This window comes from Pituophis catenifer, unplaced genomic scaffold (genome assembly GCF_029215685.1).
Source record: "Pituophis catenifer annectens isolate HBS135680 unplaced genomic scaffold, rPitCat1.0.hap2 SCAF_2, whole genome shotgun sequence".
Taxonomy (NCBI): Eukaryota; Metazoa; Chordata; class Lepidosauria; order Squamata; family Colubridae; genus Pituophis; species Pituophis catenifer.
The window spans coordinates 163,506,101-163,578,189 of record NW_027256882.1 but is presented as its reverse complement, the minus strand read 5'-3'; the positions used below and the strand labels follow the sequence as shown (position 1 = coordinate 163,578,189).

At 41.5% G+C, this 72,089-nt stretch overlaps 1 protein-coding gene and 1 long non-coding RNA gene across 2 annotated transcripts; both read left to right on the top strand.

The window, feature by feature from the left end:
• The first annotated feature begins 43,725 nt into the window (after positions 1-43,725).
• Positions 43,726-50,392, top strand: LOC139310739 (uncharacterized). The gene is made up of 3 exons (XR_011599900.1): positions 43,726-43,749; positions 44,786-44,913; positions 50,358-50,392. It is a non-coding gene; the product is annotated as an uncharacterized lncRNA (long non-coding RNA).
• SMUG1 (single-strand-selective monofunctional uracil-DNA glycosylase 1) lies at positions 50,389-63,689 on the top strand. Its single transcript, XM_070934952.1, has 4 exons — positions 50,389-50,439; positions 52,349-52,467; positions 53,372-53,637; positions 63,048-63,689. The coding sequence occupies exons 3-4, from the start codon at positions 53,386-53,388 to the stop codon at positions 63,573-63,575; spliced, it is 780 nt and encodes a 259-aa protein (XP_070791053.1). The 5' UTR covers positions 50,389-50,439; positions 52,349-52,467; positions 53,372-53,385; the 3' UTR covers positions 63,576-63,689.
• Positions 63,690-72,089: the final 8,400 nt, after the last annotated feature.

Genomic DNA, 72,089 nt, shown 5'->3' with positions numbered 1-72,089 from the left:
CATCAGGATTCAAAAGAAGGACAAACTAGCAAAGGTCTTTCCTTCATAGACCTTTGAGAAGTGGTTTTGGAGCATAAAAACCATTGCTAACCCAATTGAGCAGGACATGGCTGATCTTACACATATCAAGAGTTTCAGGCAATCTCAGAACTTCATAAATACAGTACACTGCTAATACAATTTAATTGTTAATTGATGTTTATAATCTGCCTCCTAAAGAACTTCAACGATATAATTACTCTGACTTCTCTTCTCTGCTAACCCATCTGAACCCAATGTATCTAAATCACAGCAGTCAAGCCACTGCATGCATCACGATGCTCATGAAAACATATGACTCACACAAAATTATGAAACTGAAAAGGTGCTACCAGAATTGTTCAGAACCTTGGCTGCTGCAGACTAACATAGCTCTCCTCGTACAATGTTTATATGTGAGCGCACATTTCCCAATATTTGCACTCATCAGGTGATAAGGGCATTTTAGGTGCTTCCATCTGAGGTTTTCATTGTACCAACAACCTACCACATTTAGGGATTTTTATGGGGGATGAAGAGTATTTCTTTTTTTACTGCAAATAGTCTGCTCCCCCCAAAAAGGGGGGTGTAATTCAGTACTGAGTTGCTACCAGTGGCGGTAGGAGGCTCTGCCCACCCGTCTGGACGTCTCTGCACATGTGCAGTAGCATTGCATGTGCACACACGCGCGTGCCCATGAGTGAACCGGTAGTGGCTGAAATTGAAACCCACTACTGGTATAGTTACAACTTCTCTTTTGAGGATAACATTCAGATCAATTCTGGAAGCACTGCAGCACTCATAGCAGTGAGATGAAAGCCCCACACATGACATTTGCTGTTAATAGCATGTGGGAAATGTGAAATGAAATCCTTTTATGTAATGTTAAGGCCTCAACTGATTGCCTCCTTGTGATTTCTGCAGTAATATGCTAGTGATCCTGGGTGATTTTGGGGCCGCTCGCTCTCAACCCAACCCATCTCACAGGGTTATTGTGGGGAAAATAGGAGGAAGAAAATGTGAAGGTATGTTTATTGCTTTGAGTTATTTGTAAAAATAATAAAGGTAAGATACAATCAGTAAAAAAAAAAATCCTTCTCTTGGGTGCTCAGCAGCCCAAATGTGGAAAGGAAAATGTGGAAAGGATCTTTTTTCCCCCTGATGGCTGCTTCTTTCCTGCCTTCAAAGGAACTTCAGAAATGGAGATGTTGGTGATGGAAAGGATGACTTTGTTGCTAGGAGATAAAAGTAAGGTCTCCTGGAAGCCTTGAAAGCTTCCCAACACAAGTGCTTATATGATGCTACTTAAGTTGCTGTGAAATCACCGTCTCAACTCTTCCAGTTTCAGCTGGCAAAGAATTAGTTACCGGTAGATGCGTCTTCACTTTCTCTCCAGCAATATGTAGAACTGCTGTCGGGCAGGTGTCAAATTCTACAGCAGCAGCTTGGATCCTGCAGGAGCAATGCATTTTATCAGTAGGCAGTGATTTAAGAACTCTTCGTACAATCCACAATTCAGTTCAGCTGACGTGTTTGTGTTAAACCACTTAAGACCATGGCCATTTTTCTACTTCTGGCTTAAAACGCCTCCCACTCTTCCTTCTATCGAGGAAAAAAAAAACACATTACTGTTATAACTTTGGTTGTGTGGATCATTGGCTCCATTGTAGTTCTATAGTTGTTCAGTATGGAATTGTGCTGCTCTTAATCTCTTCTTTGCTTCCCCTCCAATAGTGTCACCCTTCCCCTTTGTAAATATCACCTGATTTCAGGCAGACTGCACAAATTAGGGCCCAGTAACAAGGAAGATCAAGGTTGCCAGCTCTCCCTCATGATTTTTTTTTTTAAGTTACATTATAATATTCCACTTTTGCACATGTTCTGCTTTGTGAAAATCTGCCTGGGCTTTCCATAACCATTCCCTTGACCTCCTTTATTTTAGGGATTCGTGGTACCCTATGTGGGTTCAAAAAACTACACAAAAATGAAACTGACTTGATTGCATTAAGGAGCACCATGAAATTGACAAGAAGATTGGGGGATATTTCTCTTTCCCCCAGGCAGTATCAGGGGTGAAATCCTACCAATTTGGATGGGTTCGGGCGAACTGCTAGGGATTATGGGCATCAGTTCGCCAAACCGGTAGTAATTATCCCTCCTTGGCCCCACCCATGCCCGGCCGGTTGCCACTCACCTCTTCCGGCCACTTGATATTCCACAGAATTTGATGTTAAATGCAGCAGAGAGAATGCTAACTTTTCTCCCTCCATTCACAATGGAGCTGCTGCAGCCTGTCCCTTTTAAGGTAGTCCCCAGGAGGGAGGGGGACGGGGGGGGGGGAGCAGCTGGAATGGAGCCATTTTTGTGAAAGGCAGGAAAATGGGGAGGATTTTCATGAATGAGACAGGAATGGCCTGTCATCCATTCCTCAATCTCAGCACAGACTGAGGGAAGTATGGTAGGCAGGAATATTCCCCTCCCCATTTTCCTGCCATTCGCGACAAGGAGTGGCTGGGAGGGGAGGGGTCAGTGAGGAGCCCCTCGATGTGAGTGATGTTGAGTTGGTCACGCCCACCCACTCACATGACCTCCCCCCAACAAGCCAAGCCCACAGAACCGGTAGGGGAATTTTTTTTAATTTCACCCCTGGGCAGTATGGTTTGTAATTCAGACTTTAGAGGTAGTTATGTACCTACCTCTAAGGGTTCATATGTAACCCTTCTAATACATATTCTAGGACTCCTAGATCTGGGCTACAAAAATGTGCAAAACCACAAGATTGCAGCAAAGAGCTCCCAAAAGGTATAACTCTTTGCTTCCCTCTGGTGGTCATCCTGATCTTTGCTGCCTAGATCAGATAATCCTAATAGTGCATCTTTCAGAGCAACTAACCTGAAGCAAAACCAATGTACATGATTTTCTGCTATACCGTTATTTTTATTTATTACCTTCTTTTATAGCAACTTTCCAGAGCATCCAGATGAATTCCTTCTGGACAGCCGACGTCAGTCACAAGTAGCAGAATTTTGCACAGCTGCATGTTGAATGCAGCAATAGAATACAGCCAGCAATACTGATTATCCATCTCTTTCTGTTTGTAGGATATAATCCCCTATTGCTTTTATGGTTGTGGCTGTTTTATTAAGGACTGCTTCATCATCCAGATGTTTTTGTTCTTTTGTTTTATTTTAACAACTGAACCTTTAGTCGTAATAAAGAATTCATTTATTTATTCAGTCATTTTATTCAACCTTAACATTATTGAAAAGAGAAACAAAAACAGGACCCACTATGAAAAATCTGGGTTAGATTATTTAATAAGAGCAAAGAAAGATAGCAGATGACATTTTCACGTAAACTTTGACTTTGCCTGTGGAGGGAAATGCCTTTCTAAAGAGAACCCAGAGAATTATAGTTTATTCAATAAATCATAGTTAAACTTATATAAAGGAATGGCTCCAACACAGGATGTAGTGGAAGCCTTCTCTTTTCTCTGGACTGACTTCTCCCTGGTAAGTAAATACAGGCTAAAAGTAGCTAAGGGAACACCACAGATTCTGTCCTATAAAATGTGAGGAGAAACTGGGTGCCTGAGAAGATATCAACTATTTTCCAGCAACAACATAAGTCCAGCCCTATGGAACATCCTGCCCTCAGAGATGAGCCAGGCCCCCATTTTATCCTTACAGAAGAGCATCAAGACTTGGATCTGCCAACTGGCCTGGAGATGTTTGATGGCTTGAAGGTGCTCCCTCTACCTTTTAACTTTGCAGTTATTATTTTTAATTTTCTTTTTTAACTTTGTTTTTAACTATGACTTTTATGTGCTTTCATCATTTTTAACTGTGAATTGCCAGAGTCACACGAATATGATGGGCGGTATAGAAATTGACAGTTAATTAGATGATCATCAGATAGATCGTTAGATAGATAGATAGATGGATAGATAGATTGATCGTTAGATAGATCAATAGATAGATAGATAGATAGATAGATAGATAGATAGATAGATAGATAGATAGATAGATAGATAGATGGATAGATGATAGATAGATAGAATGTTGTGGCCCGCCAGTGGCCTGCGCGGCTTATGGCTGATCCGGATGAGGAGGCTGGTGTGGTGTTGCGCCGGCAGCCTGTGCAGCCGGCGCTCGCATCGGACAGCGAGGAGGCTGAAGAGGATGTGGTGCCAGAGGCAGAGACTCAGCCAGGGCCTTCAGAACCTCCGTGCAGAGAGTGAAGTGGAGGAGCCTCTCCTCACTGCTCAAGCACGCAGGGCTGCCAAAAGACAGGAGTGGCTACTCAGGAGGAGAAGGTCTCCTCGAGAGTAAGGCTTGGGGCTAATTGGCCACTCCCTTAGCCTATTTAAGTCCCACGCAGTTAGCAATTGTTGCTGGAAACAACGTTTAATTATTACGCAGCACATTTTGGAGAGTGAGTTTCTTATCACATCTTGGTTTCTGGGCTGGTTGCCAACCTTTGTCGGACTTTGTTTATTCTTTGTACTTTATAGCAGGCTGATAAGGACATTTGCACTGAAAGCCTGCATTTTGAAAGGGGTCTGTTTGTATTAAATGGCGTTTTTGGAGCTTGGTGTGTCACACTCCTTGGGATCCAGAGCTGGGGCAGAACATAGATAGATAGATAGATAGATAGATAGATAGATAGATAGATAGATAGATAGATAGGCAGGCAGGCAGGCAGGCAGGCAGGCAGGCAGACAGACAGACAGACAGACAGACAGTTTTGTCAGATAGATACCGCTCGTGCACAGAAGCAAGTCCTTAAGGAATCCCTCTTGATATATGATCATAAAATAATCCAGAAGATCTTAGAAATGTCTGCTAAAATATAAACCCTGGCTAATTCAATAGGCCTCACTCCCGAATAAAAACCAGCCTCTGAGGGAAAGGGAGCTGAGGAAGGGGAGACCTCAGAGTCATCCACTGATTTCCATGAATCAATGGGAACTTCAGCAGGGTCTCTGTAGCTTCCACCCAACCTGGATTGGTTTCTGTGTCTGCACAGCTGGCTGCCAGCCAACTAGAGAGCAAGCTGGATGCCGGCCACAGTCCAGGTAGAACTCAGGCGTAACTTTAGGAAGAAAAGAGTCTTTTTAGCTAGTATTTTGAAATGGCAACTCTAAGCGTGGCCAACAGGCTTGGCACAGGTTGAGAACAGGACTTCAACAAACAAGTAAGGAATCCAAGGGAAAAGTCAGGAGACATGGGTTGAGGAGGCATTTAGAGTTCAAAGCCTGGCACAGCAAAATAAACATGGTAGAACTGAGGCTTGAAAAATTGTGCTCAATGCCTGCCCCTCAGGAGTCAGGCCTATAAATCAGGCAGCAGAGCTCCCAATACACAGCTGTGGCAGCCGACCCCTCAGCATTGGCTCTTCTCTTGGCTGGTTTTGTGGCAGGTCTCACTTATCTATGGAGTTCTGTTCTCTGTTGTTGAATTTTTATTCTCCTTAGAATTGGCCCACCCCACTTGCTGCAGCAGAAGGGGTTTGTTATGAAGCCAGACTGTCAAAGAGTTTCAACTAGCAGGATCAAGAAATATTCTGCCACCAGAGATGGGATCTCTCCCACCCTTTTGGCCTTCCATAAAGGATTGATTGATGATTGATTGATTGATGCCACCCATCTTACAACCAAATAAAAGCAATGCTGTAAAACATCAAAACAGTAAATATTAACATTAAAATCGTCTTTATAAAATAACAAAGAAGGCAAGGAACTGGTTTTGCTGATTGGCTTGGGACCCCAAGGGGGGAACGCTCTTTGCTGGAAGTGGTTGACAGGGTAAAAGAGAAGGCCCCAACCTCATGCCGTCTGTCCCCTTGGTTTTTAGTCCTTACTTAAGTTTTGTTAATGTTAACTATTAACCATCTAAAATGGACACCCAACATCAAAAATGTCATCAAAAAAGCACAACAAAGAATGTTCTTTTTGCGCCAACTCAGAAAGCTCAAACTGCCCAAGGAACTGCTGATACAGTTCCAAAGAGGAATGATTGAGTCTGTCATCTGCACCTCCATAACTGTCTGGTTTGGCTCTGCAACCCAACAAGACAGACACAGACTTCAACGGATAATTAGAACTGCAGAAAAAACAATTACTACCAACCTGTCTTCCATTGAGGACCTGTATACTGCATGAGTCAAAAAGAGGGCTGTGAAAATATTTACAGACCCCTCACATCCTGGACATAAACTGTTTCAACTCCTACCCTCAAAATGACGCTATAGAGCAATGCACACTAGAACAACTAGGCAGAAGAACAATTTTTTTCCAAACACCATCACTCTGCTAAACAAATAAATCCCTCAACACTGTCAAACTATTCACTAAGTCTGCACTACTATTAATCGTCTCATTGTTCCTATCACTCATCTCCTCCCACTTATGACTGTATGATTGTAATCTTGTTGCTGGTATCGTTACGATTTATATTGACTGTTTCCTAATATGATTTGATTGCTTATTTGTTCCCTATGACTATCATTAAGTGTTGTACCTTATAATTCTTGACGAATGTATCTTTTCTTTTATGTAAACTGAGAGCATATGCACCAAGACAAATTCCTTGCGTGTCCAACCACTCTTGGCCAATAAAGAATTCTATTCTATTCTATTCTATTTTTATATTTATCTTTATTAATTCACAAGTTGCCCAGAGTCAAGTATCAGACAGATGGATAGCATATAATTTCAACAAATAAATAAAATAAGGTAAATTACACACCTCTGCCCAGGATTCGGTAGCTGAGCTTCAGAGTCTGTGTGGCTGTCAGGGGGGTGTAGACAAGGCATCCTGGGGGCTTCCTGAATCTGCCTTCATTTTCTCCAAACTTAGAATCATTGGTTCTGCCACTGCTGGAACCACCCACGGCAAGACTAATCGTGGACCTGACTTCATTTTTTCCCCCATCTTCCTCATCTGAGGACATGTCCAGGAGGGCCAGAACAATTCCCCAAATATATTTTTTCAGGGGGAAAAAAAGCTGAAATGTAAACCTCCCTGATTCCCAATGTCACAGAAACAGGCAAATGTGGTTAGACATATTGGGGACAGCATCTTGTTGCAGAAATTATCACAGGGTCTTAGCAAGCAGGCAATCAAAAAGCAAGATATTGGGCTAGGTCAAACATGGGCATTTTATGGCCTCTGTGGGCCACATTTGGCTCTTCGGCTACCCCTGTCCAGCCCAGATTCAGCAGCCCTCAACAGTCCCAGTTTCTCATGTGGCTCTTGGTAAAGTTAATAGCCCCTGTATGAGATTAAATAAGTCCGCCTTCCCTTTTTTTTTAAATTTTTTTTAATTTGATTTATATGCCGCCCTTCTCCGGAGACTCAGGGTGGCTTACAATGCGTTATGCAATAGCCTTCATACTTTTGTATATTTTATACAAAGTCAGCTTATTGCCCCAACAAACTGGGTCCTCAATTTACCTACCTTAGAAAGGATGGAAGGCTGAGTCAACCTTGAGCCTGGGGAGATTCGAACTTGCAATAATTGCAGACAGCTGAATGTTAATAACAGGCTTTTACTCTGTTGAGCTATCCAGGCTTTTTTAAACAACTGTCTCTCTCACACACACACACACAGCACATTAAAAGCGGGCTTTGATTGCAGAGTCAAACCTGACATCTTAACTTTTTTCATACCCCACCTCCACCCCTGTGAATGCCAACTGACCACTGCAAACTGCCATCATCATTACTATAATAATAGTGGTAGCATTCATGTCCTGTCTCTTTTCTTCAGGGAGTAGTTCTTTTCATCTCCCTTACACTATCACAATCATAAGAGGCAGGTTAGGCCAAGAGCTTGTGATTGGCTCATAATCTCTGAAGCCAGGTCAAATTATAAGTCTCATTTGAAATCATACCAGAGGTGGGTTTCAGGAGGTTCTGACCAGTTCTGGAGAACCGCTAGCAGAAGTTTTGAGTAGTTCTGAGAACGGGTAGTAAAAATTCTGACTGGTCCCACCCCCATCTATTCTCTGCCTCCCAAGTCCCAGCTGATCGGGAGGAAATGGGGATTTTGCAGTAACCTTCCCCTGGGGTGGGGAGGGAATTGAGATTTTACAGTATCCTTCCCCTGCCATGCCCACCAAGCCACACCCACCAAGCCATGCCCAACAAGCCATGCCATGCCATGCCACGCCCAACAAGCCACGCCCACAGAACCGGTGGTAAAAAAATTTGAAACCCACCACTGATTCATACTCCAAACCATGATGGGTCTGTCCCTCATTAATTGCCATATTATGATATTGATCCTTTTTCCTAGCAATCGTAAAATGGGCTGCAGGTATAATCAACATCACAAAAAAGGATTCTCCTCATAGGGCGAACAGGGAGGATTCCCTACATGGCTTCTCTCAGCACAGCAATTTCCCTAATTTTCCACCAAAATTACCCAATAATTTCCTATGTCAGGATTTACTATTTTTATTGCTTTGGAAGTCAGTCCAATTTTCTGCATGGCAACCCTGAGCAGACGCTGCATCCCAATAATTTTCATTGCAAACAATGGAACTCCGATACATACCAAATAAACAGACTCCAGCTAAAATACTTCATGAGGGAAAAGGTACACGAATGGGCTTCAGGCTGAAGAAATCTACTTCATGTATTATTAGAAGCCTGAGATTCAGGGACAGAAATAATAAGGACCCAGGCTGGCCGAGATGAATTTTATGTCAGCTCTGGACCTGTATGATTGTTGAATGTAAGAGGGCTTTGAGAGCTGAATTGCCTTTTTTTGGCCTCTGCTGTAGTTTATTTAAAACCAGAGCAAAGCTGGCTGTTCCTTGGCTCTTGAAGGAATTATGAACAATAACCACGGTAAACTGACTAGTATAGCGATGCTCAATCTGCCCTGCAGATTTTTTTTTTAATTTGATTTATATGCCGCCCTTCTCCGGAGACTCAGGGCGGCTTACAACGTGCTAAGCAATAGCCTTCATCCTTTTGTATATTTATGCAAAGTCAGCTTATTGCCCCCACAAACTGGCTCCTCAATTTACCTACCTTAGAAAGGATGGAAGGCTGAGTCAACCTTGAGCCTTGGCGAGATTCGAACCTGCAGTAATTGCAGGCAGCTGGTCTTAATAACAGGGTGCTTTAGACCACTGTACTACCAAAGCTCTTGGATTTTGGATTTCAGTTCATCTCTGTCCCAGCTAACAAGTATTAATAATAGGGGATTGTGGGAACTGAACTTCAGGACAATTTACTTTTGATCTAAACACTCAGGGCACTTGAACGCATTTGGAAAAAATGCCCATTATTACGATCGATTTTATTATAAACTGCTAGGAGACCTTGCGAACCAGTGATATTGCATACTGAAAAAAAACCTATGCAAGTTGGATCTTATGTAACTTTGCCCAATTTGGTGCTCTAGAGTCACATTGGCTGTGTGGGATGGCTATTGTATTCAAATATATCTGATGGGCATCTACGTAGAGTAAGGGTGTCAAACTCGATTTCATTGAGGGCCGCATCACGGTTGTGTTTGAGCGGCCGGTGCGGGCATAGTCAAGGTGGGTGTGGCCAGCTCGATGTCACTTGTGTCGGGGGTGCCTGTGGTGGCCTGAGCGGGCCAGCGAAAATGGGCTCCCAAGCTCCATTTTGGCTGCGATAGCCTCCTGCAACCCTCAGCCAGCGAAAACGGAGCTTGGGAGTGCCACCTGTGGCCCTCGCGAGCTCCATTTTTGACTGAAATGGCCTCCTGCAACCCTCTGCCAGCGAAAACGGAGCTCGGGAGGGCCGCACACAGCCCTCCCAAGCTCTGTTTTTGCTGGCAGAGGCACTGCGGGTCAGTCCTTCACTGTTTCCAAGGCGGCTCCGCGGGCCAGATCTAAGCACTCTGCGGGCCAGATCCGGCCTTCGGGCCTTGAGTTTGACAGCCCTGATGTAGAGGATGGCACTCTTGACAAGCGGGCATAGATTTCCGATTCTTCTTTAGATCAGTGCTAGAAACACCTTAAATTGCAAGAACCTCTCTGCTTTTTAAATATCGCAAATGTTTGCAGGCCATGGACTTTCTCTTTCAGCCTTTTGGAGTTTCATTTGCCCTTATTGTACTTGATAAAAATTAAAAGCAACAGAGAAAAGATCTCTTCTGCCAGCTCTTTTTGAACCCATGGGTGTGATTTATCCCAGCCTGCTGATTTTAAAATGTTTATATTCCTGGTAGATGCCGTTTAACACCCTCCCAAGTGCAAGTTGCAAGGGAAGATGGTTCATCATTATTACGAGATAAGAAAGTACAGTATCACTCTGCCCAAATACAAAGTAGAAATATATACTGAATACCATTTTCCATGCCATTAATCACCATTTTTTTTCCTGATCCCTGTTAGGGAATGCCCCTAAATCATTTTTTTAAAAATCAAACTTTTCAAAGACCTTTTCTCTAAGCCCTGACACTTCTGAGCCTTTGACCAATAACTATCACCTCTCTTATTAACTGTGTAGATTTCCTAATTAATAATTCATACAGGTAGTCCTCGACTTACAACCATTTGTTTAGTGACCGTTCAAAGTTACAACACTAAAAAAGTAACCTATAACCATTTTTCATATGACTGTTGCAGCATCCCTATCAGTGGTGAAATCCAAGTTTTTTTACTACCAGTTCTGTGGGCGTGGCCTGGTGGGCATGGCAAGGGAAGGATACTGCAAAATCTCCATTCCCTCCCCTCCTGGGAGAAGGATATTGCAAAATCTCCATTCCCACCCCACTCTGGGGCCAGCCAGAGGTGGCATTTGCCAGTTCTCCGAACTACTCAAAATTTCCGCTACCAGTTCTCCAGAACCTGTCAGAACCTGCTGGATTTCATCCCTGATCTCCATGCTCACATGACCAAAATTTTGACACGTGGCAACTGGCAAGTATTTATTAAGGTTGCAATGTCCCGGGGTCATGTGATCACCTTTTGCGACCTTCTGACAAACAAAGTCAAAAACAGATTCACTTAACAACCATGTTACTAACTTAACAGTGATCCACTTAACAACTCTGGCAAGAAAGGTCGTAAAATGGGGCAAAAGTCACTTAACAGCTGTCCTGTTTAGCAACAGAAATTTTGGGCTACTTATATTGATTCCCGGTCCTCCTTATTTCACCATTGCTTTCTTGTTTTACTTCCTTTTGAGCTTTGTAACTGAAGGAAACACTACTAGAGGAAAAAAAAAATGAAACATATGGATCACAAAGGGCTTATTGCCACAACAGCTTGTCCCTCATTCCCTCAACAACGTGGATTTGGTTGTAATGTTTTCCGGGTATATCGTCACAGAGGGAAAAACATGATGGCACCAAGAATCAGCTACAAATCAACATTGTATCCATCGCCATGTACCTGGCCTGCTTCCTCTACATGCCCATTATATTAATCCAATCCTTTCTTTATTACACCAATCCAATAGGAAGCAACACATGTTCACACTCGTTTCTTTCTATTCCGCATCAATTAATATGGAAAGCTTCTTTTTGCCTCCATCCTCCAATCCATACTCTAAATGGGAGACTCTCCAGATCACTGATAAACAAGGGTATGTGGGTGGAAAATCAACAAATTTACTAGCATAATTAGGTAATTAAACAGCTTCTACAATCTGTTGCCCTCCAGATGTGCTGAGATTAGAACTCCCAGCTAAGGCCATACTAATGGTGGAGAGGAACTAGGATTCTTTAGCAGGATATCTCAGAGGGAGATAAATGTGTATAAATGTTGTGCACAGGCAGACACCTCTTCTTGTGGGTCCTAATGGCCCCACCCAATCTGTCAATCAGTGCTGTGTAGGTTGACATGATTGTACCCACTTTGAGGGAGGGAGCAATTTCTGTCCAACCCGTGATTGGAGATGAGACAAAATGTTATCACCCTATTCTGATTTAATTGGAAAGATTTTTAATTTGGGCAAAAGGGTCTCTCAAAGAGAAATCTGAAGGTGACATCTCTACTAACAATCTTGACCAAACTGGACCATTTGTAAAGAGCATTAGGCCATGAAACATAAAGACCCACAGAATTAGCCTTGAGAATTTTGTGATGGTAACTGTTTAGAAAACCTATCAATATCTATTTATTTACATAGATTTAAAAACACCCAACTTGGGACAACTCTGGGCGCTCTACACAAAGCACAACAATGGGAGAGAAATATGCACATTCAAAAAGTTCATGCCAGACAAAATTAAAACATTGTCAAACAAAACCTTACAAGGGTTCATCCACCACCCATTTCAAGACCTAGGAAAAGGTTTTCAGTGCCTTACAGAACATCATTAGACATTCAGATGCCCAGGAGAAAGTGTTCCCAGACAGAGTGCTATGACAGACAGAGATGTCTACACTCTGACGCATATACAAACACTCTCTACATGTTCTTTACATTTCCTCCTGATATGATGTAGCTGCAATATATTTCCTGCAGGATGAAGCTAGTTAGGTGCTCGCTAACAGAGCTGAAGATGTTATTAGCTGTAAAATACATCCAGATTTTTCCTCTCAAACCATGATATCCAGCTAGGCCTAGAAATAGTCCTCATTTAATGACTCATCTGTTAATCTGAAGTTGATTCCTTCCTCTTTTTTCCTCAGGGTCATACTTATACCTAGAATTATACTTACACAGGTATATCAGTATACGTATACACGGTAGTGCTCTTTGAATCTCCTCCTGGTATGATGTATTATAACTACCGTGTTTCCCCAAAAACAAGACCCTGTCTTATATTTTTTTTGAACCCTGAAATAAGCACTTGGCCTTATTGCCATGAGCTCAAAAGCCCGATTGGGCTTATTATCAGGGGATGTCTTATTTTGGGGAAAACAGGGTAGTGAGGTGCTAGGCTTTGCCTATTTCTATAATGCATTTCCTGACAAGAAATCTCCTTTCTCTTATAATTATGAATCCTGCTTCAGTAACTTGCTCAGATCAGATTCCTGCTCTCTGGAACATTCCCACACTCACACCAAACACTTTTTTCTAACAACAGCTTGGGTCCTTCCCCACTTGCATCTCACCATGGGGGAAATATGCCCTGGCAACCTGCTTTTTTCCTATCAGATTTCCATAACGTTGCGTTTATCTTGTCTCCAGCCCATGAGTGAGACATGCTTACATTGTCCTTTACTTGCCCTGTTGTTAAAGCAGTCTTTCTTTTCTATTCCAGATGTGTCAAAGGAAACTCCAAGGTAAGTGACAATTGCTTCCTACCGATAAAAAAAAAATGATTGATGTATTGCTGTTCTAGAAGGGACTACAAGTTGAATTGACACAGGCCCAAAGAGCATTCTTTACTATTTGGAGGGAAACACATGTAGAAATTTCATCTCAAAGGGTTATCATTTGGATCAGAGCAATTTGGTCTAGTGGCGAAGGAGCAGCCTAGAAACCAGGAGACTTGAGTTCTAATTCTGCCTTAGTTATGCCAGTTGGCTGGGTGACTTTAGGCCAGTAACTCTCTCTCGGTCCAACCCACTTCACAAGGTTGTTGTGAAGAAAATAGGAGGAATATTGTTTTTGTTTTTCACCTTGTTTGTAAAAATAATAAAGACAGGATAAACAAACAAACAAACAAACAAACAAATCCTCCCCCTCCCCCCATGAGTCAGGGATGTAGTTTGGGCACATTTACACATCTTGGTCTCCACATCTAGCTTTACTCTTAGTCTCAGCAATCCATTTAAATTAAGATGGATTGAGATTTTTGAGCCTTTCTCTCCCTTATGTCTATGGAGATTCTCTGTCATCCAGGTCACAGTTGTCTCAAAGGTGCTTTTTTTCAACAGGCAACTAGATTGGTTTTTTTTTTTCCCTTCTTCATCAAGGGAAAAACCATCCCAGTTGCCTTTTGAAAAAAGCACTTTTTTGAGGTTCCCTCCCTTACGCTCTTCCACTCAGAAATCTTGACAGTAAGTACTTACTTAAAAATGGGAATAAGACAAACAAATGGTCTCCTTTATGTGATGGGTAGGCATGCAAGTGTATTTTCCTGTGTACACCCCTCCATCTGGGCAACCTTGAGCCAAACACGCCAAGGGTGGAAAGTGAAGGAAATGCATGAGTGAAAAGCCACATCACCTTTCCCACTTCTTTATCCAGCCATATATCCATCCCTACCAAGGACTGACCAGCACTAACTCCAGGCGTCCCACCGAAGGGTGCATTCAGGTTTGTTAGAGGGAAATTCAACCATTTCCCTCTAACAATCACCCCAGTCCTCCCGCTCACCTATCTCTCCACCTGCCCCGCCCCATCTCCTTTTGTCTCATCAGGACAGACCCTCACGCTGTCGGCGAGAGCGCCCCCTCCCGGGTGATGTACGAGCTGCAGACGAAAATGTCAGGGAAGATGCTAAATTGGACCCCAGCGACTGCGCGGTAGGGAGGGTGGGGTCCGGCCTCTCTTTTGGCTTTTCACGTGTCTCTCTTCTTCTCCTTTATTTGGGGAGGGGGGATGTCTGCATGGTAGAAGATCACAATAGGAGGTGCAAAGGGAGGGGGTGATTTGGGAGGGGGTGAGTGGGCATGGATCTCAAGCAAAGCGGTGGCGATGGGCTGTTCCTAGCCGCGGCGGCAGCAGCCCTGAGCCGCCGGCGAACGAGTCGGGCAAAGCGGAGAGGAGCCGAGCAAGCGGCTGCCGCTGATGGATCGCGCTTTCATAACTTCCTCTGTATTAAAGTGCGGGTTCACCACGAGGGCAGGCCTATCCATCATGCCACTGAATGGGGCTTTGATTTGCTGAGAGCGCCAGGCGCTGCGCTGGCTGTCTCCTCCGCCGGCGCGGTTAATATCCCTCGTTACGGCCCTGGGGGAGACGATGACGCGAGGAGGACGGGAAGGCGAGCGGCGCAGGGGTTTTAGGGGTGGGTGGGGGGTAGAAGATGCTCGGGAAAGGCGAATGGGCTCAGTCCGATTGGGGAAGGCGTGCCGCCCTGGTTTTGCAGAGGGCACACGGAAAAAAAAGCTTTTGGAAAGCGCCTGCATATTTCACGACAGCAGTTTTAAAAAAAAAAAACCAAAACCCGAGGTTGCGAAAGCTGTCAAGACAGGGTCCCCGGCTTGCGAAGAGGGACTAAGAACGTGTGAATGGTCGTAAAAGCAACGAACCCGAGAATCACGATGCGTGCATTTTGTAGAGAGGGAGGGATGCTTTAGTGTGATTAAAAACAGCAAGCCTGGACCCTTCCAGGTAGACGCGCCCTGGAAAAATTCATGGATGCATGGAAATTCTCTGCTAGGATGCTAAAAAGAGCATCTTTCTGCCTTAATTCCTCGACTATTTTTCAGTGGAGCCTCCCTGATTCTAGCGTGACGTCATGCGCTCGTGAAACCTCCCCCTCATCTGATGCATCAGTAGCATTTCACATAAAATTCCTGCATGGTACCTCCTGTTCCGAGAGCCAGTTCCTCTGTGGGGTACCTGCTGCTGTTTTTATGTAGGCAGAGGATTATGAGGATGCTGAGGATGAGGATGCTGCTTGATCCTCAGACATCAAGTGCAGGGCGGCTGAGGATAATGGGACTTGTGATCCAACTTATCTGGAGGTCGCCAAATTGAGGGAAGGCTGAAACCGCACATAACTTTCATTTCCTGCCTGCAGATGCAAGCGCGTCAGAGAGATCGCTAGCGCTAGGCCTGGCTTGAGAATAGATGAGCCCATTGAGCTGCTATTTAAAATTCATTAAACAGTTCGTTTACTATTTAAAATGTAATAATGTAGGGTGAAATATCTAGAAATGCCCACAGCGTGCATTTTAGAAAGGCTTCAGTGAACGATATGTAAATGTGGAAATTGGAATTGTGCAAATTGAGTGCAGTTTATTGAAAAACTAATCCATAAACTGGGTCAATTCCTCCTCTCCCCCCCCTTTTTTTTTTAAAAAAAAATCAAGCCTTGGTGTAAGGGATTATCTCTTAGTAAATGGCCTGATCATGAATTTTAGTGATACTTCTTTGTGCCTTCTGAATGCCACCTTTTTGATATAACATTTCACACCGCCAGTAAGTCCCATATTCACATAAAGCCTATTCCTCGTTGGAAATAGTAAAAACGTGCTTTTATTTAACAAACATCCAACCCTGATGGATATGCCTGTACGAGAAGGGAGAGTCCACATAGAAAAAATTATATATTGCTTATGCACTTTGTAATCCATTTTATTCTATTTATGTTGTATAAAATTATTTATTTCTTTTTATCCTATCTTTATTATTTTTAATAACTCAAGATGATGGAACATATATAATATTCCTTCCTCGCCTTTGTTTCCCCACCACAACAATCCTGTAAGGTGAGTTGGGCTGAAATAAATCTATAATAAATAAATAAAGTTGCTGAATTCACTTAACCGAAGTAGCATAGGAACTATCTGCATAAATAAACAAATAAAAAAAAATATGATAAAATATTCTGTCCTCAATAGGAAATAACATAATTTGAAGTACAGGTAATCCTCAATTTACGACCACAATTGAGCCCAAAATTTCTATTGCTAAGTGAGACAATTGTTAAATTAGTTGTGCCCCATTTTACATCCTTTCTTGCCACAGTTGTTAAGTGAATCTGGCTTCCCCGTTAACTTTGCTTGTCAGAAGGTTGCAAAAGGGGATCACATGACCCTGGGACACTGCAACCGTCATAAATATGAAACAGTTGCCAAACATCTGAATTTTGATCATGTGACCATGGGGATGCTTTAGTTATAGTTGTGAAAAATTGTCATATGCCACTTTTTTCAGAGCCATTTTAACTTCAAACGGTCACTAAAGGAACTGTTGTAAGTAGGCTACCTGTCCAGGTATTTGTATATTATATATACTGTAGAAAATGGCCATTGGGCAATCTTCTCCATCCAATGCCTGACAGTTGTGGATGTCCCACCCTTTCAGCACCATATAGCGAAAGTTGGATGAGGGAGATGGAAGTTGCCATCCAACCCAGCTGGAAAGCACCAAGTTAGGCGAAGCTACTGTGGTCAACCAGGATTAGGGATTGTGTAAAATGCTCTTGGGCTATAGATAAAATCGTTTAGGAGGACTATGTCTTTCTACAGCACATGTGTCAAACTTGCTGAGTCACATTGCCATCACGTGACATTTTGCGACATTTCCCCCATTTGTGGAGCTGGGGTGGGCGTGGCCTGCGTGTGACGCATCCGGCCTACAGGCCACCACTTTGGCACCCCTGTTCTACAGAGATAAAACTGAAAGGAAGAAGGTGTGCAGGATTAATACATAATCACACCATTCTAATTTTCTGAATGTGTAGAAATACATTTTCCTTTAAATGTAGAACTAGGAAAGAAATTCTGCATCTTGCTTTAGAAGATATTTTGCCCACATGAGGGCTGCAAAGAACTGTGCTGGCATAGCATTCCTTCTTTTTTTTTTTTTATGGCGCATTTGAAATCACCTCAGATTTAAAATACTTGCAGGCATGGAAAAGATACCACTGTGATAGAAACTAAACAGCTATTCAGTATGTCTATTAGGGGGGGCAACCTGTCCATATCTACTTATGAGAAAGCTATCTGAAATTCAACAGCACTCAATATGGGATGAATGTTTTGACTTGTAACCAGAATTGGGACCAGAATTTCCATTGCTAAGCAAGGGTGATTGCTAAAGTGAGTCACACCTCAGTTTACAACTTCTTTGGCAATGATTGTTAAGCAAATCACTGCAATTAAATAAATCATGTGAACATTAAGAGAAAGTTTACTTGTTGGAAGCCAACAGGGAAGGTTGCAAATGGCAATCACATGATCCTGGACACTGCAACCATTGTAAATACAAGCTGGTTACCAAGCACCCGGATTTCGATCATGTGACTGTGGGGATACTGCAATGGTCATAAGAGTGAGGGTCGGTTGTTTAAGTCACTTTTTTCAGGGCCGTTGTACCTTTGAAGGGTCACCAAATGAACGGTTTGTAAATTGATATTAGGATGCATAAGATTAAAGTCTTTCTTTTTTTTAATCATGTGAAAGTTCATAAGCTGATCTGAAAGAATACTCCAGGCCACCCTACTCTGTGGCATTATGGTGGTGGAATCTAATAGATTCATAAATCTAACTGAATTGTATACTTTGGGCCTCCACACCCTGGATGTTTGGTGACAGAGTTCTTAGAAAAGTTCTGGAGGTGTAGAAAGTACGGAAGAGGACCTTGACTGACACATGCGGGCTCCGTTACCAAAGTGATGAGGGGAAAAACATACCATAAGTCCACAACTTGACAGAACTTATGCGGAAGAAACCCAGACATCTCCCTAATTCACAGGAGTCTGAGAAAGAAGAGACACAGCATAATTTGTTGCAAGACACTGTTATTACAGCCACTCCCAATATAAGTTGTTTTAGAAATGTATTTATTTTAAGAAAATGTATATGGCTGCCCAACACACATATGATGATTCTGGGCAGCTTACAGAAGCCCCCAGATATAAAACACACACACACACACACACACACACACACACACACACACACGGTGATAACAATCAAATAAACCACTCGATGGGCTGCAAATCACCTTAGGGTCCCCAGACCTGCTGGCAAAATTCTTTTTCAGGGCCTTTCAAAAGGCAAGGGCCAGTCTTATCTCTGCAGGGATGATGTTCCACAGGGAGGGAGCCACCAAGAAGAAGTCCCCCTTTTTTTTTTAATTTGATTTATATGCCGCCCTTCTCCGGAGACTCAGGGCGGCTTACAATGCGTTAAGCAATAGCCTTCATACTTTTATATATTTATACAAAGTCAGTTTATTGCCCCCACAAACTGGGTCCTCAATTTACCTACCTTAGAAAGGAAGGAAGGCTGAGTCAACCTTGAGCCTGGGGAGATTCGAACCTGCAGTAATTGCAGGCAGCTGTGTTAATAACAGGGTGCTTTAGACCACTGTACTACCAAGGCTTTATCTTGGTCCCAATAGATGGATCTCCTTAATTTTTTATATATGATGTTTTTATACCCCTGTAAGCTGCCTTGAGTTGCCATGTGCAAATAGGCGGCAATATACCGTATTTTTCAGAGTATAAGATGCAGTGCAGTATAAGATGCACCTTAGTTTTTGGGGAGGAAAATGGGGAAAAAAATTCTGCCTACCAGATATATCGCGTCCTTGGTCTGGTCAGCTTCAGCACATTAGTTTGCTGGTTTTGAGTGTGCACGGCATGCCCGCTCTCGCATGGCCAAGTTGGGGATAAAAAACAGCTTCTAAAGCACAGCTGATCATAGGAGAGAGAAGCAATGAGAATAGCAAGCGAAGCTTGGAAGATCCACTGCTAGCGCCTCGTTAGGGCTGAAAAACAACTTCTAAAGCACAGCTGATCGAGGGAGCAGCAATGAGAAAAGCAGGGGAAGCATGGAAGATCACTCACTAGCGTCTCGTTAGGACTGAAAAAAACCTTCGAAAAAGCTATATTCAGAGTATAAGACATACCCAAATTTTCAGCCTGTTTTAGGGGAGGGAAAGTGTGTCTTATACTCTGAAAAATACGGTAAATTTTCTAATACAGTAATAATCTTCTAATGCTGGGTAGGGTATGGGTAGATGTAGTTGGGAAAATATAGTCCTTCAAATAACCTGGCCTTAAGCCATGTAGGGCTTTCAAGGTGATAACCAGCATCTTAAATTAGATCAGGAAGCAAATTGGCAACCAATGCAGTTCCTGCAAGAAAGATGACATGTGCAAACCTAGACTTGTGCAAAACGATGCAGGCCGCTACATTTTGAACCAACTGAAGCTCCTGGATACGTTTCAAGGGCGGCCCCATGTAGACCACTGCAGTAGTCAAGATGGGAGATGACTAGGGCATGTATGACTGAGCAGAGTTAATTTCTTGGTTGGTGGGGCTGACAGGAAGATAGAATAGATGAAAGGATGAGCTAAGGGAGAGGGAGAAGAAGGAGTGGAAAAAACAGTAGCCTGGTTGTTCTCTCAATCTGCATCCTTTCTACTCCTAACCTACTATTTTTCTTTTTGGGCCCTAGATGGTGATTAGTGAAAGACCTCCTTGCTGAGACAGCCTACCAATATTTTCCTGGGCCTCCTTGAATAGAGCAATTTTGCACCTGTGGTCCAGCCTTTGTGGAGCCACTGAGAAAGAATCTGGACTGAGTAATTCAGTTTCATCTCCAAAGAGCCTGGAGAGGTTTGCACCACAAGGGGAGGAGAATGGGCTGATGGGAAAACAATAATGAATCTATGTGGCCAAAGCAATAGCAAATGGAGAGATGTTCCATAACACCTATAGCATCACAGTGCCTTGGGGTCGTAAGAGACGAGACTGCCCCACCCCAATCAGTGCTTCCTATCAGGCATGACACAGTTCTCAGAAAAGCATCAGAGTGTCATTTCAGCATGAAGGCTGCTGTGGGACCCCCACAATTCAATTAATTCCCAATTTGTCGATATGGATGGGAGGGACACAGAGAGAGAAATTGTAACAGGCAAGAAGACCAATCGGGATTGCACAAGTAAGGCGGTTTTCAGGCAAAACAAAGGTGGCATTGAAGATGGGAGATCTCTTTAGCATAATATAAGCCTTATAGAGAAACCAGTGTACCCTGGGGATGCAAATAGGCATGGGTTGAGGCAGTTTTTCTTCGACTGATAGCTGCTGTAGTGGGGAACTTAGAAGTTGCCTTCCTTGCCATTTATTTATTTGTCTGTAGATTTGATTTGTATCCTCCATTTCATTCAGGAGCTCAAGGCAGCATACAGTACATAGAAGTCTTTCCCGCAACATTTCCACACAAAACGTGGAAACAAAATGTGGGTTGGGCTGAGAGAGTGACTGGCCCAAAGACACCTAGTGAGTTTCCATGGCTGAAGGGAAATAAAAACCGGGTCACCATTTTTCCTCTGTTTTAAACTCCCCATCCTGAGGCAATTTTCATAAGGAAAGGAAAGGAAAGATATATATTACAGGTAGTCCTCAACTTATAATTGTAGTTGCACCTGCAATTATGGCTGTAAGTTATTAAGCAGGTCATCACGTGACTCTTGCAGCAGTTGTTAAGCAAATGCGGAGGTCATAAAGCGAACACCATTGTTGTTAAGTGAATCCATTGTTCGCTATGGGAATTTTTTTGGGGGGAAACTGGAAGTGAATACTGGTTTCCAGCAAAAACATTGTAAATTGAGGTCATGCGACAACAGGATGAGGCAAATGACTGTAAATGTGGGCCAGTTGCCAAGTGCCCAAAATGTGGTCATGGGACCACAAGGGAGCCCTGGCTGTCAGAACTTTGAATCTAGGTCATAAGTAACTTTTTCAGGGATTGTTGTAACTTTGAATGATTGTTAAGCAATTGGTCATAAGTGGAGGACTACCTGTATAACATGCACTAGAGCAAAGTATATAACCTGAAGCCTTGGCATTCCAAGTTCCTTCAAATTCATTGCAGCATTGGCTTCAGTCCCACCAGTGTCATCACATAGCCTTGGCAAATTATCTCCAGTGGAATGCAATACACAATAGCAAACAGCTTCTCTATCCATTTTATATATTCTTCCATATACTCTTCTTCCACCACAGCCCCCTCCTTTCTATTTTAAATAAAACTGTACCATCTAGATGTCTCCAACTGATTTGAGAGTCATTGGAGAGTCTCAACCAAACAGCACAATGTTTGATTTCCAAATAGAAAAGCTTTTTCTTCCAGAGATTCTCTTTCCATTTAACTTGGAAGCAATTGCAGCTAAATCTTCCAAGATGGCTCTCAGATTGAACCTCTCTTGAGGCAGTTCAGTCAGATGTAAAGAGGGAGACAATAAAAGGCTTAATAAATGAAAGCTATCCTTTCATCCTTTGTTTCACAGGATAGTTCTGAAGAGTTCTGAGAGTAGAACAATCAGGGAAGCAAGACCTGAATGACTTACACTTTCTTCTAAGGTCTTGTTGAGATGAGGAAAATGATAGCAAGTTCATGCACATTCATTTTTGGATATTTGTAGTCCAATGCTTCAATACTGCTGATTGTTCTTCATCATTTTGTTGAAAGCCCCAAGATGCCTTGGACAAGCTACCTTTAAAGGAATTTCCATTTCTATAAGATGCACGGTTGGAAGTCCTTATCTTTTAAAACCTGCCTCCTCTACTTCTTCTGGCACTTGGAAGGTCCTCAAGATCCTGTGGGTTTGACTCAGAAAAGAGTTAGTTGGTGCATACCCTACTTGGGAGCTTCTCGGAAGTCTCTCACCAAAAGTTGGCAGAACTGGATTCTGGGCCTTTCCATATTGTTGAGTTGAAGTGTTCTCCAATCATCCTTGAGTAGATTGGCCAAAATCCAAAAGTGACCAAAAAATTATACTTGTATATAATTTGTTATCCCCATTGCTGATCCCTATCATTTCTCTGAAATCATGTTTGTCATTTATTGGAATAATAAATTATAAGATTATACAATAATATTAAATATATATGGATGGCCCCAACCCTTTTAGCCTTTTAGAAGGCATTGAAGACCTGGCTGTTTCCCCGGGCATTTAAATCAGTGAAAAATGAGCTCTGCTACTATTGATGGAGGTGGGGTTAACAGTTTATCCTTGAGCACTAGGGGTTGGGGATGAGAGTTATGCTTGTTTTATTCTTATATGCTGCCCAGAGTCACTTGTGTGAGATGGGTGGCTGAATAAATAATATAAATAAGGAAATAAATTGCATCATGCAGAACTATGCCAGAATATATATAATAGCTGAAAGGACCTGCAAGGGTCCATATATTGGATTAAGGTGCACGTTGGTCCTTCTCCAAAAATGTAGAAGCAACTAGAAAAAAAAAATAACACCCTTCCAGTAGAACAGAAAGGAAATAAAAAGAAAAGTGGATGTACAAAAGATCAACTTCTGATTGATAAAATGGTTTTGGAGAATTGCAAAAGCTGATAAACCTATTTAGGACATGGTCTGGATTGATTACAAAAAAGGCCTTTGATTAATTACCAGACAATCGGGTCACCTGTGCGACAACTGGTGCCAGTAAAAACATTATAATGTTTATAGAAAAAATAATAAAGTAGTGGAAGACAGAATTGGTTGAAAATGAAAAATAAGGGTGTGTCAATTTCCACGGTGACTCGTTATCATTCTTATTTGTCAGTGCTATGATCCCACTTTCAGTGATTTTTGAAGAAAGCAAATCTTGGCTATCAAACAGCAAAAAATGCTAATAAAATCTCACATTTGCTTTATGTAGATGTTCTGAAGCTTTATGAAAATTAGAAATCGAAATCTACTCATTAATAAAATGTAAGAATTCTTAGCATGGATAGCGCAGTGGAATTTGGCCAAGAGAAACTTGCTACCATAACAGTAAATCAAGGTAAAAATCACAAATAATGGAGTTGAAATGCTGAATGGCTAAAGCAATAGGAACCATCAAGCCTACAAGTATCTGGGCTTTTTACAGTTGGACAACATCAAGCATGGACAAATCAAAAATGTGATTAGTAAAGAATACATCCAAATAGTGAGAAATTTTTGCGAGCGAAAAGCAAAGGTAAGTGAAACCCACGACTGTTGTAGATCACTAATCCTCTCCATCTACCTCCATCCACATTTGAAAAACAGCTGGTAACAACTTCATTCTTTTTACTCACCTTATCTGGTGAAGATTTCTTGGAAACATGTTTCTCTTTTGTTGATGTAGCTCCAATAAGGATTTTTTAAATCTAAATCAGCTTGACTGAAAAAATGTTTTCCAGAAAGCCTTCCTTCTACGGTACTTCAAGGGACGCTGTTAACACTAAAAAAGGTAAAATCTTGCTCAAATTGAGTTTCACATGGAAGCCCATGATTCATTGGTAGCAATATGAAAACTTTTTCAATCTCACAATCTTATAGCCCTGTAATTTCCTACCGTCCCTATATTAATCAGGTCTAACCTTGCTTAGTTGTTTCAAGAGTGGCGGTGGTTTGTTGCTCCTTGCTGTTATTGCTGCATCAATCCAGATGATACAGCCATTGTCCTTTGGGTAGAAGTAGTCCTCGATTTACAACCACAATTGGGACCAGAATTTCCATTGCCAAGTAAGGCGCTTGCTAAGTGAGTCATGCCATTCTATGACCCTTTTTCCCATGGTTGTTAAGAGAATCACTACAATTAAGTGAATCATATAGTCATTAAACAAATCCAGCTTTCTCCATTGATTTTGCTTGTGAGTAACTGGCTGGAAAGGTCGTAAAAGACGATCATGTGACCCTGGGATGTGGCAACCGTCGTAAATAGAAGCTGGTTTCCAAAAGCCTGAATTTTAATCACGTGACCGTGAGGGTGCAGTGATGGTCATAAGTGTAAGGAATGGTCACAAGTCATTTTTTTACAGTGCCGTTGTAACTTGGAACAGTTACTAAATGAATAGTTGTAAGTTGAGGACTACTTGTTGTTGCCTCTGCTCCAGCCTGTGACCGCTAAGAATTTTTTAAGTGCCTATAGTCGGCTCCATAGGCAAGTCATAGGAGGGCTGGAGACTTTAACTGCTGTATCCCTCCAATCTTAAAAGACATTTAATTATGAATATCAGGCCTCTGCAGGATTGGATGGTGGCAATTTCATATCCCATTTGAAACAGCACTGGTTTAAATTGAGCTCACTAGGGAATCGACATGGGGATTCACAAGACCTGTAGGTTTACCCTTTCCGCACACAGAAGGGGTCCTATCTCTTGCATGTCCAGCAATCATATATCATAGCTTAAGGATTGCTAATAAGGGGGCCTGCCTATTTTAGAAATGATCTAATTTTCTATATATCACAGCAGTTTCCTCCATTTGCCCAAAGCAACCTCTTAATCATTAGTAACAAACTGTGTCATTGTTAGAATTATCAGTGTTGCTCTCTAAAGATGACAATGGGAAAGGTAGTGTTAGGATTGTGAGTGCGGTAAAACAGCAGCTTTTTAGAGGCCACATTATCCTTCATGCAAGAGACCATCCTACACAAATATGGGATCATATTACTCAAATTTCATGTAGATGTACATCCATATCAGTTTCTTTACAACTGCAATCTTAATAGAAGTTTTAAATATGTTCTCTTTTAAAATTTAAGCCTAGGTCTTTTTAGACAAAGTTAAACTTGCACTGACTCCCTGATACATTCTGGTATGATCATCATCATCAACAACAGTATTAATGTGTGTGTGTGCAAAAGAGAGAGAACACACTCAGATGATTTCTTTTACAGCAGAAAACAACGTAAAGCAAAAAGCTTCCATTATACTTTTGTAAAAATCTTTCTCAGTTTGTTTTAGGCCTGTCTGTTGTTCCCTGTACTCTCTGCTGATATACGAATGTGTGTATGCATATCTCTGTTTAGCTATCATTCATTTCATCAGGGTTTGCATAGATGAATTTCCCCCTGCCCTAAATTAGAGATCTAACCTGGCATTAGATTGATGGTTAATTGGCCCCCATATTAACATTTACAACCTTATTTCTAACTAGAATGAACCCAGCATCTGTTTCTTACCAGCTGATTCCTATCTGGGCTGAATTATGAACTCTCCCTGCTGCCATGAATCTCCTCCTTGCGGAGCTGTTTCAGATATTCGGCTTGCTTCTGGCCTGCCTCCCGCCTCCAGGCAGAGAAGGCCAAGGCCTGGGAAGAAGAGGCCGCTGTGCTGTGGAGGCTCCCTCCAGGCGGGCCAGGGCCAGTCCTACCACGAGGCAGGCTAAGGTAGCATCCAAGGAAGATTCAGAACCATTCTGGCTGACTTCTCATCATAGATGGAAGGAGAAGAGTTATATTTATCCTTTGCCTCGGGGAGTATAATGTCTTGGGCCAACCTTGAGAATATTCTATATTTTTTCCTCCCTTGACAGATTTTATTGGTCTGCCTAAGAAAAATGACCAAAGCAGCTGTGGGAAAACACAGGCGGGCTCAAGAGAAAAACATGATTGTCAGGACCCCCTTAAAATTCCATGGATGGAGCAAGCCAGATGAATGAAAAAATAAATAAATAAATGCCAAGGAACACCCAGAGGAATATTTTTCTATTTTTGGGGGGCGTGGGGGGGGGGGTGGAGGAGAATTTCCAATGGAGAATTTGAAGGGAATGAATTGGAATTTCCAATTTCCAGTCTGAGTTATTTCTGTTCTACCAAAGCAGCAGGTACTTCGGTAAGATGTGAGTTGGTCTTCATGACAGCTACGTTCCTTTGTGCTCCCCCAATTCTTCTATTCTTCCCTCTATATTGGGATGTGGCTTACAACAGCGCTGGGCAATTTTCTTTGGGCTGACAAGCCCTCCTTTGCTGCCTGCACTTGAAAATGTAAGTGGTGCTAGGACAAAAGCTAAAGTTGATTCAATCCAGAAGGAATTAAATATAGGGAATACGATTACTCTTCGCCTATCAAGTAGAAGCTGCCCCTTTCTGCATTAACAAGCTTTAAGCATATAGGTTGTCCTTAACTTACAACCACTTGCTTAGCAACCATTCGAAGTTATGATGGACGCCCCCAAAAGCTACTTATGACCCAGTTTCAAAGTTATGGTGACTGCAGTGCTCCCATGGTGACATGCACAAAATTTGGATTGATTCACCCTTACAACGGACCGATGGAATTCTGAAACAGCCACTTATCCTTCCCATCCTACCCCACCGGGGCCCCGCAAGCATTAGGCCTGCTTCAGGGGTGGGTTCTACTTACCTCTGCTACCAGTTCACAACGGGAGCGCACGCGCTTCTGTGCATGCACAGATTGTTCATGATGACGTCCGGGAGGGTGGGCGGAGCCTCCCGCCGCTGTTACTACCAGTTCACAAGATCCGGACCAAACCGGGAGCAACCCACCATGGGCCTGCTTCCCACCTGACTGGTTCCCCCCACTTCCTCCTCCCCATCATCAATTGCTGCCTTACCTTCCATAGATCTCTGGTCTGGAGGTCTGTTGGGGAAAAAGTGCAGACTGCTTCACCCCTTAGCATCCCTAGGTTGTGTGGCACCATCGCAGAAGCGGGCACCATTTTTTGAGTAGCAGCATGCAATGGAGGCTCACCTGTAGAAAACTAGGAAAGAGAGCCTGAGGACATGGCTTGTGGCAGGAGCGTGAGGTACATGAAGGTCTTATTCTTAGCTGTGCAGCCCTGGCTTAGAGGTTTACTTGCTCCACAGCCTGGAAATGCTTTAGTTATCTCACTTACTTAAACTATAGTAGTGGTTTTCAACCACACCAACTTTAGGATATGTGGACTTCCAATTCCCAGAATTCTGAGTGTTAAAGTCTGAATACCTTAAAGTTGTAGAGATTGAGAAACATTGCACTAGAGCAGTGGCTCCCAACTTTTGGGCACCAGGGATTGGTTCTGTGGCGAGAAGTTTTTCTGTGGACCTGAGTGGGTGTGGTTTCATGCGCTGCCTGCATCCCATGGATGGGGCTTAGCTTGTTTGCATGGCCCAGTTTCTGGCATGCTGTGGCCCGGTGCCGGTCATGGGCTGGGGGTTGGGGACCTCTGCATTAGAGGGTTCGACCGAATCTCAGGAACCAAACCCAGGCCCCTAAGCATAATCAGAGAGAAGTTTTTTTTTTTTTTAATGGCAAACAGATCAGTGCTTGCATGGAACACTCAATCCTCTGGGGTGTGTTTACAGAAAGTTGGGTCAGTGTGTATCTGCATGTCAACATGTATTTTGTGTCAACGTATTTTTCTTATTTGTAGTGTCAGTGCAGGAAAAAAAAAGTTTCTTGATGTCACCAAGGTGGTACCCCACATTTCAATGAGGAATGGGGCACTTGGTGATGATGTTGAACTATCTGCTAGCTGAGGCTGCTGGGAGTTGTGGTTTAGCTGGCTATTGATTTCCTCAACGGAGCCCTCGTCTCTGCTTTAAGTGAATCTAAAATAGGTTTGTAATTTGGGTTTTCATTCCTATAAAATATAGCCTGAAATGTTGAAGTTACAATAAAGAGAAATGGTAGCTGAATTCTAGAAGTATCAGCATTACAAAACCCCACTCCATAGGTAAAAACTTCAAATTTAGGATTTAAGATTATATAGACACCTCATAGTGTGAATGTCTGTTTGGAAGTTACCGTAATATTAGGATAGGAAGTTCACTAGTCACAGCATGACCAGGAAAAAGTTTCCATTGGCAATTTGAAAAGATAGACAAATCAGGCAGATAACCAAAAGCAAGACTCGATATACTGTAAACTGGGCTCGGTGTTTTCTTAGAAATCCTGGGATTTTTTTGGAAGCTAGGTCGAATTAATTCAGTGAAATCAGCAGATAACGATGCTTCTTTCAGACTCCAAAACATCCTCTACAGTGAGCAATTTCAGGAGAATTACATCAAATATTTAATATTGCATTTTCAGCCTATGCAGGATGCTTAAATTTGGCCAGTGTTCCATGTGCACTGAATCTGAAAAAAAAACTCACTGAGCTGCGTAATTGCTTTTTGTGTCTTTTATTTTGTATGTGTCTTTTATTTTCTTTCCCCGTGAAAGCTTTTTAAACATGGAAGCATCTTGTCTTTAATTCACAAGGAGGTCTTCTAAACAATAGTATATTCCTGGTAGTGCATTGGAGTATCCTCCTTCCCCATTAAAACCCACCATGCTGAAAACAGGAGGCTTGCATTTGCAAATAATTTTATATATCCCCATGTGACAGTGTTGTATCATAGTCAAGGAGAGGCAATTTCAAGAGAACGAAATGTTGCTTCCGAAACAACAATGGATTGCTGTTTTGCACTTGGAGGCCTGGGCCTGTGCTTCCTCTGTAAGGATATTTTCCATTTATCCCACTTCCTGGTTTCCTACTGTGGCCATGTGCTGGCAGAGCCCAAGTGCAGAATTGCTGGTACATCATTAGGAATTTGGAAGGCAATAGAAGTTTGCCACATTGTTTTATATCCTTTTAACAACTCACTTCCCTTGGCATAATTCCCTTCAGATTGCTCCTGGGATTTTATTACAAAATAAGGCCAGCTGTTCACCAATACATGCACAAAAACACATGGAGCATAGACAAGAAAGAACATTAACAGTTTTGTTTTACGAATAGCTGGAAGGGATTTTATTTTTATTTTATTTTTTTTAAAAACCACTCAGTTATTGGCCAGCTTGAAAAGAAAGAAAGTATTGATTTGTGGGCAGTTTTCTGCCTTAAATTATTGGCTAGAAAAGGCAAGAAGCATCTTTTCTGCCTGAGAGTTGCCTCAGTCTGTCTAATAGAAGGTCTGGTCCTGGAAATCATAGTCATAGTGTTCAATTGGTTCTTATTTGCTGGGTGGGAGATATGCAATCCTAATCCATATACTTATATTTGACAACATGGTTGAGGAGAACTACAGGAGAGTGTAGAGATACTTGCAAGTGGACAATCATCTCTAAACTGCTGCTGCTGTATTTTCTTTGGCTCAAAAGGACCTCATCTATACTCCATGAAAATTGGTGCTCTCCTCTGGGGAATAACTAATATATTAGCTAGTTATTTGAACCAATAAAGGAGAATGTTTGTAGCTCAGGGTTGAAATGAGGGATCCTTGGTGCTCTCTGAGATTGCTTGTTTTCTTGCAGACGTTTCATTAACCTAACTCAATGGTGGGTTTCAAAATTTTTTACTACTGGTTCTGTGGGTGTGGCTTGGTGGGTGTGGCATGGCTTGGTGGGTGTGGCTTGGTGGGCATGGCAGGGGAAGGATACTATAAAATCTCCTTTCCCTCCCCACTCCAGGGGAAGGATACTGTAAAATCTCCATTCCCTCCCCACTCCAGGGGAAGGGTACTGTAAAATCTCCATTCCCTCCCAATCAGCTGGGAATTGGGTGGCAGAGAATAGATGGGGGCGGGGCTAGTCAGAATTTTTACTACCAGTTCTCCAGAACTGGTCAGAACCTACTAAAACCCACCTCTGCCCTAACTAGGTTACATCATCAGTCTTTAGCTGATTAAGTCGTAAGTCAAGATGGTCGTAAAGCAGGTTATCACATGGCTAGACCTGATGTTAGAATCTTTTTTGTGGCAGTTGTTAAGCAACCGCTGTGGTCGTAAAGCTACTGCTGCAGTCATTAAGTGAACTCATTGTTCGCTATGGAACTTTTTTTTTTTTTTTTTTGCCAAAAACTGAAACTAAACACCAGATTTCATAAGAATGTAAGTCACAGTCATATGTCCGCAAGGCGCTGCAAATGGCTGTAAATGTGGGTCAGTTCTAAAGTTAATTAATTAATTAAATTAACTTTAGAATTAAAAGAAAAAGAGGATTCAGAATACTATGCGGTGTGGGTTAAATGGTACAGGTGGATTGATATTCGAAACAAGAATAAATAATGTTTAAAAGAAAGTTGAAGATGTACATATATATATATATATATATATGTAGGTCTTTGGTTATTCGGGTCTTCTCCCACGTAAAATTGGAAGTGTCTTGGCGACGTTTCGACGAAGTCTCATTCGTCATCTTCAGGCTGGTGTTCTCGGCTTCGTGCTTCCAGGAGCAATGTGAGATCGCAGCTGTCTCTTCCTTTTAACTGCTAGTGGAGGTGTGAGCTGATTGGGTGGGAACTTGGCTGTGTTCTGATTGGGTGGAGGTGTGTTCTGATTGGTTAGGGGCTTGGCTGTGCTCTGATTGGCTGGGGTTGTGTTCTGTTTGGGTGGGGGCTTGGTTGTGCTCAGCTTAGTCTGAGTTGCAGGGGGATTTGAGCTGGTGAGCTGCGTTGTTGTTGTTTGGCTTCGTGTTTGTGGCCGTGCGAGCTCTTCATGGTGGGTGTCAGTCTGCTTCATGTATGGATTGGAGGGGTTTAAAGTGGCTAATGATGCAGCTGCGGTCTGGCTTCTGGTCCTTGGTCGTGGCTCATTATCAGTGTGGGTTTGAGTCTGCTTTCTGTGTGGATGTGTGGTGGTGACATCAGGTGTGGCACTCGTGAGTGTGGGTCTGGTGTCATTCGTCGTGTTAGGGACTCGTTTGTCAATAAGGGCGGGTTTCCAAATGGCTGGTAGGCGGGAGGTATCGTCTCGTTTGTTCATGCTGTGTGGGCGTTTTTCTATCTCAATGGCTTCTCTGATTATTCTGTTGTTAAAGTGTTCAGTTTTGGCGATAGTTCTGGTCTTTTTAAAATCAATATCATGTCCTGTGGCTTTAAGGTGTTGGACCAGGGAAGAAGTTGGTTCCTCTTTTCTGACTGAGTTCTTGTGTTCTTCTATGCGTGCACTTATTCGTCTGTTGGTTTGTCCGATGTATGTGGTGGGGCAGGCGGTGCATGGGATTTCATATACTCCTTGATTTTCTAACTCAATTTTGTCTTTGGGGTTCCTTAGGATGGTGGATATTTTTCGGTTTGTGCAGAATGCTGTCTTGATGTTATGTTTGTGGAGGATTTTGCTTATTCTGTCTGTGGTGCCTTTTATGTATGGGAGGAGGGCCTTGCCGTTTTCTTGTTCTCTGTCTTGGATTTTAGTGGGGGTTTCTTTTTGGATTAGGTTGGTGATCTTATTTCTTTGGAATCCATTGGATGTGAGTACGTTGGTGAGGGTGTGTAGTTCGGTTTTTAGGTGTTGTTCGTCAGCTAAGCGTTTTGTTCTGGAAATGAGTGTCTTGGCTACAGAGTTGATCTGGGCAGGGTGGTGGTGTGAGAGTGCGTGCAGATAGCGGTTTGTGTGTGTTTTCTTCTGGTATATAGTGTGTCCTAGGGAGCCATTGGATTTTCTGTAGACTAAGACATCCAGGAAGGGAAGTTGGTTGTTCACTTCTGTTTCCATGGTGAACTGTATTTTGGGGTGTAGGCTGTTGAGGTGTGTGAGGAAGTTGTCCAGTTTTTCTTTCCCATGTGGCCAGATTATGAAGGTGTCGTCCACATATCTGAGCCAGAGTTTGGGTTTGTGATCGGATTTTTCTAGAGCTTGGGTTTCAAAGTATTCCATATAGAGGTTGGCAATGACAGGTGAGAGGGGTGATCCCATGGGTGCTCCTTCTGTTTGTTTGTATTTCTGTCCATTATAGATGAAGTATGTGTTGGATAGGCAGTGGTTGGTCAGATCTAAGATGTGCTTGGGGGGGTTATATTTGTTTTGGATAACTGTCAAGGCTTCTTTGATTGGTACTTGGGTGAAGAGGGATATGACATCAAAGCTCACGAGTAGGTCACTGGGCTGTAAGTTTTGTTGCTTTATGATGTCTATGAACTGGAATGAGTTTTTTACGTATGAGGTGATGGATTCTGCATAGGGCTGTAGTTGTTTGGCGAGAAATTTGGCTAGGTTTTGTAGAGGTGAGCCTATGGAGCTGACTATGGGTCTAAGTGGGGTTCCTTCTTTGTGTATCTTGGGGAGACCATAAAGCTTAGGGCATCTGGATGATTTCTCTCTGGGTATGATTCTTTGCTGAATCTCTTCGCTGATGGGGGAGGCTTTTATTTTGGATCTGGTGGTTTTTTCCAGGTAGGTGGTGGGGTCTGTGTTTAGGGGTTTGTATATGGAGTCTTGGAGTAGGTTGGTTAATTTGGTTTGGTAGTCAGATGTGTTCATAACCACCGTGGCATTGCCCTTGTCTGCTGGTAGGATTATTATGCTGGTGTCTTCTTTCAGGTTAAGTAGTGCTGTCTGTTCCTCTTTGGGTAAGTTACTTTTGGGTGGCTTGCTGGTGCAGAGGATATTGGTGATTTCGAGTCTGATTCTGTTTGCATCGTCGGGATCTATATCAACCACCACCTACCTGGAAAAAACCACCAGATCCAAAATAAAAGCCTCCCCCATCAGCTCTGTAGCCAAGACACTCATTTCCAGAACAAAACGCTTAGCTGACGAACAACACCTAAAAACCGAACTACACACCCTCACCAACGTACTCACATCCAATGGATTCCAAAGAAATAAGATCACCAACCTAATCCAAAAAGAAACCCCCACTAAAATCCAAGACAGAGAACAAGAAAACGGCAAGGCCCTCCTCCCATACATAAAAGGCACCACAGACAGAATAAGCAAAATCCTCCACAAACATAACATCAAGACAGCATTCTGCACAAACCGAAAAATATCCACCATCCTAAGGAACCCCAAAGACAAAATTGAGTTAGAAAATCAAGGAGTATATGAAATCCCATGCACCGCCTGCCCCACCACATACATCGGACAAACCAACAGACGGATAAGTGCACGCATAGAAGAACACAAGAACTCAGTCAGAAAAGAGGAACCAACTTCTTCCCTGGTCCAACACCTTAAAGCCACAGGACATGATATTGATTTTAAAAAGACCAGAACTATCGCCAAAACTGAACACTTTAACAACAGAATAATCAGAGAAGCCATTGAGATAGAAAAACGCCCACACAGCATGAACAAACGAGACGATACCTCCCGCCTACCAGCCATTTGGAAACCCGCCCTTATTGACAAACGAGTCCCTAACACGACGAATGACACCAGACCCACACTCACGAGTGCCACACCTGATGTCACCACCACACATCCACACAGAAAGCAGACTCAAACCCACACTGATAATGAGCCACGACCAAGGACCAGAAGCCAGACCGCAGCTGCATCATTAGCCACTTTAAACCCCTCCAATCCATACATGAAGCAGACTGACACCCACCATGAAGAGCTCGCACGGCCACAAACACGAAGCCAAACAACAACAACGCAGCTCACCAGCTCAAATCCCCCTGCAACTCAGACTAAGCTGAGCACAACCAAGCCCCCACCCAAACAGAACACAACCCCAGCCAATCAGAGCACAGCCAAGCCCCTAACCAATCAGAACACACCTCCACCCAATCAGAACACAGCCAAGTTCCCACCCAATCAGCTCACACCTCCACTAGCAGTTAAAAGGAAGAGACAGCTGCGATCTCACATTGCTCCTGGAAGCACGAAGCCGAGAACACCAGCCTGAAGATGACGAATGAGACTTCGTCGAAACGTCGCCAAGACACTTCCAATTTTACGTGGGAGAAGACCCGAATAACCAAAGACCTACATACAAACACCCGCGAAAACCTGAGAAAACACATATATATATATATATATATATATATATATATATATATATATATATATACACACGCACACATATACACATATATACGTATACGTATACATATACACATATATATATATATGTATACATATATATACATATACATATATACATATACACATACACATACACATACACATACACATACACATACACATACACATACACATACACATACACATACACATACACATATACATATAATGTAGAGTTTGCATGCACAATTAACCCAATCTGTTTTATGGAAAAATGACTGTCTGTCCGACTATGTATTGAAATTTTGAAAAAGAAAACCATAATAAAAATATTTTTTAAAAATAAAAAAATAAATGTGGGTCAGTTATGGAGTGACTGCAGGGGAGAGAGGAGGTCGCAAGTACCTTTTGGGAGGGAGGGGTCTGTTGTAACTTTGAATAGTCACTCAGTTACCAGTTGCAAGTCGAGGACTACCTGTGTTAATGCTGAGCAATCCTGCCTTCCAAATGGTTCTGATTTTATTCTATCCTTACTATGTCTGTTCCTGAACATTCCCCTCACTATTTCAAACATATCATATGCACATGTACCTGCATATTACTTGTGTATTGCTTCTACATGCGAACTCTAGCACATCTGCAGAGAGCCCATGCCCTGGAATGCGGTGCTTGCACTGCATTAGCCTAGCAGATGCCAAGCTTGCCTTGTCCCTTTCCTTCCTTAGGCCAATAGATGGCACCATTTGCACAAGGCTGCTTTGTGAGGCCAAAAAAAAAAAAAAAAAAAAAAGGAGGAAGAGATTTCCATTAATGAAAGAAAAAACTTAACCCTTCCAGTTGCTAGGGCACAGCCCAGCAGAAATGCCATCTTTTTTCATAGCATGGAGATGACTCAGTGCAGACATTAAACAAGAGCCTGTATTATACTGCATATGCTGTCCCTCAGCATAGCTTTGGCATCAGAGCCAGGTGTAGCTAGATAATTCTAGACCATGGATGTAATCATGGATGTATCATTTTAACAATGATATCTTACCCTTTAAGGTGTAATATACCCTGTTTTCCCAAAAGTAAGACCCAACAGGAAAATAAGTCCTAGCATGATTGTTCAGGATGCTCGTAATATAAGCCCTTCCCCCAAAATAAGCCCCAGTTAAGATTGTCAGCCAGATGGGTGCATTTAGGACCATATTTCTTCCAAAATAAGACCTAATCAGAAAATAAGCCCTAATGAGTCTTTTGGAGTTAAAATTAATATAAGACCCGGGCTTATTTTCAGGGAAATACGGTATTTATTTCAGAATGTAGGAAGTGAGGTTACAATATTTGGGGGCCTTTCATCTAAATTGGGTCTTAGATTTTTACAAAGTCCTCCCCTAATGGCACTGCCAGCACATGTTATCATGATCCCTTCCATTCCTGAAGCTTTGGAAGTCACTGGATGAGAGAACCCTTAAGTACTGAATCCATATCTGAAGTGACTTTGTCAGTGGAAGATTACAGCCAATCTAGAAAATGAAATTTTACTGGCAATTTTAGCATTCACCCAGTAAAAGGTTTAAAATAGCATGAGAATCCTCTATTAGAGAGTAGTCCTATGCAGCATGCAGCATGCATCAGCAGTAATGGCCTCAAGAGTTTTTGAGGCTCAGGTGAGATTATCACCGGAGGCCCTGATGGAAGATTGGTTTTTATAACTTTACAAATAACCTTGCCTTATGCTGATGTGTCATTTCATTTTAAGATTTCTCAACTCGTGACAGAGCTGTGAAATTACAGTCATCACAATTCATAAGCAAAAGCAAACAACGCAACATTAAATTCTGTTCTTTATCATGCTGAAGACTATATTTTCATAGAACTTCATTTGATACTCTAAGAGAATACAAACAGATCGCTTAACGATATGGGTATGATTAATTGAAATGAAATGTACCTTGCCCTAGCTTTCCTTTTTGATTTTCTGAAATTAGGCCAAAATTACCTCACATTGTCTATTGCCTGATTTGCCCCATCTCAAAGTTACCACACAACTAGGTGGCAGCACTTTAGTTACATCTTCCATCTGAGATGGAAGTTAGTTAGCAGTCGGATAAGAGAATTTCAGTAAATTTGAGGGTTGTGTCTTAGAATGGAAAGTTTTTAAAAAACAAAAAACTGGCCTTGAAAGAAGATAGTGACAATCTACTTCCATAATATGGCCAAGAAAATTATATGGATTTATTCATGAAGTCATCAAAAATCAAACTTCGTTCAAATACTTTTAAAAAATTTTTGCGTATTCACTGGCCATCTTCAACCTGGCTGCCTTCCAATTGTATCGGATTCAGTAGTGGGTTTCAAATTCCGTCGCTATCGGTTTGCTTGTAGGTGCTTCCGCAGAAGCGTCCGAGTGGGTGAGCGGAGCTTCCCGCCGCCACCGCTCCTGGTTTGCCCAATCCGGGGCAAATTGGTAGCAACCCACCACTGATCGGATCCTATCATATCCAACAACATGGTCTTTAAACAAATTGTGCGGCTTTGGGAGGAGACAAATTTGTTCCAAAAGCCACAAGTTTGAAAAAAAACTTGTTAGCGCAGCCTTTTGTGAGAAAAGCACAGTGGTGAAATCCAAATTTTTTTTTACTACCGGTTCTGTGGGCGTGGCTTGGTGGGCATGGCAAGGGAAGGATACTCCAAAATATCCATTCCCACCTTACTTTGGGGCCAGCCAGAGGTGGTATTTGCCAGTTCTCTGAACTGCTCAAAATTTCCGCTACAGACTGCTGGATTTCACCCCTGGAAAAGCACCATTACCAAAAACCATTATGAGGGGTCCTTGGAGTTCTCTGAATTTGCTTGTTTACTTGCAGACATTTCATTAACCGAAGTAAGTAACATCATCAGTGCTAGCACTGATCACTAGCACTGATGATGTTACCTAACTTGGCTAATGAAAGATCTGCAAGAAAACAGCTTAGCTCAGAAAGCATCAAGGACCCCTCATTTCAACCTTGAGCTACAAATATTCTCCATTATTGGTACCAATGAGCATTGTTATGGATCAGATAGAATTAGGTTAACTGTCTTCAAAATAGCATTTTCAGGTCAATTCCTGCCAAACGTTGTGGCCCAAAATTGGACATCTGCTTGGTCAGTTGATGAAGAGAGGAAGGAAAGGGATGTACTGTGAGAACATTGGAAGACACGGAGGCAGGAAGCATTGTTTTTTCGTTTAACTTGAAGTCAGGGTTCATGTATTTCACTAGAGACTGTGGTCTGTTTAAAATTGACTCAGCCTTCCATCCTTTCTAAGGAAGGTTAAATGAGGACCCAGTTTGTGGGGGCAATAAGCTGACTTTGTATAAATATACAAAAGTATGAAGGCTATTGCTTAACGCATTGTAAGCCGCCCTGAGTCTCCGGAGAAGGGCGGCATATAAATCAAATTAAAAAAAAAATATGTTTTTTTATTTTTTTGCAGAAAACAAAATAGGGTAGTTTCACACATTAAAATTAATCCCAGCAAAGTATATTATGGTTTGACGTGTTGTGTAATGCCAAGCTAAGTAAATGTAGTCCTCCAGTTGCCATTTGATTGTTGATTGAAGTCAATTGCCAGAATCAGATTAGTGTGACAATTACGTGGGCCTAGAGCCTTGATGGTGAACCTGTGACACACGTGCCACAGGTGGCACACCGAGCTGTATCTGTGGGCATGTAATTATTGCCCCAGCTTAGCTCCAGCGTGCGCCATCCAGCTGATTTTTGGGCCTTCCAGGCCCGCCGGAAGTCAGGAGACGGGCTGATTCCGGGCACCGGAGGGCCTCTAGGGGAGTGGGGAAGGCCGTTTTCGCCCTCCCCAGGCTCCAAGAAAGCCTCTGGAGCCTGGGGAGGGTGAAAAAACAGGCCTACCAGGCCCACCGTGCCATTGGGTGCCAAAAGCGGGTGGAGCGCGGGGATCACACGTGCATGCGTGGGGGGTGGGGCGCATTGAATTATGGGTGTGGGCACGCGCATGTGCAACCCTCCTGTGCTCCCCTCGCTTTTGGCATGTGATGGCAAAAATGTTAGCCATCACTGGCCTAGAGTAATCATTCCCAGATTTCTTGGAATTAGGAAACCCAGTATTTTTACTTCAATTTTAACTGCACGAACATGTTTCCTCTTAGAGTGTGCAAGTATGAAAACTGCAGTCCCCCCATATTTCTAATGAGTTCTTGCTTGGTGCATGTTTTCCAATTGGAAGAATGGCAACGCTCACATGCTGAGAAGCAACAGAACGTTTTCTCAAATAGGGGTTTCCCTACTGTGCATCTGCTTGGAGAGTGATTGAATAATCCAAACCATTTCAGTGTCGACTGAGATCCGTTCTGTCTCTTCATGTGCAAAAGCGAGTCAAGATTTGCCTACTTCACGCAAACAACTTTCTCAACCTGCCACTATCCTACTGAAATGGACTTTACTCCCCATCGTCAGCATGGCTACAGGTGATAATTCCATGATACTCTACCACATCCATAGGGCAACTGACTTGAAGAAGGGTGACATCATAATGGCACTTAATGTAGCCTTGCAAACAATCCTTACCATGTCTCAGTCTTTTTTTTTTAACTCTCACAAAGGTTATCAAGAATGATAACCTTATGAAGTCTTTCTCAGCAGGAGGGTAGAACAGTGTTCTCCCACATGTTGCTAGATTCAGATTTCCATCAAAGGTGCTAGCATAGAAAATGGAAAAATAGTTTATTCTCTCAGCCTTGCTGGATACACACTTTTTGGAGACAGCTTTAATCTGATTGTAGCCAGGTGGCGTGAATGGGGGTAAACTTGCTTGTTAATCTGGATTCCTTCACCCCACCACTGCATTTACACAGCCCCTTAAAGCACTTGCCATGCATTAGCTTCAAATCCTTACAACAACTCTGTGAGGGTGGTCAGCATTGGATTAGTTCCTTATATTGCAAAGAGAGCAGCTTAACTCCTCTAGGCAGGTCCAACGCCTTGCCCATATATCAGTCAGTGGTCCAGTCTTCCCCTGCAGAACTGGATTGGCGTCAGCTGCTTTCAGGATGCTGTATTGATCTGTGGAAGCAGTTCATTTATAACCATTGGGTAGTTGAACTTTCACCCTGTCGTTTCCTCCTGATGTTTCTGGGAATTGCTGGAGAGAGCATGAGATGTGGGATTTATTTAAAAGGACTTGCGGGGGGGGGGGGCAGTGAGTGACAGCAAGAAAGCTTTGCTGGTGGTTTAACACCCACTTGACTTTCTGTTGCGGGTAACCAGTCAAAGTAGAAGATGGCATTAGAGAGATGAAAATGGATGAGATGATAGTTTAGTTACACTTTACTTGTCTTTAGCCAGTTCCTGGACTTTAGCTACATACATACTTAGTTCATATCAGATGATTGCTTTCATGTATGCAGTTCAGTTAAATTGGGAACTTAACATTAGCAGATTTGGTACACTGTGCTAAGCCACGATTTGTTAGAAAAGCCACACAATAGTCTGGGCTCACATATCACATTAATTCAAAGCCAGCAGCAGGCTATTTTATAGTGTCATTTGACTTCTAAAATCTAATATTTCTGACAAACTTCAAAATCTTTCATGCAGACTGAATTCTGAAATCAGGTAGAAGAAATGACTGCAAGCTGTTTTTCCACATTGAAATGAAATAGTGTTACGTGAATCTAAAAAGAGGTCTAAGGAATAGTAACTCCAAGATGAAGAATATTATGGAGGAAATTTAATGACATGCAGGCAGGCCTCTCTCTAGAATGACAGACTTTTAATTTTGATGGGCACATACTTCTTTGAGGGAGAAATGGAAAACCAGCTCCCTGCCTCCTCCTGGACAGAAAAACAGAAAGGCTGAGCTTTGCAGAAGGAGTCAGCTTTCCCTTTAACAGCATCCAAATCACCAGAGCAAATATAAAAAGCGGTTTAAGCACTACACTGGATTCAATTCTTAAACCTAGAATAAAGAAGTACAGTAGAATAGAAAAGCTAAACATATTTTGTTTCAAAACCAGATGATTATTTTTTTAAAATTTTATCTGGTTAATATTCTACTCCTCCGCAAGTTGATGCCCTCCAGATGAATTGGACCCATAACACAAAATGGATTGGCCTTGCTGGCTGTGAACTATGGGAACTGAAGCCCAAGGTCTGTGAAAGAATAGATAAAGGAGGGCTGGGCAGCATCCCAAGGTCTCAAGCAGAGACCTTTCCCAATGCTGCTGTCCCTGAATAAGCACTATTAACCCAAGACAGCAGGGCTCGGCCTAACAGGCAAAGCATTTTTTGAACCATTCGGAGCCCAGATGAGCTTCTGCTCATCAGAGCTGTCATTACCTTGGGCTGCCCCAGACTAGGAGAATCTGCTCTCCAGAGGCCAAGAGGGTATCTGCCCCTTCAAAATATTTGCGTCTCAGAGTGAGTGGCAGCTCTGATCCTTTAAACACCCACTTGTGGCAGGCAACCCACACACAATGGCCTGTGGGTGGGGAGAGCTGGAGTCTGTTACAACACAGAACCGATAAGGCCTGACTGTCGACAGAAACAGCAGGGAGAGCCAGTCGCTTCTGCTCATTATCAGGCAGCATGGGGAATTTCTCAGGAATGCAAGGGAGACGAAGGTGGTATGTATGGATCAACATGTTCCCATTCTCTGGAGTTTCTCTGGGAAGAGAATGTTTGGAGAACTGACTGCATAGTCCTCACTCAGAGCAGAAAGTATATCCCTGAACAAATCTATTGACATTATTTGCATAGGTTATTAATCATTTTTCCTACAGTTGGATTTTGTAACAATTTCTTATAAATTTGCATAAACTGTAACCAACATTGATGCAGAATCATTAATTACATAAAATATAAATAATTAAATGTAAACAGTTTGGGGTTGGATTTTGGCCCCAAAGGATTTAACCACTGGATCCTCTAATCCACTTTGCAACCAAAAAGTAACCCTACGTCACAAGTGAGTTCATATACAGCAAAATTAATACAATCATAAACCATATATCATGCTACATCAGGGGTATCAAATTTGCATTGTTACGGCAGCGTCACGTGACGTATCGTGAGTTTTTCTCCTTTGCTAAACTGGGTGTGGGCGTGGCCAGCGGGTGATGCATCTGGCCCGCTGGCCGCGAGTTTGACACCCCTGTGCTAAATTTTAGTTTGTTTAATCTTGATTTCTAATCCACTTTTCTTTCAGGGGTTTGAGGCAGAGTACATATCCTCATTTCCCACAACAATCCTATTTGATCATGCTTTGTTTAGCTATGGTTTACTGAATAAACCACATTTGTGCGTTCACACATGCTACATAATAAACCATACTTTACAAACTACAGTGGCTGGATTTTCATGAAATCAAACAAGACAGTTACAGTACAATATGATTTATTGCAATGTGTGAAGTTAAAGCCAGTGTTGGAAGGAGCAATTTGGTCCAGGAATGTAAAAATTCAGTATTTCCCCATTTCTTGGCTCAAGATGCATGGCTCATTTCCTTTCTTTCAAAAAAGCTGATCCTGAGGCTTTGCCACATATTTTGTACTTAATCAACATTTCCTCTACAATTTCAGTTGCAGAAAGATGAAGCGATATCAAAATACTGAATAATCTGAACAGAATTCAGATTATTTTCATGGTTACTGCAGGGATTCCCAACTTTTTCCTTTACATGGACCACTGTATCTGTATTTACTGAAAATATTTGAGGACCATAAAGTCAGGGTTGAAAATATAGGGTCCCTGGGCATCCTGTCACATGCATTTCTTTCCATACCATTTTTAGTAGTCAAAATCAAGATTAATTTCTTTTGATTGCAAAAATCTTGTAGATTTTGTAAAATCTTGTAAATCTCATTAATTTTCCTAGCCCCAACTTTTGTGAGTCTGGATGAGAATGTCAAAATCCTGTGCAATTTGGAGATTTTTCATATTTTTGATACATTTAAAATAGTTATTTTATGTTAGCATGTGAACATGGAGCCACCCATAATAATTTTCCAGGTGCCAGGTTGAGACACAGTGAGTTAGTTGATCTTGTCTGGATTTGGAAATTAAACTGGGTCAGGTCTGAATAGTATTTGGAGGGGAGAACACCAGGTTTGTAGGTTCGATTGAGAAATTGAAAAAAAGGGCAATGGCAATCCATTTTCATACTGATGCCAACAAAAGTGTGTAGAGAATAAGTAGAACATCACTACTATAGGAAATGGACTCCCTAAATTGTGGATTATAAATATACTCTGATGAAAATTATGAAATCTATCAATACCAGTCTATGAGAGTGGCGCAAAATCAAACAACAGGGGATTTCTGTGGTTTTTCTTCACAAACTTTATCAGATTGCCATTATCAAAGAATGTGTAGAAGGAGAGGCTTAGAAACAGGCAAATATAAATAGTTATATAGCATCGATAAACAGCCTGGGTGTTCAGATGTCAAACTACTGAATTGAATCCAAGTTTATGTGCATAAAATGTAGCAGCAATCCCATATGGTTCTCTGCAGGAATTCTGAATAAAACGAATGGTGTCAGACTGCAGAGCTGAAGCCTACATATGCTCACTTGAAAGTAAACTCGCATTTCCTCAATGTGACTTTTTCACACTTATTGTTGATTATACATGTATGTAAGATTATAGTCTAAACAAGAACATTCCATTACTGTAGTTATTAATGAATTAGATGAGTAGCTGGTTTAATTTCCTCAAGCTCAATCCAGATAAAGAGCAGAACCATCTATAGTCAGAAGACTTAGAGGTCTCTTATTTCAAAACTCTCCCTTAAGAATGATTGAGTCTGCATTAAGACATTATTATCATCATCGCCGACATGGGAAATTAAAGCAATTTGTATATGGAAGCCTCTTGAGAATTTATGGCCAACCAACATGGTAGCGAATATGGGGCTACTCAGAAGTAAAGCCCATAGACTTAGTAAGTAGTGTTTAAAGAATAGCAGCTTTCTATATATCATCATTTTCCAGCTATGCTTGAGTACAACTTCATTGGCTCTGCTTGCATGCTGTGCAGTATGGAAATTATAGTTTCACATTAAAGACCATCAGAGTTATGGATGGATAAGGAGGACTGTTGTTTATAGAATGGAATGGAATGGAATGGAATGGAATGGAATAGAATAGAATAGAATAGAATAGAATAGAATAGAATAGAATAGAATAGAATTCTTTATTGGTCAAGTGTGATTGGACACACAAGGAATTTGTCTTTGGTGCATATGCTCTCAGTGTACATAAATAGACAAGATACATTTAAAATTTAATTAAAAAAAATTTAAAAGCCATCTAATCTTGAAAGACCCCAAGAACAGTTCTTTGGGGAACTGAATGAATAAGAAAGGAGACATCATGGTGGGACTTAAGTTTATTTTAAAAAAAAAACATAATGATGTAGGAATGAATAGAATATGCAACAGTAGTCTGCACATGTTTAAGCCCTGCTCTTTATTTGCACTATTCTAATGCTACACGCCCCTCTAGATCTCATTCCCTGCAAAGATGACGGTCTCCAGAAATGTCGGAAGCTCCTTTTTTTTTGGTTCCTCTAGAGTTTATCGGGAGTTGTAGTTCGAAGAAGGAACAGCCCCCTCAACTGGTCGTAATTGTTATTTTCTTTTAAACTACAACTCCCAGCAGCCACCACCGCCGCCACCGCCCAGGAAATGTTACGTAGATGGCCCGATGCAGAGATTGCTGGTGAGTGTCCGTAGAAGACGGCCCTGAGAAAAGAGGGGGAAAGAGCGGCGGGCGGTTCTGAGAAACGAGGGGCTCAGCAGGGAGGAGAGGCAGGAGGGCGATCTTTGCTTTCCCTTCTCTCAGCGATTGCTTTACTTTTGTTCGTGGCTGGCAAAATTGTTTCTCTATTGGGAGGGCTGGAAAATCTGGGTACGGGAAGAACGTAAGGTGGTTTTCTTTGTGGAGCAAAGTATCTTGACATAACACTATTATACACACATATATCCCATGATTATAAGTCCGGCCATTGGATCTTGCCTCTACACGAAAATCTGTGCTTTATCTCAGGCACCTATTAATTTGGAGTAAATGGCCTCTGAAAATTGAAGGGATACAAGTAGATGGTTGGTGGCTGGCCGTCTTCCTTAAATTGGATTACTGGAGGCATCAGATGTGCTGAAATACCTTCTTAAAATGCCTTGCAGATGAACTGTTATTGTTCCTCTTTGATGTCACTATTGCACATTTTTGCATTAGTCCAAGCTCTTCTGTCAAGGTTAAGGAAAAGATACTAAGAAACCAGATGGGTGGGGAAATTGCTGACTTGAACATATAAGAATTATCCCAGTTTGGCAAGGTGCTATCATGTGATCTGGAGCAGCGGTATCAATACGCTAACAGCAAAGTTACTGGATAAAACTCCCATTATCCATAGCCAACCTCAATATGGGTGGTGATTGCCTGCCTTATAGAGTAAATCATGCTGTTTTGAGCTTAGCTGAACTTTCCTCTGGGTGAACTCTGTTGCTCTATATCAGGGGTCTCCAACCTTGGCAACTTTAAGACTTGTGGACTTCAACTCCCAAAGCTGGCTGTGGAACTCTGGGAGTTGAAATTCACAAGTCTTAAAGTTGCCAAGGTTGGAGACCCCTGCTCTATATGATATGGTACAGAGTTGTATTGAGTACAACAGCTATTTAGGAAAAAAAAGTAAAAATCTAGGAAGCTGTGATTTTCTTCGACTTGGATATCTGAAATAATTTACTACTGCTCTTAGGTTTACGACTTATGGAGAGATGATGAAGAAGGAAAAGGGAAGAAGGAAAAAAGACAATTCAGGCACCAGTTCTTTAATAGACAGTTTTATACTGCCTTGTGATAGGAACAGGCTGCTTGCAGACCTTGGTAACTACAAAATAGTCTTGTGATATGATCCTTCTTTAAAATGACTTAACTATAGCCTGGTTGGTTTTATAGGGTGGGCTCTTAGCCTTTTGAAGCTTCTTTCAAGACTGCTAGCTACTGTCTCCCCTAAAACTGTCAGTAGGGTTTATGGGGTGCTGGTTGATACTCTGGTTTACTTGGTTCTTAATGCAAAGAAACTTCATGGAGCCTTTTAAAGATTTGTCAAACATAAACAAATTTCCAAGAAAAAAATTGAACATTTCAATTTTGCATATGAGAAATCAACTCTTGATGTTTTTATGTCTACAGACTGTAAAGTTATTATAAATTCTATATACATAAGTTTGATTTTCTTCAAAGCCACCCAAAAACAAATCAAAACACTGAAATCTTTAAAACTCCCAACCCATTATCATAAAATTGGTTCTTGTTCAGAAAAAAAACCCCAGCCTTTTTATCATTTCAAGGCCACAGAATTGGACATGTAGAGGCCTTTCCCCACTTCTGTTTAACATGCTCTCTGCCCTCCTTGAGTTAGCAGAAAACTATAATGGCATGACATTTGCTGATCCCACTGCTGATCCCTAGCCTGCTTCTATTATCTCTTTTTCCACTGCTGGTCACCTGGCATTCCCTCCAAAATAATAGCTGACAAAGTCTAATGGGCTTCCTTCACCTTGAGTTAGTCCTTGGATGGTGCTTGAAGAAGGGGAAAAAGTTTTCTTTAAATTGTCTTTAGCAGTTGGCTGCTTACCCAGGAGTTGGGGACAAGAGGAAGGCAGTGTCATAAAGATGCAACAGAAAAAAAGATATATGGCCTGGCATGTTTGCATCATCGTTAAATGAAAACCCAAACTCTCTATTTTAAGACTGAAAGTTTTGTGCTGTCAGTATTTTCCTGAGTCTTGTGAGGTGCAAAAATCCCATGAGTTGGGATACCTCCACAGCTAGAAAGGAACTGCATAGTACATTAGAATGTGTACAACATTTACTTATTTATTAGATTTTTATTCCACCTTTGTTACTTTATATGTAACTCAAGGCTGCAAACATAACTGATACTCCCTTCTATTTTTTCCACAACAACAGATGGTTTTGGGCTGAGAGAATGTGATTGAACCAAGGTCACCCAAATGGCTTTGCTGCCTACAGTGGGACTAGAATTCACAGTCTCTTGGTTTTTAAGCCAACACCTTAATCGCTATATCAAATTGACTGTCTTTCCAGAGATCTAGCCACTGATTTAACCTGTTGTGTGAACCAGTTTGTTGCACTAAACCGTATTTTGTATTTGGGCACGACATTATAGCTTCGTTTTTAGGATTGGGATTAATTCATTTATTAGATGAACTGAGCATGTCAGTCTAGAGCAGTGTTTCTTAAACTTCTTGATCTCCTCTTTTTTAAAAATTATTTAGGACCCCAAAAAAGCTTTTGCTTGTATGGATTGTATTAATATTTGTATAAATACATCAATTTTATTAAAAATAATACATGCATTTATAGAATAAATATTGAATCATTAAAAACAACAATATTAAACCCTTTAGATTTGATTTGCTTTTTTAAAAATTTGATTTGATTTATATGCCGCCCTTCTCCGGAGACTCAGGGCGGCTTACAATGCGTTAAGCAATAGCCTTCATACTTTTGTATATTTATACAAAGTCAGCTTATTGCCCCCACAATCCGGGTCCTCATTTTACCTACCTTAGAAAGGATGGAAGGCTGAGTCAACCTTGAGCCTGGTGAGATTTGAACTTGCAGTAATTGCAGGCAGCTGATATTAATAACAGTGCTTTAGTCTGCTGCGCCACCAAGGCTCTGGTGATAAGATCCAACATATTTTTCATGAAAGCCCCTTTTTTAACAAATTAAAAATAATAGTGAAAACAATAACATTAAATTTTTGCAAATATCTTCAGTATCTAAAAAATAATTTTGGTTTTGCAGATCTCTCAGATGGTCTTGGGGGACCCCATGCATCGGGGGCTTAGAAAATTCCGAATTCTGTCACTGTTTCCTACTCCGTTTGCTCTAAAGATTGTTTTGCATGCTGAAACTGTCTCGCTATCCTAGTATATCAGAAAGCAATCAGGCCTATGCAGACACAATGAGAAAAGGCACAGCTATGTTGAAACAGCACACATGTGCATGAAAATGAGAATTGTAAACCAACTGTGCAATAAGACCAGGCAAAATATTTGAAAAGGATGCTTTCCAATCTACGTTAGAATGAGTGAAATATCTCCTGGAGTTCTTGGGCTGCCATGTTACTTCAAACTGTGTCCCCTAGGGTTGTCTCCATATGTAGCTGCTTCTCTTTGAGGGTGATCCCTATAGAGGTTGCCAGAAAAGCAAAGTTCAAGAGGAATTACCTTGATTCTTTTACTTTAGCGTCCAATGTCCTCAAATCACATTTGGAAGAATTTGGGCTTTTGAAATGCTAGACACACAAAATCTAACAATAAGACACAGGTGCAAAAAAAAAAAAAAAGCCAATCAGATGTTCTCCAGATGTGTGGATTCTTCAACTACTGTAATTTGCAGCCATTGTAGCTGTTGTGTGTGCAGATAGATACCAAACAGGAAGAAACCAGCTATCGATTGCTCCCACAAGCAGTATACACAGTATTGGGCTGATCTGTATATGTGAAAAGAAGCTGCTGTTTTAATTACCAAGCTGTGTTTCATTTGGAGACAAAACCAATTCTTATTGTTCCCACTATGGAAATGCTACAAGTCAGAATCCTTTCTTAGTTTCTTCAAATAATCTTGTTATTTTACAATAAATCAACAGGCAGGCACCCCCCTGATTGAAGCAACTGACAGAAACTCACAGGCTGCATTATCTTGCATAGTGTTACATCTAATAAGTTTTTTTTTTAATTTATAAAAGGTATATCACTTTTCGTTTATTAAAAACAATCCCAAAGCAAGGGAAGCGATGAATTAAAACACATTTCAATAAAATAACTTGGCGGTAACCTCCGTAAAATTGCCATCTTGTAAACACATTGCTTCCCCAATTCCCACATCTTCAAAAACACAAAGCAGCTAGAATTCCATCGCACAAAACTATGTAACAAAAACACAAATAGCAAATAGATGGCACAGTAGCAGAAATTTAGGGCTGGGCAAATTGCCCCTGTAATTGGCTCAGCACCAATTACAACCTAACAGGAAGTTAATTCCAAAATCAGGACCTTGTATTACAGTAATGATATTAGGACCCTCATAGTAAACCCCTCTCTCTCTCAAGAGGGTGTATCCGTTGTGGTATGTAATTCTTCAGGGAGTATGAAAAAGAGAAGCTGCTCTGACAGGTTTATATTCTCTTTGGGTAATATTTAATAGTCTTTGGAGGGCATTTGTTTTAGTTCTCCACTATAAAATGGCCAAAACGTTTTCTTTCCAACTCTGCCTTCCATCTCCATCCAGAGACGTTTTCCTGAGAGTACTTTTTCTTCAGAAGGACAAATAAAGTTGTACCCTAGACATTCGTGGCTAAGATTGTTCTGCTTGCCTGCTGAGGAACTCCCCGTCTGTAAATTATGCTTTGTAGGATTCCCTTGGCTTCCTCACTTTTTTCTCCCAAATCACTTGTTAAGCACTCTCATACCCTGGGATGCCACTGATAGCCAAATGGGAAGTTGTTAATTTGTGCTTTGGGAGCATGGAGTTCTCAGGCTGTTAATGTCCAGAGCTTCGTAGATTTACGCTCTGTGCAATTGGCAGGGCAGTGAAATCTCCCAGCAGCCATAGCATTTTATGAGACAAAGTTTCTTCTGAGGGTTTGAAATAGGCCAAGAGACCGAGGCCCCATTTTCATTTGGCAGGAAAAAGCAAGACTGATTCTGGCTTCTCGCTGTTCTCTCCCCCCCTCCGTCTTTGAACTATAGAAAATATCTGTGATTGTGTACGATGGAAAGACATAGAATGCAGCAGAAGTTTCTGAATTAACTACAAGTTTCTTCTCCTCTTGATTGTTGTTAAACCCGGATTACACATGCACAAAGCTTCAATTGGCACAATGAGTTTGCACTTTTGTTTCTGCGGCCAATTCAGCATGCCGGTTGTAACATAAAAATAAACAATGGCGTGGGTTCACAATATCCAAAATATTGATTCTTCTGATACAAACGTGTCTGTAATGGCAAGCCTGGAAAATGGGAAATTCACATGTCTGCTTCTAGAAGCCCTTTGAATTTGCACACCCTATCCTATCCAGTTTGGTAGGGATTCCACAGTCTAGCTGCTTTACTAGCAAATAGAAGAAAAATGTGAAAAAGCAAATAAATTATCTGTTTGGTAACATGTCCCTACCCTGTTTCCCCCAAAATAAGACATCCCCTGATAATAAGCCCAATCGGGCTTTTGAGCGCATAGCAATAAGGCCAAGTGCTTATTTCAGGGTTCAAAAAAATATAAGGTCTTATTTTCGGGGAAACATGGTAGGAAGGTTCTTGCTTCTTGCTGGAATCAGATCATCTCTGATTAGAATTAAAACTGAACATTAAGAAGAATAAGATTGTAAAAAGAAATCTCCAATAGTTACATTGGAGTATGAAATTTAATTAAAAAAACCGGAGTGATGCTAAAACTGCAAACAGAGTCTTAGAGGGAATTTGTTGCAGAATGCCACAGAAAAGAAGGCAGATCACAAATCTTAATTTAGGAGCCTATGCTGCATCAAACATATAACAACTAAACTTCCATAGGGAAAATAAACATAGACTCTTTGAATGCTGGAACTGACAGTGGTAAGAGTAAACTTAGGGACGGGGGCTTGTATGCCACTTCTCCAAATTGCCTATGTAGTTTATAATCTTTTAGATCCTGTTGTATCGCAAGATCAAGAGGAAATACGGAAGGAGGATCTTTTTGGTGGTAGCCCCGTGACTGGAGTTTTTTCTTTAAGGACAGAGTTCCTTTCTAAGGATGTGTTGGAAGAAATGTCCATCTGGGTTCAGTTCCAAGTGGGCAGAAAGACACTGGAAACATGGAGGCTGCTTGGAAGGATGGTTTAATGGTGAAGCAGAACCACCAATCACGTGTGATTCTGGATAGCTGACCACATTTCTATTGGTTGTCAGACTCCCAGGGGGCCATGTGGGGGTCTTAGCTAACTTTATAGACTGTCTTTGTCCCAGGCTTGGTTGAATCTTGCTGGGTGATGCAATGAAGGGGCTTTGGGCAATTCCTATTATGGCTGGGGCTAATCCTACCTTTGTTGGATCTTGGGTGAGGGTATTTGCTTAGGAATAGACCTAGCCATCTCTTTATATCTTAAGTACTGACATCTGCTGTGGGCTATTGAGGAGGGTGGGGGCTATTAAGAGTGAGTCTGCTTCCTGCCTCAAAAAACGTGTTTCTCCATTTCTCATCCAGGGAATATAATATTCTGCCTTTTTAATATTTCCTAGAATATTTCATTCTTCTAGGTCGGGTCTCTTGCTTGAGCAGGCGGTTGGACTAGAAGACCTCCAAGGTCCCTTCCAGCTCAATTCTGATTGACTGATTGAGGTACTTTTCAGAGATCTGAGGCCCAGTCTCTTAACCTGCTAAATGAGATTAGAATCCACATTTTGGAGGGTAAGACTGAGGAATGACGTTTCCAGGCCCCACTTAGAACACCCTCTGAGTAATCAGCTGCAGAAGTGCCTTTGCTGAATAAATATTCTCCTGTTGAAGTGCAGCTCTTGAATTTTATTTTATCTTTTTTCCAGGACAGCAAGTGAGCACATGTTGGGAGGTGGCTGCCTGTCTTTAATCACAGCACCAAGCCTTTATAGGTTATTTACAGTAATGTTTTGTATCTTGAGTGAATGCTTTACTAATTATGGTAATAAAAAAGGCAATAAAAGGCACGTTCCCGGTGGAGGAATATATTTGGAGGCCTTCCCTGGTTCACTTATAAGCGGAGCCGTGATAGGAATTGCCCACCCGCTCAGCGGTGGAAGAAATGAGCGAGCTGCCATGGATCAAGGTGTGACATGAGGAAGGGGGTGCTATGATGGATTGAAAGGAAGGGAAGGGGGCAGAATTTGAACTCCTCCCTGAGTGGTGGTGCTTAAGGGGGAATGGGTTGGTTAAGATACAGCTAAGCAAGAAGGGAGGGATTAGGAGGGTATTTGGCCTGGTCCTTGTGTACAAAGGAGTATGTAATCTTAAGCACTGGTTTTGGTGTTAGTTTGTTTCTTCATTTCCATTTTAAAAATATAGGCAGTCCTCAATTTAAGACTACAATTGGGACCAACATTTCCATTGCTAAGTAAGGGGAATTGTTAAGTGAGTTGCACACTTTTTTGCCACAGTTGTTAAGCCTGCAGTTATTAGTGAATCACATACTCATGAAGCAAATCCGGCTTCTCCCATTAAGCAAATCTGGTTTGGAATCTCTGTGGGGATGCTGAGATGGTCATAAGCGCAAGGAACAGTTGTAAGGTAAATTTTTTCAGTGCCGTTGTAACTCCAAATGATTGCTAAATGAATGATTGTAAGTCAAGGACTGTCTGTACAGGTAGTGTTCAACTTACAACAGTTCATTTTGTGATGGTTCAAAGTTAGCGGCACTGAAAAAAGTGACTTATGGCCATTTTCACACTTAAACCGTTGCAGCATCCCCATGGTCACGTGATCAAAATTCAGACTCTTGGCAATTGACTCGTGTTTATGATGGTTGCAGTGTCCCAGAGTCATGTGATCACCTTTTGCGGCCTTCTGACAGTCAATGGGTGAGCCAGATTCACTTGACAACCGTGTTACTAACTTAACTGCAGTGATTCACTGAATAGCTGTGGCAAGAAAAATCGCAAAATGGGGCAAAATTCACTTAACAAATGTCTCACTTAGCAACAGAAATTTTGGGCTCAGTTGAAGTTGTAAGTCAAGGACTTTCTGTAGTGACACTGGGTCTCACACAGCTTTGCAAACATTGCCATTTCTTTTATTTGTAGGATAGCCAAGGCCCTCTAATGCTTGGAAAGTGGGCTAGGTGTTGCTCAGTCTCTGAGAGGTCTTAGTGAGGACGTAGGCCCAATAAACGCAACCAATTATTTTCCCTCATGTAATTGCTGCCTGCATGGTGAACTGAAATTCAACAGGAGAAGGCTTTCCTGCTATGAGGAAACCCGCCTTCTGTTGAATTTTTGGATGTTATATGGATGTCGAGCTTCTGGAATTCTTGTAGGAAAAAAATATTCAATTATGTAATTGATAATCTGCCTGGTTTTGGAATAAAAGCATTTTTATCACAGCAAAATAATCAATGCACATGTTGTTTGGCAATTCCTGGATAGCCTGCATTGTTTTTGTGAATTTAGATTTTCCAATTAGGGCAAAGGGAATCTGGAACGTTCCATCATAGATTAAAATGTCTGAACCAAAATAATTTCCATAATTACATTATGATTTTTTTCCCCTTTCATTTCAGCAAGCTGTGCTTCCTAAGGCTGTAAGAAAAGCTGCATTATCACTACAAGTTGTAGAAAGGCAATATTAGAATGGGGTATTAGAAATGCTTTCGGACATTTCAGCAAAAGAATCAGCCTGGTAAGAAAAAAATAAAATAAAAGTTCACCATAAAACTATATCAGAAGTCTGCCATGCTTTATTCATTTTCCTTAAGAATGTACAAATATTTTTCAGCCCAAGGTTTGTACCAGTCTGTGCTGCCATGTCTCCCATGGTTAACATGTTTGTCAACTATCTTAGGATCATTCTCCTTCTGAGGAGGTTTAATCAAGCTTAAGGCCCAAATGCAATATTTGCATTCAAATTATGCTGAGAAAAACGAGTTGATGTTTTGTGTGCACAGACTTGCTTTTTCCAAATTCTTAGTATAAAGAATGTTTACATGTTTATTTTGTGGGAAATTACAGCCAAAAGATGAATTAAGCTAGGACTCAGTTACTGTTGACATTGTACATGTATAAACCAGCCCCTATTTAAGGTATAAACAGCAAAACTTAGAATGAGGTGTGGCTTAAGTTTAGTGAGAAAGTAGGTTTCTTCATAAACAGATTTCTTCATACCAGGTTTACCTTAGCATACACAGATTGTCTGACTTGTCTGTCTGTCTGTCTATCAATCAATCAATCTACCCTGTTTTCCCCAAAATAAGACATCCCCTGATAATAAGCCCAATCGGGCTTTTGAGCACATAGCAATAAGGCCAAGCACTTATTTCAGGGTTCAAAAAAATATAAGACAGGGTCTTATTTTCGGGGAAAGATGGTATGCAAGGTCACAAGAGGTAGAGAGACCTGGCCAATAGAATCACCAAGTATCGTAGACGACTGAATGGATAACATTATCATCTATATCCATCTATCAGACTGCCTGTCTATTTGCCTATCTCTCACATTTCTGAACCGCCCATCTCCCTCAAAGAGAGAGGGATATTTATATGCATACATACATCTCGGGAACTGATGCTTCTTTTCTTCTGTGCCAGGTGGAGCAGCTCCAATGAACTCCTGGGAGGTTCCCATGAACTTTCTGGAAGGAAGTGGACTGGCTGAACAGTTTCTTCACATTGAGCGAGAGCAGATAGTCCGTCTGAACTCTCTCAGCTTCCTTGATCCTGTCCAGTATGTTTATAATCCTTTGGATTATGCCTGGGAGCCCCACCAGGACTATGTACGTAAATATTGCCATTCCCGGAAAGAGGTGCTCTTCCTTGGGATGAATCCAGGGCCTTTTGGCATGGCTCAGACTGGGGTAAGCAAACAACCAAGGCTGAGACTGGGAGGGTAAGAGTCACAAAAATAGAACTGAATCTGCAGCAAAAGGCAGATTAGGATTGGGCACGTATACCAAATGCCCCTGTATATTCCTTCAGCTCATACAGAACTCAAATTTGTCTAATGTACCCTAACATGTAGCCACCTGCCTCTCCTTAAAAAAGCTCCTTAAGAAAAAAAAAGTCTGTTGCCTTCCAAGGTGTCTCCTTCATTGTCCAGTTGCTTGCATGTTTATATTTAAGTCTGTTTCCTCCCCTTGCAACTTGAATCGATTGATTTCATTTTTACCTTCTGGGGCTACAGGAAATAAATTTGCTCCACATTCTACAGGATAGCAATTTAAAATACTTGAAAATGGCAATGGAAACCTTTAAAATTTCCTTCTTGAAGATAATAAAGGTAGCCAACTCTTTCAACTTTTCCTTAAGATCTTTTCACCTTTCTTTGTTTTCTCAATTTTTAATGGAAATGTAATTTGTAATGTACCCGTGTAAAGCACAGATAGTTTATCTGAATGAGCAGAAGGAAGGGCCAGCATGGAAGAAGTAGAGGTAAAAACCCTTGCTGGTACCCTTCTTTACAGTAATCTTTTCTTCCTTGAAGTTGGGATGGATATCAGTTGTAGTCCCAATCTTGGGATCTACCATTTTGTTTGAGTGCTAGTCGAGTAAACTCAGCTGAGAAAGAATTCCATGCATATTGAGTTAGTACGGTGTCCTTCTCTGTGTCTAGCACAGAGGTGCTTTTTCATAGGCAACTGGATTTTACTTTTTTTTGAAGACGTTTCGCTTCTCATCCAAGAAGCTTCTTCAGCTCTGACTGGATGGTTGGGAATGGAAGGATTTATACTCCTTGCAGACTGCTTGTTATTTGCGTTCTTTTAAAGAGTTGTTGAGGTTACATGGAGATTTATCTGTGTCCTGAGGGTCACCTGAGTAGTGCAAATGGGTGTGGAGCCTTCTTGGAACTGTTGAAAGGACAACTTCATCTATCTTCAGCTTACAATACAGTCCTTTCAACAGTTCTGTATGGGGTACAGACAGTTCTGTATGGGGTACAGACAGATATACAGACCTGTTCTGTAACAGGTCTGTACCTCTCTGTATCTTTGGCTTGGTGGGTTTTTCTTGTCTCTCCAATTTCCGACATGTGACATTTATCTTGTGTGCAGTATCTGCAATCAGTCTCCTCTCACTGTAGCCAGGTTAACACCTAGACAGATAATTCAGTTTCTGCTTTGATGCTATGCCAGGAAAGGAAATGGATAGGGAATTGATAATGTGGCGAAGTACTTGCTGAGATTCTGTGATTTAAACATGTGTGGGTGTATGTGTAAATTGACCGATTATTCTCTGAATGTCAGAAGCACTTAGTGCCAAAGAAATGGCTTCTGATCTTCTTTACAAACAGTTATAAGCACAATTGTAAATTTACCTCTTATTCTATGGTTACAATGTAACTCTCTTCTTTTTATAATCAACCCTATCTAATCATCAAAACCATAAAATTCTAAATTCATTTTTTTCTGTTTTATCCAAAAAGTTCGTCAGGGGTTTTCAGTCAGCAATAAATGTAGATACTGTCTTTTTTCTGAATGAAGAAGTCAATTTAGCCATCTCAACAAGTTTTGTCATCTTCATCAATCATTCCTTCATTGTGGGTAATGCCAAATCATTCCATCTTTGTGCATACAATAATTTCACTGCAGACATCATATGTAAAAACAAAGTTCCATGATTTTTTTTTCTCTCCATCCCAAACGAAAAACCTCTGGTTTCAATTTTATATTAATCTTTAAAATCCTCTGAACCAGAGTGTGTATTTGAATCCAAGTTTTTCCAGTTATTTTTACACCTCCACCAAATACGATAAAATTTCCCTTCTTGATGTTCAGATTTCCAATAGAAATTTGAAGTGCCTTTATACATTCTAGACAAATTCCCTTGTGACATAATACTAGTGGTATATCATTTTATAAAAATTATCTTTAGGATTATAAAAGTGTAAACTTCAGTCCTTTCAACCACATGTTTTCCTATTGTTCCATCTATATACTAAATGTAAATGTTGATTACAACATTTTAGTCCATACATTTTTTCTACTTGCTCTTCTGTTTCAAATTTCAGTGAAATACATTTAACAATTACATGTTCATCATTTGTACACAATCCTATTTCAAATTCAGTCTTACAATGTTCAAAACTATGAACTTTTTGTCCACTTTAAAGTTTTCTAATAGCTGTAGATAAGAAAACCATTAGCAACTATATCCCTCTGCCATCAATTCTTCTCCTGATTTTATTTTATACCCCCCTTGACAACATTCTAGTAACTCACAGTAAGTTAACCATTTATGTTGGCCTATTATTTTTCATCTATAAAATGTGTCTTGTGCTGAGAACCACGAAAAATGTTTTACCTGAAGTTTGTATCTATCCTATATTCTCAATATAGCATATCTAACATAAGGATTTTTAACATCCACATTAACCTTGACTTTGTCGTACGACAAGTATCCATGCCACTCGAATCTCAGGTCATGTCCTTCTATTTCTCAGTAGCACCCACTCTTTCATCCAAACCAAACAGCAAGCTGCAAGATACAGTTTCAAGTCAAATAGACCCCATCTTTCTTTTTCCTTTACATCTTCTAACACCTTATATTTAACTTGTGGTTTTTTGCCCTGCCACACATGTTTAGATAGATCCTTCTGCCACTGTTTAAATAGTACATCAGTTTTCAAAACAGATATTTTCTGAAAGAAGAATACCATTCTAGCCAAGACATTCATTTTTATCACAGAAATTCTCCCCAGCAATAACAATTTTAGTTTTTGTGATCTTAACATTTCTTTTTAAACTTTATTCCATAACATAGTTGTTTTGAAATAACACAGTTCAATTTGTTATACTGATACCCAGATATTTTACTTTGTTCTCAATCATAAAATCTGTTTTATTCATCAGTTCTGTTTAACATGTTTGTCTTGTAATCTTGAAACCTGCTAATGCACCCAATTATTTGAATTTGGTCATTCATGTTTTAATTCCCTTTAAAGGATCTTCCAAAACACACACCAGATCAGCTGCAAAAGTCAATTTATAGGTTTCTTTTTTAATCTTCACTTCCACAATCCTCTCATCTTATTTTATAACTCTGTTCAGTATTTCACGAACCAAAATAAAGGAGAAAGGAGACAGTGGGCGTCCCTGTCATGTTCCTTTTTTATGACTTGTGTTTTCTGTGAAGTGTTAATTGATTTTGCCTATTTTATAAAATTATCTCCAAAATTCATCCCTTGCAAACTTTGAACAAGAAAGCCCAATTCAAATTGTCAAAGGCCTTCTCTGCATCTAAGAAGATCAACTTAGCTTGTTTTTTTATTATGTTGCTCCAAATATTTAGTTAGTTAGTTAGTTTATTATATTTAATAATAATAATAATAATGATAATGATAATGATAATGATGATGATGATGATGATAATAATAATAATAATAATAATAATAATAATAATAATAATAATAATAATAATAATATATATGGAATATTATATATTCCAAAATGTCCAACTTATTACTAAACTTGTCCTTTTGATTGTCTTTTTAGGTAAGAAGCCACACTGATCCTCAGGCATAAATTCTTGCAAAATTATTTTCAGTCTATCTATCAGCTAGAATCACAACTTACAGCCATTATTCAATAACGATAGTCTATCATTTCTTGTTAAAATCAGATCTTATCCCTCTTTAAGTATTAGTGCTATACTGGCGTCTTTCCAACTCTCTGGCATTTTTTGTCCCTGTAAGATTGTGTCATTATCTTTTATAAAGATTGTTAAAGTTCATCCTCAAAACGTTTATAATAAGAGCCTGATAATGAATCTGCCACCTGACTTGGTTTAATCTTTCTTGTAGCTTCAGAAACTTTCCTTATAGTTATAGATCCATTCACGATCTGTCTGTATTCTTCTGTAACCTCAGTAAATTTTGTTTCTTTAGGTATTCATCTATTTTTTCCAGGGAGATATTATTTCTTTTATACAAGTTGAAATAATATTGATGAAATATTTTGTATAGCATTTATATTAATGGAATATCGATTAAAAGAGTATCTCTCTCTTATAATTTCAATATTAGTTTTCCTTTCCTTTCCTTTCCTTTCCTTTCCTTTCCTTTCCTTTCCTTTCCTTTCCTTTCCTTTCCTTTCCTTTCCTTTCCTTTCCTTTCCTTTCCTTTCCTTTCCTTTCCTTTCCTTTCCTTCATATATATGCCAACCCCTTCCCTGCTTTGTTTGCAAACTCAACATTTTTTTCCCTTTACACAATTCATTTTTATTTCCATTTTTCTTACAGCACTTTTAACCTTTCTTTCCTGTTAACTTCTTTGTATCTTTTTTCTTTCTTTTCTATTTTTTTTCCTTTTTTTCTTTTCTTGTACTTTTAGCTTTCTCTTCAATTCTTCTTCTTCCTTTATATTCGTTTTGTCTTCATTTACACACACACACATACACACACACACACACTGGTAAGCATTTAGCCTCCCAGTGTATCTGAACAATGCAGCTAAAAACCAGTGGGAGTTTTATTTAAACCATGATAATTGCAAGTTGAAGCTTGCAATAAAGCAACCGTTCTTCTTTGCTACCCTTTGTTTCCATCACAAACCTACCTTTTTCAGGCTTCATGATATTTGAGTCCAATGTTCTGTAGGAGCACAGGAATTGTTTCCAATTTTACAACCTAATTCCAAATAGTTGTCTTTTTTTCATCTTTTGCAAAAACCAAACACATCTTGGCTTTGCTATTTTTTTCCTTAACACCCTCATTTTTAAAAGAAGACAGATATATATATCTTTGCTAGAAGAGGTAAAGTGGTAAAGATCTTTTCTAGCCAAACATTTTCTCAAATGCAAATTCCCCAGATCAAGTAACATCTGAATTTCAAATCAGATCAAATCCTTTATTACAGGTCAACGATCCAGGCTAAACAAAACTTACTAAATAAAATCTACAAATTAGAGCTACAAGGCCGAACAAAAAAGGCTACACAGTAAAGGATTTACACTTGTATTTTTGCTGTTTTGCTGTCAGAAAAATATGAGTTCTACAAGCTAAGAAAACGAATTGTATAACAGCAAGAGGAACCTTGGGGTTCTTGCTTGCTAGTAAGATTGCATTTGAAATTCTTCCCTCTGTTCCAGAAATGGAATTACAAGAGGTGTTGGGATCTCTTTGCGTATTTCTCAATTGAAATTACAATATAATAGGAGTTCGTGTTTCAAATCAAGCCATCATTACAATGGCAAAGCCTTCCCACGCATGGAATTTTTAATACCTGATTTTGTGATTTTAATTTCCCAGAAGTGTTGTGAACTTACGTTAACTCTTCTGTTATCAGAACTTTTGACTGTGGCGTTTAGCTTATCATATATTCCTTAAGTGCTCATAGTTCAACACTCCCAAAGCCTGCATGTGTCCATTCAGTTTAAAGACAAGCACACACTCAGTATATGCAGATAAGGATATTTCGTATCATTGGGGACTGACCAATCCATCAATTTAGACTTCTTTCAGCTACAGATTTATTTTCCAAACATTCATTTGTCTTGTGCTAATTCTACATCAGCTTGTAACCCTGCCTTTTAAGAAGTCCTCTCCAAATTCCTTACATGGTTTTAGGATTATTTACTGATGCATATATTTTCAGACGAATTGTGCAACGTTTTTCCCCCGTAGAATAATATTGAAAAAATAATTTGCAATAAGACCTTATTTTTATGCACTGCATTGTTTTGGCAGGGTCTATCTTTTTATTGGTAGGGAAATAAATTTCAGACAAGAGATGATATTTCCAGATAACGTTTCGAAGTTTGCTTAGTTAAGAAAGTACTTTAGATGAATTCACAATAAGATGTGAACCAAATAAATTTGTTTCCCATACCTAGAACTATTTAGTCCTGGGATTCCCACCTCAACACTCCTTCACGCCAGTGTGTCTAACAGAATTCTTCCCCAAAAATATTTAAAAGGTTTTTTTTTTTCTCTTCCTTTAAATGTGTCCTTTTTTGGAGGCTGTCTTGAAAAATCCCTGTAGCTTTCTTGTCAAAGTTTTTCAGAAGTGGTTTGCCTTTGCCTCTTTCCTAGGGTTCAAAAAAAGTGAGCAGCCCAAGGTTACTCAATTGGCTGTGTATCTAAGGCAGGACTAGAATTCACCATCTCCCAGTTTCTAACCTCATGCCTTAACCACTACACCAGACTGGCTCCCTAGATTAAAGGCTACCTTCATTTTAATTTTAAAAAAGTAAAAGAATTTAGCATTCTGTAAGAGAAAACACAATCCAGAATTATTCTAAAAATGCTTTGTACAAAGCATTGAGAGATTGAGAGTAAGTGAGGAGTTCATAGACAAAGTCTGTGAAGAAGGTAAGTTGAAGAAAGAATAGCAGTGAGCAACTCCATCCATTTGCCATTTGGCAAATCAGATGCCATAGCAGTTATTTTATGAATGAAAAAGTTCTCACTGGAGATATTTTCTTTGATTGTATTAAAATCTGAAATGAGTTCCACTGACCCCCAAAGGTTTGGACCCTTTGGGTTTGAACTGCAGGTTCAACACTGCAGGCTGATTGGCTGCTGTTTCCAGGGGTTCAGACAGGGAAGATTCCCAGCCTTACTTTTAGCTGCCAATGATAAAACCTTAAGGCCTTCCTTAGAATTCCCACATTGTTTAGGGTAAGTCATGACAGCTAAATTGGTATGAGTCCAATATAAATGCTGGAGCATAGATATTCCTTGGCTAGCATCCTAGTACATGTCATCTTTAATTATATGTGAGAAAGGTTATGGAGATGAGGAGTTTTGTATTACAGGAACCTTTGGAGGCTCCATGCGTTGTAGGCATAGAAACATGCTATGTCTTCTGTCCATATGCTCCTATTTCGGTTTTAATGATCATTTAGAAAAGTATACAGCTCACTTTCAACAACAGCACATTCTCCATGCAGTCTGCAAAACCTTAAATATAAGAACAGAAATAGTTCTTGCTGCAAAACAGCCAATCAAACCTCACAGTAACAGAGGAAATTTAAGCCAAAAGGGAACAAGATTGTAAAGGCCTAGGAGAACTTTGGCTAATGCTGAAAGGTTAATGGTAGACATTAAATGGGGCTTCCTGGAAGAGGACTTTGAAAGGTGGGGCACTCCACTGAAAAATGGCTCTTATTCCAGTCCCCACCAGGCTCCCTGTGGATGATGGGGGCCCTGAGAGAAGAGCTTCAGTGAAACCATTATCCCTGGATCAAAGTCGGAGGGAGCAGAAACATTAATGTACAACCACATCAATAACACATTAAGCCTATTGTCTCCATGCTAATTGAGACCTGGGAGCTTCTCCTGAGACATAATAATAGTTTGGGGCTCAAAGAGGTGGACTTGGAACCATTTGCTAATGCTTCAGAGAGGCATGGAGAGGCCATTCTCTCAACTTTGCCTAGGATTCCTGTCTTTCTATTATTATTTATTTATTATTTTATTATAAACTTTTTTTAAAAAAAAATAATGAATATTGCCTAGTTTGTTGCATCAAAGTGCAACAAAATGTAAGTGGGGGAAAAAAAAATCTTTGCTATAGAACTGAGATCCTTGGTGGGGTATATCTGTCCTTTTGCAACATACTGTAGGACATGTCCTCCTGAAGCTTGGATGCGTAGAGTTTCCAAAAAAGGCTTCCTGGTTTGATTTAGCAAGCACCACTCCGGAGCCTTAATTAGCTCTGTGGAATCTGAGCTGCTCAGCTAAACACAGCCGTTCGCCAGACCTCAGCAACGTCATCAATTCCAACAAACCTCTATAGCTGCTGTTTTTTCAAACTGCTCAAGAATGAGATAGGGGAGTCCACTAGACATTGTCCACTTTTCTATTTGTCCTGGGCCATCCTTACAGACCCGTACTAAGAAATGTAAATGCAAGAACAACATGCTGATGTTCACAGGATGTGTAGGTCTTTTGGTTTAGATATGAAGATGCTGACTAAAGTAGCCGTACCCAAACTGGTGAACTACAAGTGTGTTAGGACAGCGGCTGTTGAAATACCCAGAGAGTCCACATAAATGTCTTTGAGATGTTTTAAATGGGAAACAGCACCCAAAAGGGTTGAATAAAGAAACATCGAACATTGTGTGGGATGTTGAAAAATGATAGTCAAACTTGTTCAGCATGTTAAAGCTGAGCCAGAGGTGGGTTTCAGCAGGTTCTGACCAGTTCTAGAGAACTGGTAGCGGAAATTTTGAGTAGTTTGGAGAACCAGTAAATACCACCTCTGACTGGTCCCGCCCTCATCTATTCTCTGCCTCTCGAGTCCCAGCTGATCGGGAGGAAATGGGGATTTTGCAGTAACCTTCCCCTGGAGTGGGGAGGGAATGGAGATTTTACAGTATCCTTCCCCTGCCAAGCCCACCAAGCCACAGCCACCAAGTCATGCCACGCCCACAGAACCGGTAGTAAACATTTTTGAATCCCACCACTGATGAGCTATTGTATTTATTAAGCTACACTGTATTCAGTGAGATCACAACTGTTTTTGAAGCGTGGGATAGCTAAAGTACATTCCTCAATAGTCCGCCATCTTGGAGCTTCAGGCTCCTCTTTCCCCATCTTCCTTCCTTCCTTCCTTCCTTCCTTCCTTCCTTCCTTCCTTCCTTCCTTCCTTCCTTCCTTCCTTCCTTCCTCCCTCCCTCCCTCCCTCCCTCCCTCCCTCCCTCCTTCCTTCCTTCCCTCACTCACATTTTCCTATTTTCAAATGGGTTCAAAGCAACCCATAGGGAGTTCTAGGCCATCTCTCATCTTCACTGGCTTGTATTGAGACCTGTTTAATTTCAGGATGGTTGCTGCACCGCATTCCTTCTTGGCATGTGAGTTGCCCAAACTATTTCTTGAAGTGATACTGAGGAGCTAATCAAGAAGGGGTGGGTTCTACTTACCTTTACTACCGGTTCACAACGGGGCCGCTTCACGTGCACGCGCTCTTCTGCGCTTGCCCATGTGCATGCGTTCTGATGATGTTGGGTCGGTGGGCGGAGCCTCCCACCGTTTTTACTACCGGTTCTATAGAACCGGTGCGAACCGGGGGCAACCCACCACTATAAACAAGGGAGAATAGAGTGGCATCCTGATGGAGGAATCTCTCCCTACTGGAGGGTGGAATATTTTGAGAGGAAAATGTGTTTGTAATGTGTTTTTCTCCCATCTCCATTTTCAGGAGGATGATTTTTTTTTTCCAACTCAAGGGTTAAATCTCCACTGCAGATGTCTCGAAGCAAATGCAGACCTTCACTTCATGCCCGCACCAAGAAACCTTTCTCATAACAGCATCGATTTCTCCTTCCAGGTGCCCTTTGGAGCAGTGCAACTTGTTCGAGACTGGCTGCAGATAAGCGGACAGGTGTTTCGGCCAGCATACGAACACCCAAAGAGGCCCATCCGTGGCTTGGAGTGCCCCAATACGGAGGTGAGCGGAGCCCGTTTTTGGGGCTTCTTCCGCTCTGTGTGCACCAAGCCTGAAAAGTTCTTCCAACGCTGCTTTGTACACAACCATTGCCCGCTGCTCTTTGTCAGTCAAAGCGGGCGCAATCTGACACCGGCTGACCTGCCAGCTGCTCAGCGTGAACAGCTTCTTCAGATCTGTGATGATGCCCTGTGTGAAGCTGTGAAATTATTGGGTGTCGCAACAGTCATTGGGGTTGGACGCTTTGCTGAACAGCGTGCCCACAAGGCTCTGTCAGCCGCTGGTATCCCAGTACGAGTAGAGGGGGTAATGCACCCGTCCCCACGCAATCCCAAAGCTAACAAAGGCTGGGATGCCATCATCCGAGCAAAACTGGAAGAACTAGGCTTGATGGCTCTCATCGCGGACTGAGAATTCCATGTTGAAGAAAGCAAAGAGCCTTTGCTTTGGTGCTCATGACTTCTGGATAACGTCGGAAGCATTAATTCTTTTACTGGACTCATTAGAAGAATCGTCTAGCTTTAGGTCTACATATTTTTTACACTTTCACTACTCTTATTTACCCTCCTGAGGCTAATTCATCATTTAGAGATTATCCAGATATATATTTTTCTATAAAGGACAAGGCCAGAATATATTGTCCTTGGTGCTAATACTTATTTAGGTGGCTTTATTCAGTTGGCTATCAGTGTCTTGATATACTTCACAGTAGGTATTCAGGTTGCAATTTTGTGCAACAATATTCCAATTGAGATTTTGCCTTAATCTTTGCCCTGTGGGGGGTGACCTGGCTCCTTAACACTACTTATGCTGATGGACTAACAATTGCGTTAGCCCAGTAACGTTTACTCTATCTATAGTCCTTTAAAGCCTAGATATGCTCAATTTTTTATATGTAGAGCAGATGCTCTGACCCAGAGCCAAAATTGTGAAACGAGGGAGGTGTGCATTATGGCAACTGTGGGAACTGCCTCCTCATAATTGCTTTTAATTCTGCTGTAATTCACCTTTGCATATCAGAAGCTGGGTTCTAGAACACTAGAAAAGTTCTAACTAGAAGTAGGAGGAATGAGATCTGTGGCTCTGTATGTTTCCGCATTACTATACTCTTTGAGACGAGCAGTTCAAATCTCGTTCCTTTCTACTTTTTGATCCATGAATTTTTGGGAAAGGAACAAAGAAGAGGAAAGAGTAGGGGAAGTTGCTCCCCTCCTTCTCTTCAGTTCTTGGTTTTGTTTTGTTGTTAATTAAAAAATGCAGCTAGCTACTCTTGGCCAACTGCTGAGTAAGAAGCAGCAGCAGCATTTCTGAAAATATCTGTTCAGGAATTTGAAGGAAAAATGCAGGTGTATTCCACATAGACCAGATTATCCTGCAGTCTTCTCAACTGCCTGCTACATCCTGGGGAAAAAAAAACAAATTTGTAAAAACACTAGTTTATTGTTGCTGTACTAAGTAAGCTTGGATTAAACACTGTCTGAATGTGGAAGTTTTGGTGCTGTCCGAATTTGATTGTTTTCTTGCAGATGTTTCATTGCCTAATTACCCAACTAGGTAACATTGGCGCAGTGACAATGTTACCTAGTTGGGTAATTGGATAATGAAATGTTTTAAAAAAAACAACCAAGCTCAAAAAATACCAAGGATATCACAGTTCAATCTTGAACTACAAATATTCTCTTCTATTGATACTGCCTCAATGTGGCTACTGTGTTTTTGGGGTGTAGCCCCATCACTAAAGTCCAACAAAATGGATGTATTGAGCATGTGGGGGGGAATTTGATCATCGCAGAGCAGAACTTGGTTCCGAAGCAATCCATCTCTGCCACTCGGCCTACGTTTCTTGTGCTATCCTATGCAAGTTATATATTCCCTTGTATCAAGCTTGACTTCTGGTTTTCTTTGTAATAATGCAGAAGTGTTTTGTCTTCGTTTTCTTCCAGGATTAAAAAAAAAAAAATCCTAGTCTTACATCCTTTGATTTTTCATGTCGTCTCTTAGCCAGCTACTAATTTAGTCCAGTCCTATTAAGGTTTATTTGGTTCTTATTCAATCAGACAGGTTTACTAGGTATTGCTACCTGCCGTGACTTTAGGAGTTTATTATTTAAAAGCTGGCCGTATCTTGCAACGCAGCAATCCATCTTTGGCTTTGAGGAGCCATATTAATAGATAGCAACGCATTATTTTATGCCAGTCCGGAACATTTAAAATGATAGTGCATTATTTTTGAACCCTTTTCCTTTAATAGCCTCCAAGCCAAAAATACGATGATAGTGCTCTCACATAGCCAATAGGATAGATTACAGCATTTGCAATTTTGCTGATTTGAGAAATGAGTGATGGAGCATATGTATCGTGAATGAAAGGATCCTGATTTCATTTGGGGCATGTCCAGGGAGACGATGTTAGCCAGAATGGATGCACTACGGTAGCAGCAGGGCCACCCGCTCAAAATCTGGATCACATTTAAAGCAGATTAGGAAGAGGATATTTTTAATTGGAAAAAGGAAAACTGGTGGGATGAAACAACATATCACCCATGCCTCAGATGAACAAATACAGATAGTCCTTGACTTACGACCACAATTGAGCCCAAAATTTCTATTGCTAAGTGAGATAGTTTTTAAGTGAGTTTTGCCCCACTTTGAGACCTTTCTTGCCACAGTTGCTAACTGAATCACTGCAGCTATGAAATTAGTGGCATGGTTGTTAAGCGAATCTGGCTTCCCCATTGACTTTGCTTGTCAGAAGGTCGCAAAAGAAGATCACATGACCCCTGGACACTACAACCATCATAAATATGAACCAGTTGGAAAGTGACTAAATGTTGATCATATGACCATGGGGATGCTGCAACAGTCATAAGTGTGTAAAATGGTCATCTGTCACTTTTTTCAGTGCCATTGTAACTTCGAACGGTGTTGTGGCCCATACGCAGCCTGTGCAGCTAGTAGCTGATTCAGACAGCGAGGAGGCTGGGGTGATGCTGCACCAGCAGCCTGTGCAGCTGGCACTCGAGTTGGACAATGAGGAGGCTGGAGAAGATGCGGTGCCAGAGGCAGGGATTCAGCCAGGGCCTTCAGAACCTCCAGAAGCTCCCTTAAGTGAAGAGGATGAAGAGGAGGAGCCTCTTCTCGATGCACGGGCGCACAGAGCTGCCAAAAGGCAGGAGTGGCTCCTCAGGAGGAGGTCTCCTCGAGAGTAAGGCTTGGGGCTAATTGGCCACTCCCTTAGCCTATTTAAGGAGGAACGCCGACTGAAGCAATTTGCAGGGAACAACTTCATTCACATACCTTCGTGTCTTATCTTGCTTATCTTATCAGCTTCCTGCAAATTGCTTCTGGGCATTCTGCCAACCAAGTAAGCTTTCAGTATTATTCTTTGAATTCTTGGTGGCTGTTAATGCAGTTAATTAACAGCCGTTGTTGTAAAAAAAATGGTTTATTTAGTAAACTAAGGTTTGAACGGACTTTGTGTGTGCTGCGTTCTTTGGGTCCGTAGCTGGGGCAGAAAAAACGGTCACTAAATGAACTGTTATAAGTCAAGGACTACCTGCATTTACATTGAACTCAACTGGACAAAAATTATTGGAGAAGCTCTGGGATGACCTTTTGCTTCCTTTAACCAAGCAGTTATAACCCCCTGTATAAAGAATCTTGTGCCATATTAGGAGGGCAACCTAGGCTTAAATAGAGATCTGCTGTCACTGTATTTATTTAACCTTAGGAAAGAAAAAGACGTTGCTTTCATTGAGATATTGTCAGTGGCTTCCACCTGTATTAAATTAATAGAGTGGTATATAGTGCTTTGTCTGAAGACATATCTCCTTTTTGTTGTGGCCCACCAGTGGCCAGCGGAGCTGGCAGCACTCGAACAGTGAGGAGGTTGGGGAGGAACATGGGCCAGTCCTGGAGTCTGGGGAAGGCTCTGATGAGTGCTCTGCGTCGGAGGCAGAGATGGAGCCATTGCCGTCCGACACTTATCGGCTACCTTCGGAGTTGGAGATAAGTGGGGCTGAAGAACAGCTGGAGCCTGTTCCCGATGTGTGCATGCGCAGAGCTGCCAGGAGAAGGGAACAATTTAAGGAACAAGAGCCGACTAGGGAGTAGGTGGATGGTAAATGGCCCCTCCCATAGGGAATAATTGCGAAGGTTGTGGAGAGTGTGGTTGCGCGACAGCTCCCACAGTATCTGGATGAAACCGTCTATCTAGATCCATGCCAGTCTGGCTTCAAGCCTGGGTACAGCATGGAGACGGCATTGGTCACATTGGTGGATGATCTCTGGAGGGCTCGGGACAAGGGTTGTTCCTCTGTTCTGGTCCTGTTAGACCTCTCAGTGGCTTTTGATACCATCGATCATGGTATCATGCTGCTCCGGCTGGAGGGATTGGGGGTGGGAGGCACCGTGTTGTGGTGGTTCTCCTCCTATCTCTCTGACCGGTCGCAGTCCATGTTGGCAGGGGGGCAGAGGTTGACCTCGAGGTGCCTTGCTTGCGGGGTGCCGCAAGGGTTGGTTCTCTCGCCGCTCCTGTTCAACATTTATGTGAAGCCGCTGGGTGAGATCATCCGTGGTTTTGGGGTGCAATGCCATCTGTACGCTGATGACACTCAGCTGTACATCTCCACCCCAGACCACCCCAATGATGCCTTCGAAGTGATGTCCCAGTGTCTGGAGGCCGTGCGGGTCTGGATGGGGAGGAACAGGCTCCGACTCAACCCTTCCAAGACCGAGTGGCTGTGGATACCGGCGTCCTGATATAGCCAGCTGGTGCCATCGCTGGCTATTGGGGGTGAGTCACTGACCCACACAGAGGGGGCTCGCAACTTGGGTGTCCTCCTGGACACACGGCTGTCTTTAGAAGAGCATATGACGGCTGTGGCCAGGGGGGCTTTTTATCAGGTCCGCCTGATAAGCCAGTTGCACCCCTTTCTGGATCGGGACTCCTTGTGCACGGTCACTCATGCCCTCGTCACGTCACGCCTGGACTACTGCAACGCTCTCTACATGGGGCTCCCCTTGAGGAGCACCCGGAGGCTCCAGCTGGTGCAGAATGCGGCCGCACGGGTGATTATGAGAGCAACGTGGCGCTCCCATGTAACACCTCTCCTGCGCGAGCTGCATTGGCTCCCGGTGGTCTTCCGGGTGCGCTTTAAGGTATTGGTTCTCATCTTTAAAGCGCTCCATGGCTTAGGGCCAGGGTATTTGCGAGACTGCCTGCTGCTACCAATAACCTCCCACCGGCCAATACGCTCTCACAGAGAGGGCCTCCTCAGGGTGCCGTCGGTCAGGCAATGTCGGCTGGCGGCCCCCAGGGGGGGAGCCTTCTCTGTGGGGGCACCCGCCCTGTGGAACGAGCTGCCTCCTGGAATACGGCTGATCCCGGACCTCCATACCTTCCGTAAGGCCCTGAAGACTTATTTATTCCACCAAGCTGGCCTAGCCTAAATGGCTCTTAATTGGGATTTTAAATTTTATGGACTTGGGGGTTTTAAATTGGGAAGCCAATGATTTAATTCTTTTTAATTATCTTAACTTTTGTATTTGTATGTTTTTTAATTTTGGCTGTTCACTGCCCTGAGTCCCTTCTGGGAGAAGGGCGGTATACAAATTAAATTAATAAATAAATAAATAAAATAAATAAATAAATAAATAAATAAATAAATAAATAAATAAATAAATAAATAAATAAATAGGAGCAAAAGGGGAATGGAGTTTGCAGGAGACAATTAGTTCATTTCATTAGTGTGAAGATCTGTTCGTGACTCTCAGGGACTCCGTGCCAAGTATTTTCTTGTACAGCATTGCGTTTGGAAGATATCGGCCTGGCAGCTCTCCAAGTCTGATAAGGTCTGTGGTTGTAAATTCACCCTGGAAAGACTGTTTGCCAGGACTTTGCTGGATGTGAATGAGAGGAATTCACATTAGCTTAATAAAAAGGGGTTTTGTAGGGACAAGGAGTCTGCTTCATGCTTTTGTGAAGCCTAGGTCAGAACACTTTTCAGTTGAAGCTACTGAACTCCCATCTGTGCATTTATTTTAGCTTCTGCATTTTTCTCTCTTACCTGTCGTCCTTCAGCTCTTGTTGAACATTGACTCAACAGCCTTTAATCAGCATGTTCCAACAAGATTTGGGAAAGGCCATTCTTTCTCCAACCTTGCTCTAACTAACAATAACACCGATTCTAAACATGCAACACACAGAGTTTTGAGGTTTTCCAATTTGTATCTGTAGCTAATCAGTATTGCTTCCCTCCTAGGGATAAGAATCGTAACTTAAGAATCTTAACAGAGTTTCCTTTGAAAACAGCATCTGGGTTCTTCTATAGGAACTGCTGGATTTTTTTTTTTTTCATACTATTTTTCCAGTCCAGATTATTTTGGCACATTCCTACGATGGAGAATATTGGCGAGTTACTGTGGGGAGGAATAATCTGCATTGTTATTGTGAATTATGCATTGCTATGATGGAAAATGTCAAATAAGATGCTACTTTGGAACGCCGAATGGTATTTGCTTGCCCAGCTATGCTGTCAGTGATTACCTATTCAAAAAGAAAAATTATACTCATTCTTTACTGTTTACTGGAATGTATAATGCTTAATTAATAATGCACCCATTTTATTTCTAGCATTGATGTAACAAGCTCCTTTGAGGCAGGAGGAGCGATTGACAGCTGATATAATGCAGCCTTCTCCATTGTGGAACAGAAGCCATTCAGGCCTAGTTCGGCTGCGGTGCAGAGGAGATGGCTGGCAATGTTGTTACAGCACTGACACTTGTTTTTCCACTGGGGTGAATCCTCACTTCACCCCCAGCTCCTCCCTTGGTTCCCCCCCCCACTCTGCCCAGAATTACTTAGCTGTATTGCACCTTCTGATATTTGTGCAATTTTTAAAATAAATTGTTGGTGGGTTTTTTTTGGTGGCTCGTGTTTTTCTGTGATTTCTTTGTCTTGCAGAGGGTAAAAATTCAGCACAAATTAATGTGCGGGTATGTGGGGGGAAAGGACTTTTTTTCTGCCTGCTTTGATGGAGCCAGGGGAGGATGGATGTTATATGGTTTGAAAGCAGGCACCCATATTTTCCAACGAGTCCTGCTACACAGAAGGAGAATTTAATTGTATCCTCTCTGGAGGGGCCACATCCAGGGCTAAGTGTTTCTGAGCATGCATTCTAAAAGTTAGCAGCTTACACACAAACACACTCACATGGAGAGGGAGGGAGGGAGAGAGGGAGAAATGGAGTTTGGCAATCCAGAGCACCCTAAGAGCCATGACTGGCTGTACATTTCATGCTGAGGTTGTCTTGCATCTGTTGCAGATTTTCAGCTATGATCAGCAGGAAGCAAGCTTGTGCAACCCATCGCTGACTTTCCCGACTCTCATTTTATCCTTTTAGCTACCTATCAGATTGAAAACTGCAGAGTGGGAATAGTTTTAATCAATCCAGCAGTGCCATCTTTGCCTTCTTGACATGGCATAAGCCTTGTGTTTGTAGCATAATGCTTTTTGTTGTTGTTGTTGAATATTGCCTGCCATAGTGTGAAAAAGAAAAAAAAAATAGATGGTAGGTCTACTTTATTTTCCCATAGGGCAGGAAGAATTCTGTACATGGTTAGGGGGACTCAGCCATTGGACCAGAAATTTAGAAAAATAGCCAATACTGAAAGTAGGAAGAATAAACATTCTTTATCTACAGCTTGCGGGTATGCCTACTACGGCATATGTCCAACCAGTGGGTTGGTTTTGAGTTGTTAATTCCTTTCTATTTGGTGAGGTTCTCTCTTCTTTTTAAAAGAAAGCTAGAAGAGCTCTTCATGACTTTGTTCCCCATGTTAATGTAACAAAGCATTAAAAAATGGTGATTTAGAACTAGAGGTGGAGCTCTTGCCTCACAATCAGGAGGTTGTGAGTTCAATCCTAGGTAGAGGCAGATGTAATTACCTGCAATTACTGCAAGTTCAAATCTCACCAGGCTCAAGCCTTCCATCCTTTCGAGGTAGGTAAAATGAGGACCCGGATTGTGGGGGCAATAAGCTGACTTTGTATAAAAAAGAACACCGCTTGGGGAGGGCGAAAGCCCTACTAAGCAGGTATATACAAAAGTATGAAGGCTATTGCTTAATGCATTGTAAGCCGCCCTGAGTCTCCGGAGAAGGGTGGCATATAAATCGAACCAATAAATAAATAAATAAATGTAAGGTCTCTCTTGGGTAGGGGGTTAGACTAGATGACTTGCAAGGTCCCTTCCAACTCTTAATCAGCTGTTGCCTCAGTGCTTATATACCTTGGTGACATAAAAAGGTGTCAGAGAGCTCTCTCACCTGCCTCTCTCTGGCTTTGAGGTTGCTGCCATCAGAAATGCATCAAATCTCCTACACCATCTTCTAGTTTAGAGATCTATACATCTCATGAATTTAACCTTTACCTTTAGATGGAATGTGGCCGCTAACCACTAACTAACCAATGCTGAGAGCTCACTGTACTTTTGATGGTCTAAGTGCCTTCAGATCACTAGCGCAGAGTGAACAAAAAGAATTCTAGACTTTCTTGTAACTCCATCTCCAAGAACAGCTGTTACCATCTCCTATCAGCTTGTTACATATCATCAGGAGGCCTGGGGAAACCACACTGCCTTTGTGCTTGTAAGGAAAGAGGAATTTCATTGGAAATATCTTCCGCAGCAGAATTATAGGCATCTGTGATAGAGGACAAGTGATGAAGCATGTTGTGATACAAACTCCACCTGTTAAGTGCTTGGGTGCAACGCTACAACACCAATAGGAAAGAACTGGTGTGATGTCACAATGCACGGCTTGTTGTTTTGGCACCTTATTTAGACATGGGCACCCATGAACAAAATTCATCTTGCGGCTTGTCAGAACGGTCCCAAGGATACAGTTTTAATTTATCACACGGAAAT

Bases quoted from the DNA above. Each gene is read 5' to 3' on its own strand.
- SMUG1 (XM_070934952.1), top strand. From the start codon at position 53,386: ATGAACTCCTGGGAGGTTCCCATGAACTTTCTGGAAGGAAGTGGACTG. The intron at 53,638-63,047 runs GTAAGCAAACAA...TTCTCCTTCCAG, and splicing joins TTGGCATGGCTCAGACTGGG to GTGCCCTTTGGAGCAGTGCA.